This window comes from Primulina eburnea, chromosome 5 (genome assembly GCF_022965805.1).
Source record: "Primulina eburnea isolate SZY01 chromosome 5, ASM2296580v1, whole genome shotgun sequence".
Lineage (NCBI taxonomy): Eukaryota > Viridiplantae > Streptophyta > Magnoliopsida > Lamiales > Gesneriaceae > Primulina > Primulina eburnea.
The window spans coordinates 10,908,456-10,980,544 of record NC_133105.1 but is presented as its reverse complement, the minus strand read 5'-3'; the positions used below and the strand labels follow the sequence as shown (position 1 = coordinate 10,980,544).

General features: G+C 33.0%; 3 protein-coding genes and 1 non-coding gene across 4 annotated transcripts; 3 read left to right on the top strand and 1 right to left on the bottom strand.

The window, feature by feature from the left end:
- Positions 1 to 18,683: 18,683 nt before the first annotated feature.
- Positions 18,684 to 21,491, bottom strand: LOC140832988 (uncharacterized). Its single transcript, XM_073197340.1, has 5 exons — positions 21,281 to 21,491; positions 19,581 to 19,695; positions 19,377 to 19,466; positions 19,185 to 19,283; positions 18,684 to 19,000 (listed from the first exon to the last, which is right to left on the bottom strand). The coding sequence occupies exons 1-5, from the start codon at positions 21,346 to 21,348 to the stop codon at positions 18,902 to 18,904; spliced, it is 471 nt and encodes a 156-aa protein (XP_073053441.1). The 5' UTR covers positions 21,349 to 21,491; the 3' UTR covers positions 18,684 to 18,901.
- Positions 21,492 to 34,054: 12,563 nt separating this feature from the next.
- On the top strand, positions 34,055 to 34,180 carry LOC140833239 (U11 spliceosomal RNA). Its single transcript, XR_012118370.1, has one exon. It is a non-coding gene; the product is annotated as a U11 spliceosomal RNA (small nuclear RNA).
- Positions 34,181 to 42,449: 8,269 nt separating this feature from the next.
- On the top strand, positions 42,450 to 45,198 carry LOC140832987 (uncharacterized). The gene has a single exon (XM_073197339.1). The coding sequence runs from the start codon at positions 43,031 to 43,033 to the stop codon at positions 44,849 to 44,851; it is 1,821 nt and encodes a 606-aa protein (XP_073053440.1). The 5' UTR covers positions 42,450 to 43,030; the 3' UTR covers positions 44,852 to 45,198.
- A 19,895-nt stretch (positions 45,199 to 65,093) lies between these two features.
- LOC140832986 (AT-hook motif nuclear-localized protein 20-like) lies at positions 65,094 to 66,606 on the top strand. Its single transcript, XM_073197338.1, has one exon. The coding sequence runs from the start codon at positions 65,546 to 65,548 to the stop codon at positions 66,401 to 66,403; it is 858 nt and encodes a 285-aa protein (XP_073053439.1). The 5' UTR covers positions 65,094 to 65,545; the 3' UTR covers positions 66,404 to 66,606.
- The last annotated feature ends 5,483 nt before the right edge of the window (positions 66,607 to 72,089 follow it).

Sequence of the window (72,089 nt, the reverse complement as noted above, 5' to 3'; positions counted from 1 at the left end):
ATACTCCGGCGAGTCAACCCGGCCAGTCAACTCGGCCGAGACAACGAGTCAACCTGCCAGATGTGTTCTTCGATTTTTTTTCGTAGGAAACTCCGAATTCGGTTCTATCAACTGTTCTGGAACCCTCTCGACGTAATCTTTCAATCCATATGTTAATCCCTAAACTTTCTATTTTTGGAAAATATCTCGAAAATTCTCGTTCAACGCGTTTCTTGTAGTGCTTATCGGATTTTTATGGAATTTTATTAAGAAAACTATTAGTATTGACCTATATTGTTGGGATTGTACTTATCTGAGATAATTTGACTTAAGCTTCTGACTTAAGGTGAAATATTTGATTTGGGACAATAAGTTAGTTATGGGGGAAAAAAAATTAGTATGTGAAAAATCTGAGATAAGAGTTATAATAAGTTTTGGATAATCCAAGATGAAAATTGATTTTGGGCAATAGTTAATGTGTAAACATTAATTTGGGTTCTTAAGAATGCTAAACGTTAATTAAATGTGTATGATTTGGGTTATCTTGTTTAAATGAGTTGGGAGACAATATCTTAAGGTTAAGAAATTTATATTATTTTGGGATAACTAGTAAATTATGACCTTATGTGAATAAAATAAGTTACGAAATATTATTTGATATTGAGGAAAATAGGGCATAATAAGTTTCGAATTTCGTTAAGGTATTAAGAATTATTCGAGGATAAAGACATTCAATAAAAATAGTTTGTGTTAGAGCTCTCTAAGTTAATGGTCTCGAGGAAAGTAAGGTTTAGTGTAAGTAAGATTTAACAAAAGAATTAATTGAGGATTTATTTCATTTGTTCGAGGTTGAATAAGATTTTATTTTATGATAAATGGGTTATAATTTTTGGGATTTAAATCAGTAGAGTATAGATTGATATTGAGTTAAGTTCCAAGGTTTTGTATGAGTTTTAAGTTTTGAGATAGTAATCATAATAATTTCAACGTAAAAAATAAAATCATCATCTATTCGCGTATATTCCGTGCCGACTTGATTCCAAGTACTTTGGTAGATTTCAATGTCATCATATGGATGGTTTGGTAATCTAAGAGCATTGCAATAGCAGATTGCCGGAGTAAGAATTTCAAAATCCAAACCGTGAACCAAGAAGAAATCAGGTATCATGGCAATACCAAGAGACAGAAATACATTTTTTTTCTGCTTCCGAGACTTGGAAAGCCATAAAAATCAGGCAAAGAAGTTTACCTAGAAATGGTGAACGAAGTGCAGGAAGAAATTGAGCTCAAGCTGGAAGATACCCTAATGATGCGAGAATTCCAGAACGTTTTTCTGGAAGAATTCTCAAGATATTCTCAGACCACGAGGTTGATTTCAAATCAATGTGGTTCTCAGTGCTGCACCAATTTCAATAGCACCATACCGAATGATGCCAACTGAACTCCAAGAGCCAAAAGAACAACTCGAAGAATTGCTAGAAAAGAAGCAATTCCAACCGAGTACGTCTCCATAAGGAACTCCAGTACTGTTTGTGAATAAAGAAGATATAAGTATGAGATCGTGTATAGATTATAGATAACTCAATAAGATCACAATCGCGAATAAATATCTTCTTCCAAAGATAGAAGATTTTTTTCGATCAACTTAAAGAAGTTACAACTTTTCCAAACTTGGCCTGAGAAAAGACTACTACCAATTGAAGATCAGGGCTGAAGATTTTCCCAAAACAGCCTTCGGAAAAAAGGGTTCAAGCCATTACTTGACAATTTTTTTAGCGTTGTTCACTGAGGAGATCTTCATTTTCTTACCAAGTGAAGAAGACCAAAAAAATAATATCTCACTTTTCATAGGTCAATGGAGAGGAAATTTTATTCCAGTTCAATAATAGTGAGTTTCGGCTACAGAACGCCACAGACATCAGGAGCTTTCTTGGACTGACAGGTTATTACAGAAAGTTTGTCGAAGGTTTTCCTCAATCGACATACCACTGACTAAATTCACTCAGAAGAATACCAAGTTCGTCTGGGACGAAGGTTGAGAGAAAAGTTTTCAGACGTTAAAAGAAAAGCTCGCATCCACGCCAGTACTAATCTTACCCACTGAAGATAAGGAATTCACCATCTACAGTCGACGCATCTAAGGAAGGTTTGGGATGCGTACTCATGCAAGAGGGAAGAGTAATAGCCTACGCATCAAGGCAGTTGAAATCGCACGAGCAGAACTACCCTACGCATGATCTGGAGCTAGCAGCAGTTGTATTTGCCTTAAAAATTTGGAGGCACTACCTCTATGGCGCCAAGTGTGAAATTTTCACGGATCACCAAAGCCTCAAGTACTTGTTCACCCAAAAAGAACTGAACATGAGGCAAAGGCGATGAATCGAACTACTGAAAGATTACGACTTGACTATAAGTTACCATCCAGGTAAAGCGAACAAGTGGCCGATGCTCTGAGTCGGAAAAATGGAGGCAAGATCACTCTAGCTTCACTCTCCGCTCGGCCATGTCTGCAAGAGACCGTCAAGTTAAATCAGGACCGAGACCCCGAGCTAAAGAAACTTAAGGAACAAGTCGAAAGCGGGAAGTCTCAAGATTTGCAAATTGATGACAAGGGAGTCGTTTGGATGAAAGGACGACTGTGGGTACCAGACAACGATAACCTCCACCAAGAAATATTATCAGAAGCACACAAGTCTAAATTTTCAGTCCATCCAGGAAGTACAAAAATGTACAGAGACCTTAAGGGTAATTTTTGGTGGAATGGAATGAAAAGAGATGTGGCAGAATTTGTCTCAAAATGTCAAGTGTGTCAACAGGTCAAAGCAGAGCACCAGCGACCTGGAGGATTATTGCAACCTTTGGAGATACCCGAGTGGAAATGGGAGCACATCTCATGGACTTTGTGGTAGGATTACCAAAGTCAAGGCAAGGTCAAGACGGAATATGGGTAATTGTAGATAGACTTACAAAATCTGCACACTTCCTACCCGTCCGTATGAACTACAATCTGGACAAGTTAGCTACACTGTATATGGACAATATTGTACGACTGCATGGAGTACCAGTGAACATCCTATCTGATAGAGACCCAAGGTTTGTCTCACGTTTTTGGAAGAGCTTCCAAGGGGCCATGGGAACGAAAGTTACTCTTAACACGGCCTATCACCCTCAAACCGATGGCCAAACCGAGAGAACAATTCAAACCCTAGAAGACATTCTGCGAACATGCGGCCTAGAATTCAGTAGCAATTGGAGCAATCATCTACCATTGATCGAGTTTGCTTATAATAACAGCTATCACAGCAGTATTGGGATGGCTCCATATGAAGCTCTGTGTGGAAGAAAATATCGGTCACCCTTATATTGGGATGAAGTGGGAGAAAAGACAGTAGTATGACCCGATCTCGTACAGATGACAGTAGACAAGGTTACAGTGGTCCGAGAGAAACTCAAGGCAGCTCAAGACAGACAAAAGAGCTGGGCAGATCTGAAAAGAAGACCAGTGGAATTCAACGTTGGCGATAAGGCCTACGTAAAGGTCTAGCCTATGAAAGGAGTTGTCCGATTCAGTAAAGCTGGGAAGCTGAACCCCCGCTATGTGGGACCCTTTGAAATTTTGGAAAGAGTGGGCACACTAGCATACAGATTGGCGCTGCCGCCAAACATGTCCAGAATTCATAACGTCTTCCACGTGCCCCAACTACGGAAATACATCCCGGATCCGAGCCACGTGTTGGAATTAGAGCCACTCATGATCGAAAGTAACTTGGCAGAAGAGCTAAAGTACGAAGAAGTCCCCATCAGAATCGTGGACTCCAAGGACCAAGTACTAAGGCGACGAGTCATTCCATACGTCAAGGTGCAATGGTCTAACCACACTGAAAGAGAAGCCACGTAGGAGTTAGAAGAAAGGATGAGGAACCAATACCCGTACCTCTTCCTAGACCAAGCCAACCAAAGTTTCGAGAACGAAACTTCTCATAAGGAGGGAGGGATGTAAAATCCGAGATCTCGATTTTATCGTGATAGTGGTTGTAATTTTTAGATTGGATAATTCTACCATGTACAATAAATTTTTCAAAAGAATTTAAATAATACCGTGTATATTATTTTTCAGATTTTGAGATATGCAGAATTTTACCGGATATAGATCTAAGATTTGATACACCTGGATAAAGATTTAAGCAAGAAGATAACCCAATCAAATCTTGAGGATTTTATCATGGGATTTTCGAAATATTGGAAAGATTATTAGGGATTTTCGAAAATCATTAGAAATCTACGAGATAATTACAGACTGGGAAAAAAGTTCAACTACCAGGATTTTAGGAAAAATAATCAAAATCTTATTTGTGGAAAAATACCAATAATTTCGAATTTAAGTAAGCAAATTTATGGGATTTAAGAAATATAATTTTTATTATTTTAGGAAGTCAAAAATCTACCGAATATTGGGAATTAGGCACAAAAGTCGAAATTTTACAGACTGGGCAAGGCATAATTTCGAAAATTACCTTGGGATATATATATATATTTCGAAATTTAGGATAGAGAATAAATGTAGATTTGATAACGATTTTAGATAAAGATTTGATTCAGAATCAAACGCGATTTGGTACACGATCAGGATAGCAGCCAACCCCTATAAATAGGAGGGCTCAGTGTCTCGAAAATCACACCATTTTTACTCTCTTATTTTCGAGAATTTCCCCCTCTAGTTCTTAGGATTTTTCGAGCACAGCGAAGCGCTGCCGCAGTCCAGCCACCGGAGTTTTCACGTTTTTCTTCAAGAAGTTTAAGGTAAGTGGGCTTGTTAGAAAGATTAAAATTCGTTATGCATGTATTTTCGTTTTTGAAAAATTCGGGCGAGTACAATTCTTCTTCTACACTCTTCTGGTTACGATGTTTTTGGCATGATGTAAATGTTTTGACACTGTGAGAATTCAACTTGATATGGGTGGGAATCCCAACCATACGTACCCTTACGCGGTGGGGGAGATAACCGCTATACGGCGTCGTCCCCTTAGAGGAGTAAAAATTAGGGACTGATATCAGTAAACCATTGAAAGTAGATGAATCTCAGTGTCGGGTTAATGATGCGCACGTGGTATGAATTATGTTTGCATGGTATGTATATTTCGAAAATTGCATGTTGTTTTTATTGTACTCGAACGGCCCCCACTTGTTGAGTATTTCCCCAAATACTCACCCCTTACACATTCCCAGATAAATCCGAAGAGAAATCAGAGGAACAAGTTGAGCATGAAGAGTCGGGTCAATTTTGGGGATAGTGAAATTATTTAAACATCGAGAATTATGCTGCAAGGATTTAAGAATTTTAGTAGGTTTATTTTCATTGTAAACGCTTCCGCAATTTATTCAATTTATTCAGTTGTAAAGACAATGATTATTTTTGGCGAATTTATGAAATTAACTGGTTTCGGTTTATACTGTGCTACGAGGCTGGTCGTTTTTCGATTTTGTGATTGATGAGCGACGCCGGTGTCAAACCCGAGTTTCGGGGCGTGACACCATTCCCAAGTCCCGGGACATGCTCCCCGGCCCAAGGCTCCGCACCTTGGTTCTTAAAAGCCCAGGGCACTTTGGAATTTTATATTAATGTTTGGTTTAATTCGGGATTAAAACGCATTAGTACGTCTTACTTGAAGATTAATTTAGAAGTCCTCGATTTAAGCTAAATAAAAATATGAGAAAATTCATGTAGTCTTAAATAATTATTTGGGACATGTTAGAGTCAATGAAATTAAGAAAATATCAAAAACGGGAAATTTTACGTCCAGGGGTAAAACGGTCATTTTACACCTAGAAAATTAGTAAAGGTCATGGCAGTACCGTAAATGCTGTTTTTATGAAATTACGATTATTTTTAAATTTTTATGAATTGTTCATGATTAAAATATGATTTTTAAATGTCTAAATGATTTTTATGATTTAAGAAGACATTTAAAATACATTTTGCATGCTTGGTTTCAAAAATGAAAAATGTAAATATTATTCATGATTTTTCTAAGTGATGTGAATGAAAAAATGTTGAAGGATGTGAAGTGATTGTGACTAATTCGTTAATGTTGGCGACGTCGTGAGGGTTATGGTCCCAGTGGGAGCCCGACGATCGTGTTTTCATCATTGCGAATATGTGGTCACGGATATGTGGTAACGGTTTTATGGTAACGGAAGAATGGGAATATCGTGAGGGGAAAAGGCCCCAGAGGGAGCCCATTTATGGGAAAAGGCCCCAGAGGGAGCGCCGACGATCGTATTTCTATTCGAATCATGATAGGCCAGGGCCCAGTTGACCGGTGAGAGTGTTGCTGGTGTCCTCCGCCGTCCACAACTGTGGTTATACGTAGATGGATCCATCGACCCTCATGATCATGATCAAGAAAGTCACAATTAACGATCTGAATTCAACAAAAGAAAAGGAAAATGTTTATGATCATGTTAAAATGCTTTTATGTCATGATAAGGAAAAAGATTAAGGTTATTTATGCATATCATGAAATGTTATTTTTACCTAATAGTATTTTCACTGTTGCATGTGGTTTTATATATATTATTTGCTATAAAGATGATGGGGTGTTGAATCTTTAGACTCACTAGGTGTGATGGATGCAGGTGAGTTTGATGGAGGTCTTGATGGATGATTCTACTGGACTGTCGGTGCACACAACCCGAGGACCAGCGCTTCTACTTTTCCGCATTTACGATTATGACTTATGAATTATGTTAAAGATTTTAAGACTATTTATTTATGTTTTTGAGAGGTTTAGTATGGGCTATACTTTTCAAACTTATTGCTTTTTAGGTTTGGTAAAACAGTTGATGATTTCATTTTTATGACTATTGCACTTGAATTTTAAAATGCTAGTTGGTTGATGACTTATTTTAAAGGGCAAAATATTTTATAAAAAAAATCTAGTGCTTTTAAAGCAATAAAAAAGGGGCAGACGTTTCAAAATCAAGACGAGAAATGGTCAATCAAAAGGGAGGGACAGTAACATGGTTGTATTTCTTGAGGATATGGAAGGTTCCAGCTCTTGTGACACTGAATTTCTGAACTTAAACAATAACAAAAATGGGGTGGAGTATTTTGGGAACAAAGATGTGGGGCGGCAACCCGAAATTGCCTATGGTTTTCAATGAAGATAGCTTGTTGGAAAGCCTCTAAACAAAAGAATGTCCAATCCATTGTGGGCACTCATAAGATTTATGATTTTGGTATTCTTGAATCAAATTTTGATGAGAAAGCTATCATTAATCTATTAAGGATTCGGTTCCCAAGTATGAAATCACACCATAATTTCTCACTTAACAATAAAGGCCGTATTTTTTTGTTGCAGAATCTATTGAAACATTTCATGTTTGCAATCTTGATTTTGATTTTAATAAAATTTGTTATTTTCTTTCTAATGAATTTACTTAAGTGAGCAGAAGCTGAAACTGATCAGGATTCGAACTGATCAGTTATCGAGCCAAAACTGAAGCTATCAAGATGCAAAACTGAAAGCGCCAACTGACAGCCCAAATTGAATATGTTCAACTGATATATCAAATGTCAGTTCTACTGATTGTCCAGCTGATAAGTGGTTCAGCAGAAGACCTTCAGAAGCCCGACCAGTTGATGAAGAGCTCAACTGATGAAAGAACACAGCTGACCAGTTCAATTTAAGCGGTGAAATCGGTTTAACTAACGAGCCAACTGATTTCATCAAACCAGTTCAAGATCAGTTCAACTGACCAGTTCATAACATCGGTTAGGAAATAATCATTTTTGTAGAGCACGAATCTTATTCAAATGGAATCCAGCTGTGCTCACTGAGGAAAAGCTTTTGTCCAATCAAAAGACAATAATGGACGCTGCAGCAGAGATTAAAGCCAAAACGTTCCAGAATGGCTGTCGAAAAGTACAGACATATTTCGAGGAACGGATTCAAATTGCGGTGAACATATTTGATGAGTCTTGGTGTAAGGTCTCATTGCCTCTATAATTACTAGACCAAGATCATCAATATACAAGTGTGTAAAAAAATATACAAGTGTGAAAATCAAGAGAGAAGGGCACGTTCAACGCATATCAGCTTACAAGAAGCAATCGGCCCAAATTTTAGGGAACACTTCAAAGTGTTATCAGCTTAGATTAAAAGCACAATTCCCTCAGTATGTCAGAACACTTTCATATTATATTCGTAGATCAGTTCTCATATATGCACAGACCATCAATCACATAAATACAGAGAGTTGAGATTATTGAATAGCTGAGTGAGTCTTGCACAAAGATATTAAACTTGTGTATGTAGCCTTTGACACATAGACGTTAAACAAGTGTTGGCTGGAAGGTGTTTCCTTCAGTCTAGACTAGGAGTTCAGTTAGACAGTATTGTAAGTTACAAGGCATTGTATAAATCAAAGTCTTCTAGTGGATCCTACTCGAGGTGATAGAAGGGGTGACGTAGGAGCAGTTGAAGTCTCCGAAGATCCATAAACATATCTTGTGTACTTAACCATTTAATTATTTTTTTCAAACTGAGTTGATCAGTTTGGGCTGTTATCAGTTCAGTTCTCACCATAACTGAACTGATATATGCAAGAACTAATCCCTCGCTCTTATTTTAGTTATTCAGTTTACACAAGTTAAAAGGCTTTCAAACTAGTTAGCTTTCTTAACGAATGATTACTTCGAGTATTTTCCGCTTGGTTTATAACCAAATTCGATTTAATTCATGTGTTTACATTCTTAGAACACGAATCTCATTGAGAATATTGTTTTTGAAAACACTCGCATGTGTCTAAACTGATCCTTCAGAATCTATTGATGCTTGATTTGACTGTGACTGGTATGAGTGAACAATAAATTCATGTTGACATTGTTTGCTTGAATACCAAAAAAAAAACAGTTGTGTTCAACATTTATATGTGGGTTTAATACAAAGAAGAGCTCTTTGGGATAAATTTTTGGATTTTGGTCATGCACGTGTGTTGCCTTGGATAACATTGGGGGATTTTAATAATGTCCTCTCTCCGTCTGAAAAGAAAGGAGGATTAGTAGTCTAGAACTATGAGATACAAAATTTTGTAGATTGTGTTGCAACTCTTGATTTGATTGACCTTTGCTTCACTGGTTGTTTCTACACTTGGATGAGCCCTAAAGTTTGCTATAAACTTGATCGAGTTATTGTTAACCAATGGTAGAATGCATCCAATCTTGACGGTTTTGCTGAATTTATTGCTCTTGGTTGTGTTTCGGACCATGCATTATGCATCGTTTCTATTCTTAAGCCCCAAGTTCAGAAATTGAAACCATTCAAATTCTTTAACATGTGGGCTCTCGGTGGTGATTTTGTGGACAGAGTTAGTGACAATTGGATGTTCAATGGCTACGATACTTTGGAATATCGCCTCAAACAGCTATTGAAAGGGCTTAAGAAACCACTCAAGGTGATGAACAGCAAGTAGTTCTTCCATATTTCCATCTGTGCTACAGCCGTAAAACAGAAACTGGAAATGCTACAAGCTGAAATGCTACAGATAGGTAACATGACAGAGGAGTACAGAGAGATCAAAAGAAAGGCAGAGGTATTATTGGAAGCTGAAAGATCTTTTATTGCACAAAAAGCAAAGATCAATTATCTACAAAAGGTGATAGTGCACTAAATTCTTTCATAATTTAATCAAGAGGAACAATAGGAAAAGTGCCATTGTTGCAATCAAGAAACTTGATGGTGACATAACAACAAACATGGAGGAAGTAGCTTATCAATTTGTTGAGTATTACAAGGGACTTTTGGGATGTGATGTGAGCAGAATACAGATTGATGAAGCGACTATGTGCCACGGCCCGTGTGTCCCACAGAATGCATGGAATGGTTTGACAGCTGAGGTAACGATCAAGAGGTACTGGATGCTTTATTTGATATCCATATTGACAAAGCTCCGGGACCGGATGGGTCTGGTTCTTTGTTCTACCAAAAATCATGGAGTATCATCGTGAATGATGTGTATGCAGCTGTTTTGGAGTTTTTTTCTATTGGTATATTATTGAAGCAGTGGAATCATGCGATAATTGCACTTGTCCCAAAATCCATGGAAGCCTCCTCCGTCAATGATTACAGGCCTATCTCATGCTGTAATGTCTTCTACAAGATTATCTCAAAAATTATGGTTAACAGAATCAGAACTATAATTTGAGAACTGATTGATGGGGCTCAAGCTTCATTCTTACATGGCAGATCTATAGTGGATAACATACATTTGGCACAAGAGTTACTAAGGAAATATGCCCGCAAAAGAGGATCATCGAGATGCATCTTGAAAGTAGACCTAGAAAAAGCATATGACACAGCTTGAGCCCCATCAATCAAGAGTGACTAAGGAATATGCCCGCAAAATAGGATCACTGAGATGCATCTTGAAAGTAGACCTAGAAAAAGCATATGACACAGTGAATTGAGGGTTCTTAAAATAGGTGCTAACTTGATTGAATTTCTCATGGGCTTTTTTTAAAATAATTTAAAAATAAGAAATTAACTCAAAAATAATTTTAAAAAAAAATTCTCACAAATCCTTTAATATGTGCTTACGAAGCATGGATTAAAAGTCCACATGAGCATTATTTGTGCTTCGTAAGCACGGATGATCCACGTGTGCAAGAATATGTGCTTACGAAGCACGGTACTCCAGGCCACGTGGAGATAATCCCTCCACTCGCACCGTATCGCACCTTGTCTCTTTCTCTTTGACTGTCCTCTCTTTCTTCCTCCTTCCTTACTCTTTCGCTCTTTTTTTTATGTGGCGTTCAAAAATTCTCCCTTCCTCTCTGGATCTTGAGCTCATTTATTACCTTATAACAAAGTTTAGAAGATCGACAACTTATTTCAGAATGATAGACAATCGAGGTCCAGAAGATCTCATTGTCCTCTATATACAAGTGACACGTATGTCATCTACAGTTTCTTCCGTAACCATTGATGATATTATCAAAGTAAAGAGGTCAGACAATTTTATTTGTAAGTTATACACTGATAATTACATACACAATCGTGTACTTGCATACTTGAATCATATGAGTTTTTATGGAGTTTTAGAATGTGGCTCACAAGTTTTTGATAATCATTTGATTACTGCTCTTGTTGAACGTTGGCGACACGAGACACACACGTTTTATTTTACATGTGGTGAAGCAACTGTCACGTTACAAGATATTTCAATCATTTGGGGTCTAACAATTGATGTTGAAGCAGTCACTGGAATAGATGTGTCACATAGAGTTCAGGAATGGCCACACATATTTTTGGATTTGTTGGGATTTGTGCCATCATCAAAACATTTGAAAGGTGGTCATTTGTCTATGACTGGAACAAGACCATTGCATGTCTAACCTTGTTAATGATGATAGTGCAGAAGTAGATGTTGTGAAATATATCTGTTGTGTAGCGTTAATGATTATTGGAGGGATATTGTTCCCTGACTATCAAGGAGGGTCTGCGAGACTCATATTTTTCCAACTGCTACGGGATATTGATAATGTAAAGTCTTATAGTTGGGTAGTGCAATTTTAGCATTCCTATACCGTGAGTTGTGTAACGCACCACGTATAGAGAAGACTACAATGGCTGGACCTTTATATTTTCTGGATGTATAAATAATGTAATGTGATTATTTAACACAATTTTTTTGTTACTTTTGTTTAACTATTTTTATTATTATAAGCAGATATAGGCATGGAGCAGGATTAAATGTGTTAACCCCGACCGAGATGGGTTAACATTAGTTGTACCTCCCATTGATTCAGATGCTATTATTCCAGTTTCTTCATATGGTGCATGGTAATATTTAAAATTCATTGTGGTAATATCATGTATATCTTTTATAATTTTTTTATATGTAATTTTATTTGTTAAAAATTGTAGATGTAAAATTGGATTTAGTTACACACATTCGCTCACACATGTTGTAAGAATTATAAGGGATTATCTAGATCATATTAATCAAAATGAGGTATTATTGAATGTTTGGTATTTAATTCTGATTAAATGAATATTAAAGTTTTTTATGATTAAATGAATGTTAAATTATAACATTTATATTTTTTACAGTTTTATTGGATCGTTTACCAGAAGAATGACTTAGATGTAAAGACGATTATTGATTCATACGACAACAAAATATGGCGATGCGTTTGTCTCCTTATTTCCTTAGACATCGTGGAGATGCATCATCCTAATCAGGTGATGCGACAATTCAGAAGACGACAATCAATTCCAAGTTCTGCCCTCGACAATGATGATCTGCATAATATCACAAGAACAGGTCATTGAAACACAAATTGGAGATATTATCATAAAAATTCAATTGAGTTGTGGACTAGTAGGTTGAGATATATTGCTAAAGGGGTACGACACTGGCGATCGATGTAATAAGATCATTCTTATCTTTAAATAACATATTAATGCATAATTCACCTCTCTCCAGATTATAATAGCTTGTTAGCATTCCAGAAAGTATACCGACATAATCAAGAGGCTCTTTCCCAAAAAATCTATTGAAAAATGATGGCATTTCAGAAGTGTTAAAAATAAATTTTACGGTTTGCCTCTGTAAAGTCTCATGAGGTGGTTGCCGAGATGATGTCCCCTCATCAGGATTTGAAAATGTATTCACTTCTTCGTCATCATTTACTTCTTCTTCTATATGAAATATCGAGTTCAGTATCATTCCTAGAAATATAATCATTAGTGGCAAGATCCGAACAACGAGCACTCGTATCTAATGTTGTATTCGGCCAATATGGAGCATGATTTTGTTCCGACGAGACATTGATATATTGATCCCAAGACCCACTTATATTATCGAATGTTATATTACTGAGTCCTTCAGCTGTGGAACATAAGATTATAGATCATGGAAAACACCATATGTAAAAGTTTCGGGTTGGTTATTGAACCCTGACTCGGATTCATGTGGAATGTAGGATTCAGGATCATCAAATCCAACATGATGCTCAATTGAATTTGCTTCCACGTATAAATGCAACATATGGATATTGTCATATTGCATTATAAATTGTAAAGCATCATCATCACCGAGATTGACTTGAATTTCATGTCAAGATGATCTTTCCATGAATGAATATTTGGTTGACAACTTCAGAGAAAATTCATTGGATCGATTCCTAACATTTTAAGCACAACTTCAACCAACTCCAACTAATTAATAGATCGTAATACTCGTAACAGTCTAACAAATGGAATATTATATTCAACCTATCCATTACCGATAACTACATGACCACCAAAATATAATAGTACATCGATATTAGACATTTTGCCGAGAAAATTTGAGAGAAAATTTAAACAGAATGCTCGAACAAGATATCTCTCAGAATATTGAAAAATTTATGCAGAATGCAGGAGAAAATTTACAACTGATTGAATTATCATTGAAGTTCACAATATATATATATATATATATATATATATATATATATATATATATATATATATATATATATATATATATATTAACCCCATTTCCCATGCAGGTTTATTAATTGGATTATGGAATGTGTATATTCTACATCATACTCGATTTCGCTTAATGGACATTCTTATGGACACTTCCAAGGAAGAAAGGACTCAAACAAGGTGACCCACTATCACCCTTCTTATTTACATTGTGTCTTGAAGTTCTTTCGCGATCGTTAAAAATTATGTCTACATCACCCAACTTCGACTTTCACCCCAAGTGCCACAATCTTCGAATAACTCACTTGGCGTACACAGACGATTTACTACCCATATCTCGTGGTGACCGATCCAATGTAGCATTACTTGTGCAGTGTTTGAATATATTTGGATACATGGCTGGACTGAGAGTCAATCTAATGAAATCTAATATTTATATGGCCAGTATTGATGCTTATGTGAGACAGGAAATAGTTGACACCACTGGCTTCACTCCAGGAGTATTTCCATTCAGATATCTTGGGGTACCAATAGCATCACGGCAATTGAAGAGTTCAAACTACATACACTCTATTGGTGGATGCCATTGAGTCTAAGATTAATGCTTGGCCAAGACATTCTTTATCTTATGCAGGGAAGATTTAGTTGATCAGATTAGTTATCCAAGGTGTTGAATGTTTTTTGTTGTTCATTTTGCCGATTCTTAACTGTATTATTGACATTATTTTCTCTTTTTGTCGGAAGTTCGTTTAGCCAACTAAGCATCAGCCTATTGCTTGGGACATGCTGTGTTTTCCAATGGTTTATGGAGAGTTCGGCCTTAAAAACTTAAAATTATGGAACAAAGATTTGATAGCAAAAACACTGTCGAAGATCCACATGAAGAAAGATAGCCTATGGATCAGATGAGTTAATCACATCTATAGTTGTTTGGGTGATGTGGGGCATTGGAATTTGCATAAGGAAGATTCACCTCTTATAAAAAAGATTCTTGCCATACGAGATCAGATGATTTGTGACTGCGGTTCAATGGATGTGGCTGCAGCTCAACTAGACAGTTGGTTTGGCACAATTGGGGGAATGTCCTGTGCCTATAATTTTTTTGTACAGAAAGGAGGGAGATAGCCTTGGAAGTCTCTGATGCCTAGAAGTTATGTCACCCCAAAACACCTATTTGTACTATGGTTATTGGCACACAAAAAACTTCTCACCCGTGACAAATTGACATTTGTGACTGATAAAATTTGTGTTCTTTGCAATGTTGCAGACAATGTTGTTCTTCATCTTTTTTTCAGGTGCAATGTCGTGAAGAGCATATGGAACAAGATTCGGGAATGGCTTGGAATGAATAAAACCATAACAACTCCCACGGCAATTCTGAATGTGTTTCGTAACGTCTATAGGGGAAATTCAATGCTTACGAGAATGAGACTTGCAGGTCTTGCGGCTACGATATTTCATGTCTGGAATTTATGGAATCGAGCCACTTTTTTAGAATGAAAAACCGAATGTTGATAAACTATCAAGAAGATTCAGATTCATATTTTTCGTTGTATTCCTAGTTCAAGTTATGTTATTAATGTACTAGTGTAATTTGTTGATCCGAGTAAGGGTTGTTCTTTTATTTCCTGGGGATGCTCAATGTACTTGTAAACTGTACTTTTTACTTTTTAATGAATGTTAAATTCATTCCAAAAAAACTATGGATTCCCTTAATCTTCAGAAATTAACGATTCCTTACCACTTTTGGAAACAACGACACTCAATCGGGGTTACTCTTCGAAGACATAAGAAGGACAGATGGTGTTTCCAGGCATAAACTGTTAAGATTGGAACTTGTATCTAACTCAACCCCAAAAGCTAGCTCAAGCGGGAAGGATTGCCCAAGACCATATATACAACTCCAAAGTTATTTATCCAACCAATGTGGGACAATTAACACACTCCTCTCATGTCCAGGAATGAACATCTGGAGCGTGGAGTTTACAAATGACCAAATTATGGGCAGAACGGGTGGCCTAATTACAGGCAGTCCAACACATAATGGTAGAACCTGGGCTCTGATACCATGTTAAGATTGGAACTTGGACCTAACTCAACCCCAAAAGCTAACTCAAGGGGGGAGGATTGCCCAAGACCATATATACAACTCCAAGGTTATTTATCCAACCAATGTGGGACAATTAACATAAACGACGCAGCGGAAACTGAATTAGCAACAACAGAATCATCGTATTACAGCAATTTCGATCTGTATATTCATTGACTGCTAACTGGAGTGAATCGTTTCACTGCGTAATGGCTCCGAAAACACCTCTGGCGGAGGAATTACCGGCATCATGCAGGTCAGTTTGCGAATTAGATACAATCATGTTCCATTTTTTACTCTTGAACTAATGTGGTCCATTCAATTATTTATCAATATTAGGTTGACTTTAGTTGGATTCAAAGATTTATAAAGCTTTGATAGATCAATTATTTTGAAGATTCAATAAATTCAACTCAATAGAAATAAATGTGTTCAATTTGAATGTTGTGTATAGTTTGTCATTTAAGGAGATGCCATTGTTGGGGTTGTAGCGATATATTTTTTGGAAATTTTCATTCTTTTGTATGTATTGTCAAAATTATGTTTTGACCACTATTTTTAAAAAAAAAAAAGCTTTTTTAACGCATGTCAATTGAGTGTAACGTGGCACCGACATGACCTTACATGTCATGTCTATATTTTATTAAAATTATCTAAACTCGAAAAACACTAATCTAAAAATATTTAAATTTGACGAAGAATCGACTAAAATCTCAAATAAACAAGTCATATTATATTAATTTAATTGTTTTATATCTTTCTTTTTCTTACTGGAGTTTTATCTATTTTGGAATTTCACGTAGAGTCAAAATACATTATACCCCAAACTGAACATAGGAGAGCTTCAGAATATAGAGAGGAGCAAAGATAAGCAAGAATTTACACTTGGTAATTGTAAAATTTTGCAACAAACTAAGTAAATATCAAAGTAATATGTTAGCCATATTACTAGGAGGCTCCTTGTTGAAGTTGATGTCCGAAGGTTTAGGGCTGAGCTCAAACCACTTAACAGACATGGGTTGTGCAGATACACTTGCGCATATCTGCCATTACTATCCGGCATGCCCCGAACTCGAATTGACCATAGGCAAGAAGAAACATTCCGACTATGATTTTATTACGTTGCTGCTACAAGATGATGTAGGTGGGCTTCAAGCATGAAAGAAATATTTTATTTCTAATTAATCTTTGTATTTCATCTAAACCGAAAAATAAGGGTTTCGTATTTCTAGACTAATTACTTGATCGAATGATGAGAATTATTCCTAGATAATTTAATCTTGGTATTTATCCTACATTATTTGTTTTTGGTATATCTTATATTTGAATAGAGTTATTCCTAATAAACACTTATTTTCATGTTTGTAGAATTTATTTTATGGAAAGATAATTAAGTCAAGTTATGAAGATCTATATATACGAAATATTGAGGACGAACTGTGAGGGATTTTTTGGCAGCTGCTAGAGTTTTTCTCTGAATATGCACAAAGTTCAGAGTTGAAGATTTTTCTTGTTGAAAGACTTTGTGTGATTGATTCATGTTTATGCCGTGTTGCTGATCGGTGTTGAAAACACGTGAAGAACAACACTGACGTAGAATGTTGATCGAAGAATACTTCTATTATTTGTTTTAAACAACTTCGGTTTATGCATCTAGTTTTTGGTTTGGTTTATTTTGATGCATTTTAATTCCTTTGAGTGTCGAGAAATTTGGTTTTGTTATTTTCACTAGTATTGTTTTGTGTAAACAATTTACATATTTTCCTAGTGAATTTTTGTCATTAGACGTTGCACACATATTCGTACTTGTTCATAATTTAAATATGGTCTCAATTGATTCAAATTATACTTGTGTTTCATTAATTAATTTCTGCTGGATGTTGTGTGCTCGTGTTGACAACATCAGAGAATAACACTAACTTCTAATACACACGATATATTAATTTCTTGTACGTTGATTATCAACAACGACTTTCCAAAGCACAACACCAGGGCCAATGGGTTGATGTTCCTCCTACACCAGGAGCATTGGTTGTCAATGTTGGAGATCTACTGCAGGCAAGTATCAATTCTTTTATTAAGTTCTCACATACGTAATTAAAAGAAAAATTACTAATCTGGTTTTGCAAGCTTGGTATATTCTGGGGTTTTGGTCGTTCGGGTAGTAAAATTTTAGTTTATGTACTATAATTTTTTTTTATTTCTTTTAACCTCGACCATTTCCTTGATGGCTGATGTGGTGCGGGATAACTCTAACATAGCGTCAGGTATTGCATTAATAGGATCAAAACCTAATAAATAAGCCGAGCTAGAGTGGGAATTTGGTTATTTTCGTTGGCATGATATTTGTAATGATTTTACTGAGGGTGCATGAAACGGGCCAAAGCCAGAACGTGTGATTTATCTCACATAGTTTGATGATTTTTTCAGCTTATCACAAATGATAACTTTAAAAGTGTCGAGCACAGAGTGTTGGCTAGCCGCATGGCCCAAGAATCTCGGTGGCTAACTTCTTTGGGAGGGACTCCGGGACGAATATGAAGGTGTATGCTCCAATCTCTGAGTTACTATCGAAAGAAAATCCACCAAGGTATCGTCGAACCACGGTGACCGGCTATACTGAATTCTTCCGAAAGAAGGGGTTTGATGGCTCTTCTGCGTTGCTTCATTTCAGACTTAGTTGAAGATTAAAGGCAAGTTGCAGGGATCAACTCTATTATAATTGAATGAGATATTTTTATTTGAAATTATTCCTGAAGTTTTTAAGACTTCGGGTGGTCTGATATTATATTAATAAATGATAACCACAAGGAAAAATTTTGATAGAAGAATCTTGAAACAAAAACTTTGCTACTTATGAATTAGAGATTGGTTTTGTCAAAATATTTGAGTGAGAATTTGCTATATATTTTCCAACCAAAACTGTGCTGAAAATTCCATTTCCAAACCGCAAATTCGAGACTAACTACAAGAATACAGATTATGTGTTCTCTCGTCTGTAAGCTCTGATATCAAGTGTTGTATTAACATCTTGAAGGTAATCTAATGGATACAGTTCATGAACCTTCTCTAGAGCATCTTATTCCCAAACAGTTGCCAGTAAGTATTGATCAAATGTAAAGCTTCCCGTAAAGTGAAAAGAAAAAAAGTTCGATTAAATAAGAAACCTTTAGGCAAAAAAGTGCTAGTAAAAAATCTCACCCAAAAGGGCCTCCATAGGCTAGGTGTGCTCAGTTGGGAAAAGTCGTGATTTAAAACGAAGGTATTGAAGTGATGCAAAAAGATACAATCTTACAAAATCCGACCTGGATGATAATCAGGAAAACATGATGTTGCTAATCGATGTGTAGTCTTAATTTGTCTTCGCTTTGGGGACCTTCTTTGGTGCTCTTTTAGGCATAGAGTTCTTCATGCCAATGAAGAATAGTAGCGCACCGAGCAATGCCAAACTCTGTTAGAAGATTAAGCAAAAAATGGCTGATTATCAATGCTAAGAATAAGAAATGGTCGTCGGAGATATAAAATGGTGTAAGAATGACACTACACTATAATACTATAACAGAGTTTTTCATTTGATTGAGTAAACGTATCTGAAGAAGAAAAAAAAACCTTGGATTGAAGGTTTAAATTTGTACCTGTGTAAACTTGACAAATAGTTGAGTAAATTCTGTCTTGTCAGCATCGTAATTGTAGAAGTCATACAAGATTGGTGCTGAGATTGCTTGATGCAAAAGCTATAATAGCAAAGAACAGGATAAACTGTAACGACAATAATCATGTTCTCATGATAAAAACAAAATTTACAAAGATTGGATTAATGGGCCTACGAGGATGATAGCTCCAAAAGTGCTCCCAAACACGAAGAGCAGACTCCCCAGCGACTTCATCACGATGGCACCCATGATCAAATGTTTAATCTGACATTGAGTTTACAAGTCATGAGCATGTTTGATCATTTTAAAACAAGGGAAATTGCTACCAGCCCACTTTTCAAAATTTTGATCAAAGAAGTTTCGGGAAGCAATTATTACTTCCACTCGCGGAACTTGGATCCCAGTCTGGGTGGCAACATGCTTCGAAAAACTATTGAACTTAGGCTTCAAAGACTTTGCTGCTGGCCCTCCATCAGCTCCAAACTCATTGAACCTAGATAAAGAAAGATATAAATTGAATCCATAAAAAAATGTTGTCATTACGAATTACAAGACCAATTGTTCCCAATCATTGAAAAGATAGAACATGGATGAATGTTGAACTTAGTTTATAGCAATGGCAAGTACTCATTGTTTCACGGTCAATCTATTCACTTGTCTGGATAACAACTTCCTCGTCCACTCACAGATCGACTAACTAAAACCCGTCTTCCTGTGAACAATTTGATCCTCAAATTGGACTGGGGTGTGCGAGAAGAATGGTGTCGCATGCCAATGAAGTCCATCCTTTATGCAACAAACATTCAGCTTCATAGTGATCATTTTTCATGGTCTATTAACAGATATAAAATATTAAATTCTGTTAAAAATTTAAGTTCTGCTATGTCACCATACATTGTAAGAATGTAAAAAAATTTATTCCCGTTTTACTCGGTGTGTCATCACTAGCAGGAGCAAGGATCAAAACATTTCGACAAGGAGGGCAGATAAGTGCCAAACATTTTCTTATTATTAAAAACAAAAAGAATCCAACAATCTATTTTCATTAACTTTCTAAATATTAAATATCACCTCCCAACATAAATATTGTTCTTCATTAAACTTTTCAACTTTCCAAAGAAACATACTATTGTTGTTCTAAATTTTAACATAATGTAATACATTTTAATATTTATAATTATAAATACCCAAAATCAAAAGAGACAAAAAATTAAAACCACTTTATATATTTTGTTTTTTTCCCAAAAATAGACTTCATTGGCAAATACATTTTTTGGGAAAAATAACATAACCAAACAAAGCTTACATGTTCAAGAGAAACAAGGTAAGAAAAATTAGAAGATTTTAAACTTGAGTGCCACACTAAAGAATATGGTGCAGAATTGATGTATTATCCCGGAGGCAGATCTAGAAAGAGGGAACAAGAGCTGGCTTCCCACTCAACTGATCAAAAACTAAAGTGTATGCAATACTTTTATCTTAATAAATATTAGAAATAACATTTAGTCCACCTTCAACCTGGAATAGCCAATGATTTAGTAACCATAAATTCATGCAACCCAACTCTTATTTACATATTCAAAGATTGTATATATTCACAAAATTAGCATTGAACGTGGATTCAACAAATAAAAGGCAAAATAACAAATAGGGAGCTCGGAAAAAAGCCACATAAATACAGAAATACACCTAAAAAGAAGCTAAAAAAATTTCAGCTGAGCAGATTATTCATCCAACACATATTAAACTAAAAAGACGAGATCTTTAATCATAACCAAAACTGTGCACTGTACTACACTTTAAACCCTCTGCGATTCAGATTCGGAAGGAAAAAATAAGGCAAAAAATCATCAGATCCAATCAATCTGAATCTCCACTCAAAGCCAAGTTTAATGGAAACCCCCCGTCTCCTTTCACCCAATACCTCACTAAAACCCACAAAAACTAGAAATACAAACCATCAAATTTATGCACACATAATACACTTAATCACACTGAGAAGCAAGAAATATTCACAGAGTGAACGTGAAAGACGCGTAGATCTGAGTAAAAGAGAGTAATAGAAGCTGAGCTCTTACTCCTGGTAAGCGGAGAGAATGAAGACCGAGACGAAGAGGAGTCTCCCGAGGAAAGACACGAAAGCCATTGCTGCTGCAAGGATCGGAGGAAGACCCAGAAATCCCACTCCTTCTCTCTCTAAGACTCTTCCGTCTCTCTCTATGGAGCGTAGTTAAAGCGACGGAGATTCAATTGAGAGATTCAAGGGGGCCTTGTAATGGATGACTAGTGGAGTTCTTATTAAAATGTTGAGACAAGTAATTAATTTTGCACCCGATTTTATTGTGATATGAGCGATTGACTTGTCTTACGAATATAAATTGATAAAATTTTGTTACAAAAGACTTACTTTTAATTTTTAGACGACAAAAACTTGCATGAAAAAATCTCACAGGTCGTATTTTGTGAGACGAATATCTTATTTGGGTCATCTATATATTAAAAATTATTACTTTTTATGCTATGAGTATTATTTTTTATTGTGAATATCAGTATGATTGATTCGTCTCATATATAAAAATTCGTAAGACTATATCACAAAAGAGCTCTTTTTAGAATTGATTTTATTATGTCCTTTCAAATACCATTTTGCACTTAATTATCCATTTTCTTAATTGTCCATTTTAATTTCTTATAATTATAATTCTACGAATATTATATGATTTCTTAAGTTTCTTTAATTATTCTTCTAATTTTTTCCAAAATTAGATATTAATATTTCGATTCAAAATTATGAGATGGTGGTCGACTTTTTTCACTATATCCTCTATGGAATCTTCTGCTACACAATATATATTTTCTTTACTTAATTATTTCGGGTAATTTTAACATGTGTAATTTAAAAATATGATATATTGTGTATCAGAATATTCCATCTACTAATATCAAAGCTCGATTTAAGATTGTGTATGCAAAGATATTATCTTAAATTTTATTTTATTTTTTACAAATTATTATTATTGAATTACTAAGTCAAATGCTTAGTAATTTTTCAAACCCTAAATGTGGAGTGATGGCTTTCAAATCCATGAATTTTAAGATAAGTAGGTATCTTATGAGACGGTTTCACGAGATGATATTTCGTAATATGGTAGCTTTCAATAAAGCTCGTGTGGCAAAGCAAGTGTGGAGAGTGGTTCAAAATCCTGAATCTTTAATGGCAAGAATTCTCAAAGCGAGATACTTTAAACATTCAGACATTATGGAAGCAGGATTGGGCTCTAACCCTTCTTTTGTTTGGAGGTCTTTTCTTTGGGCAGGGCGCTGCTTAGTAAAGGTCTGTGTTGGAGAGTGGGGACAGGTGAAAAAATTTCAGCAAAGTTGGATCCTTGAATCCAGGGTGTGTCTTCATTTCGATGCAATAATAATACTTTGTTAGATGGTAATCTTAAAGTGGCCTCCTTCATTTCACCAAATGGGTCCTGGTATGATTCCATTATCCTCCAGATTTTTTCGAGGCCAGAAGCTGAAGCCATCCTAGACATCCCTATGAATCGGAGAGGTTGTACTGATATCAGATATTGGCATGGCAGTTCAAATGGGAAGTACTCAGTCAGAGATGAATGTAGACTAGAAGCGAACAGCTTTGCCCCCCCTCCTTCTCAATCGTCTCATTCTTTGCATTCGTGGTGGAAGGTTATATGGCAACTTCATGTACCTCCTAAAATCCGGATATTTATGTGGCGGGCGTCTAGGGACTTTTTACCTACGGCAGCGAACTTGCAATCACACCATGTACCGACTGATGGTAGGTGTCTTTTATGCAATTTTAATTATGCTTCGACTAGCCATTGTCTTCTGTTTTGTTCTTTTGTGAAAAAGGCTTGGAAAAAAACAATTTTTTGGAGTTATTTGTGCAAACTCAAGGAGTGTTCCTTTGTTGACTGTGGCTTACTAATATTAAAAACTTGTGGTAAGGAAGAGTTTGAAGTGTTTGCCATTGTGTCTTGGGCTATCTGGAGTGATTTATGTAAGCTTTTGCATGCCCCTAAGCTGTTACCAGTTGCTATAGAAGTGGGATGGGCTTTTTATTTGTTGGCGGCTTTTCGAATGGCAAGTGAATCATGCAAAGTGTTGCCTATACAAGAGCACATTATTGCAGACAGTCTATGGAAGCGGCCGAACGTTGGTCAGGTGAGGCTTGATGTGGATGCAGGTTGGGATGAGGCAAATAACCTATTCAGTGTAGGGCTGTTATTCGAGACTCTCATGGACTTCTTTTAGGAGGCAAGACAAAATTGGTACGAAATCGGGGGTTGGAATGGATTTCTGTGTGGCCCAACAGTTTGCTAATGTTTGTATCTTTTCAGATTCTCTTTAGGCGATTCATGCAGTAACCAAACCTGAAGAAGAATTGGGATCAGTCGATGCATTAGCTTTGGAGATTCAATTTATGCTTCATTAGCATAATTTCCTATCGATTCACCATATGAAGAGATCTGTAATGGAGTAGCTCATCTTTTAGCCCACAAGGTTTTGATTTGGTTGTCTAATTTAGATTGGGTACCATGTGGTTTTCCTACTTGGCTGTTGAAAGCTGTAGAACATGATCTTTCTTTAACATCTTAATGGAGCTGTTTAAATTAAAAAAAAAAAAAGTATTGTGTTGATTAAAGATTTGACATATTATTCATTGTAAACAATAAAACTATAATCGAAATCTATGAATTTCAAATTCATCTCTCCAAACACAACCTTAAATATATTCAAATGTATTTTTGTAGTTTAGATAAGCAATATTATAATTCATAAACTTCAAATACACTACTTACATGTTTATATAATGTTTCATGTTAATTAAGATGGATTTAAAGTTAACTCAATAATAAAGTCATTTGAAATCAATTACTCTTTGTGTAACTAAAGTGTAAATAAGTGAAGTAAAGATTTAAGATTTCATCTATTTTTTTATTATTAACAATAAATTATAATAGAAAACCATATATTTCAAATATATCATCCAAATGCAACATGAAATGTGATATTTTCAGAATCCATGTGGTTTAGTCAATGAAAATACAAATTTTTTTGCTAAATCGAACATTTGAAAATTTTCTATTATTTTGATACATGTCTCGGTAACAATTTGAATATATTATCGTTCTTTTCCATGACATTTGTTGTAGAACTGAATACTATCGTTGCATCAAATGTTATTGTTAAGATTATCATATAACTCAAATATTTTGTATCAAATAATAGTATGTTGGGTGTAATAATTTTCCTTAATTGGTAGACCGATCGAACTTTGGTGCTTGAGCTGTTGTACGGTTTAAAAGATTTGAGTTGCAGCATTACTACTAGCTATAGCTTTTGGTAATACGGCAAGCGCTCGATCCTACAATTGATATCAGAGTCAAGATCACGGGTTCGATTCTCATTGATTGCAAGGAGTGCAATTATTGAGAAGGAGATTGTTGGGTACAATAATTGTCCTTGCTTAGTATAGTGATCGAACCGTGGTGCTTCAGCTGCTGTGCGAATTGCACAATTACTACTAGCTATAACTTTTGGTAAAGCGGCAAGCTTATAGGACCGAGCGTTTGTCACTTTACCAAAAGCTATAGCTGGTGGTAATGCTGCAAGCGCTCGGTCTATATACTATGGAACAATGCATGTGATCCTTCAATCACATAGACAACCCATGAGATATCGGGGTTTTTTTAAAAAAAATAATATAAATTTAAAAATTATTTATTAAAATATTGCAAATTTGAAAATCTTATAAAAGTAACACAATCAGGAGAATAATCATCCGAGTTCAAAATTTTTTTTTAAAAAAAAAGATTCACGGACAGTCAAATGAATCCGAGAGTTATTTTTGCGCTATAAATATGTCTGAATCTAGCACTATGAATTCAGGAGTATGGCGTTATGAATGTTCGAACATAAACATTCTCCATTTTTGTTTTTCCGACGGTGTGTGTTATAAATTTTGTTATCAACTAAGATTGCGTTTTTTAGGTATTTCACAGGTAATTATTATATTATATTATTGCTGAAGTAATTTTTTTTGGTAATGTTACTTTATGATCATAATTTTTAATATTGTTAGGTATTAATATTGTTCGTTGATTTTATGATCCATTTAATTCGAGCGGGTTTTAAAATGTAATGTTTTTATTTTGTTGATATTATTACAATTGTATATTTCGCTCAGTATTGAAATATTTGTTTGAATTATTTTTTTTAATATTGTGGTATATAATTTAGAGTCGTAGGGAAAGTGTATTTATTAATTTTACAAGCAACACAGCAACTTCTAAATTATCACAGTTTCAATAGTTCTTTTGCATTTTTTTTTCTAATTTTCATGTAAGGTACATTTGTTTTTTCTTTCAATATTGAAGATATTTTGTTTTGTGTAATATTTCTGATAATGTTTGTCATTTATTTCAGGTATTAATATCGTTCGTTGATTTTTATTACAAATTATGTACAATCACATTTGAAAAGGTAATTTAAGTGATTTTTTATTTTTAATTGTATTCTTTATATTGTATTTATATAATTATAATTTTGTTGGCTTGCATTATACGAATAAGTATAATTTTGTTAAATATTATATTTTTAATATTAATCAAGATATAAAAATAATAATATGAATACTAATAAAATAATAATAAATATAAATTTTTTATTTTTGAAAATTTTCAAGATTCGTATTTTTATTATAATTATATTATTTTAATATGAGAATAAGTTAATAATAGTGTACTTAATACTAATGAAATATTAGAGTATTTTATTACGTTTGTTAAAAAAATTTATAAGCGTAGTATGAAATATTGTATAGTTAAGCTATAACTTCGATCAATTTAATATAATCTATAATATTCAAATTATGTTTATGTTAATGCAAAATATAAGAAATTAATTATTCTAATTAACATATTTTTATCCAATGATATTTTTTGAATTAACTTACTTAAAACTTAATTTAACTAATTAAATTAATTTTTCAGATCAAATTTTATTATGTGGTTATATAGAAAATAATTTTAAAAAATATCACTTTATATCGTAAAATAGAATTTTTTGTCCGTTTATTATTTTTTGATTTGTTTATAAATATTTTGATACTATTAATTCTTAAAATTGTTAATATAAAAAATAATATCTCTAGAATTATAATTACATAAGTTCAAAATCTTAATTTTTTAATATCAGTCATAATATATTTTTATTATTATAAATACAAACATAGGTTTTATGAAATATATTTCGTAATTAAACTGATTTGAAAATATTTATTTTAATAAAATAATAACAATAATAATTTTTGAAGTGATTCTTGAAATTTAATCCAATATAAAATATATATTTTAATATTTGTGTAATAAACTCATAATTAAATTTTTTTATGATTGTATGATATTATATCTTATAGTTTTCGCTCCAGACATGAATATTGTGAGAGTCTTATTCTACGAAGGTGGTTATGTCATTAACGAAGATGGTAGAGTTGGATATAGCGTCCCTGCGACCAGGCCCATGAAAATCCAACGGTCTATTACATTTTTCCAATTGGTGAATTATGTGAATCGCATGTTGGAGATTGACCCACCAAAATTTTGCATCAAATTCTCAACGGAATATTCTTATAGCTCTTTGTCTTGTTAATTACATTAAAGAGCATGTCTATACACTACAACGAAAATGTTAAACGACAACGGATAATCATAACGACGGTTTTTGACTAAGCCGTCGCTAATTAGCGACGATTTTTGACTGAGTCGTTGCTAATTAGAGACGGTTTAGAGAAACACCGTCGCTAATTAGTGATAGTTTAGACATAATTTGTCGTTACTTTTTTAAGTAAAATAAAAATAAATTACTTTTATGATTTAATAAATCTACCAAAAAAACTTACAATCTGACTAAGCTAATAATATTCATTATCTTAACTAACACTTAAAAATTTATCAAGAATTGAAGCGAAAAAACTTATCCTAAATCGAAACTAAAATTGTTTAAGAGAGAAACATTTATAGTAGATGTGAAGCGTTGCGGAGAAAATTGACCGAAAACGCGAATATTTATAGACAGTTTCCGACGGTTTTTGGTAAAATCGTCGCTATTCATGACAGTTGTTTATTAAACCGTCGCTATTAGCGATGGTTAAGCAAAACCGTCACTCATAACAATGGTTTTTGTCACGCCCCGAAACCGAGACGTACCATCGGCGTTGTTTAACAATTTAAAATAATGCAACAACAAACCACGTAGTAGATCAAATAGCCAAAAGCCAGTCTATTACATAAATCAATAATTGTCTTTACTTTGCGATTAAAACAAAATACGGAAACGTAAAACACGATAAAACAACTAAAAGACCGAATGACAAGACTTGTCTTGAATTGGATTAGCTTCATCACCATCTCCAAAATTATTCTTATTCTTTGTCTTCGATTTGTTCCTCGTTCTTATCACGGGATGAGAATGTAAGGGATGAGTATTTGGGAAATACTCAGTAAATAGGGGTCGATCGGGCATAACAAATATCAATGTTATAATTATACGAATACACTATCATAATTTCAATCATAAGCATGTTGAATCGAATACGAACAAGATACAAGCATAGCACAAAAAATCATCTCATTTCCATTGTTTACTTATCAGTCCCTTATATGTTACTCCTCTAAGAGGCGAGGGCAAAAGAACGGTTATTGTATCCCACCGCATCAGGACTTTAAACAAAACATATCAAATATCAGAATTTCCTTGCTATTTCTAATTCGAATCATTACAATGCATTTCAAATATTTCAAACATGCTTTCAATATTATAACTAATATCAACAACGAATTGTTCAAGGATTTTCATAATAAATAGAAATGAATATGTCATACTAATCGAATTTCAAGAACATAATTTATTTTTAAGCAAATGTGGACACAATTACGAAGAACAAGTATGTCAATATATACATCAAATAGTACACTTATGAAATACAAGTGTACATAAAAGCTCGTTGTATGTTACATTGAAGAGCATGTCTATACACTACAATAAAAACGCTAAACGACAACGGATAATATCATAGCGATGGTTTTTGACTAAGCCGTTGCTAATTAGTGACGATTTTTGACTAAGCCGTCGCTAATTAAAGACAGTTTAGAGAAACACCGTCGCTAATTAGCGATGGTTTAGACATAATATGTCGTTAATTTTTTATGTAAAAAAATACTTTTATAATTTAATAAATCTAATAAAAAACTTACGATCTAACTAAGCTAATATTATTCATGATCTTAACTAACACTTAAAAATTTATCAAGAATTGAAGCGAAAAAATTTACCTTAAATCGAAACTAAAATCGTCTAAGAGAGAAACATTTATAGTAGATGTGAAGCGTTGTGGAGGAAAATTGACCGAACACGTGAATATTTATATACAGTTTCCGACAGTTTTTGGTAAAACCGTCGCTATTAGTGACAGTTGTTTATTAAACAGTCGCTATTAGCGATGATTAAGCAAAACCGTCTTTCCGGAAAGTGAGGCACTACAGGTATTGGATTCCGCTTGAGCTAATGATTTATGAGAGTTTTTTCTTTAACTCCCAATTGAAAGAGATTTTTCTAGGAAAAACACTTTTACCCGTATATGAGAGTTTAATCTCGTACATCTCAAGCAAAAAACACCCAAATAATAATCAGACATCTAATCTTGTAGGGGATTTTGGTTTATTAGTAGGAATTTTAAGTTTTTATTGGATAACAAGTAGTTTTGAATTTCATGATTTATTTAAAATATTCAATAAATTAGAATTGCTCGTACATCCTTCAGACAAATTCGAATGTGGTCACGGGAGGACATTATCACATTCAAGTTAAAATTCGGATGTGGTCACAGTCTTTACAAAGTTCGAAAATATGAAAATGGATTTTTATAAAATAAATAGAAGATCATCATAATATATTTATGTTACTTCTATTAAGTTTGAATTTTTTTTTTCAAAGGCGTTGGAACTTCTTTTTTTTTTTTGGAAGAAAAAAGAAACAAATATTAGACATGTTTTCAATTGTTCAAACCCAACTTTCGACCTTAATAACAAGTTACATGTATCTCAAAAACTCGAGTTAATATTGATTTTTTTTAAAAAAATAGAAACTTAGTTAGTAAACATATATGAGTGAGTCTCATGTGAGACCGTCTCACGGGTCATAATCCGTGAGACGGGTCAACCCTACCCATATTCACAATAAAAAGTAATACTCTTAGCATAAAAAGTTATACTTTTTCATTGGTGATCCAAATAAGAGATCCGTCTCACAAATACGACCCGTGAGACCGTCTCACATAAGTTTTTGCCAACATATATTAATAATATTTTCAAATTTTAGTTCACTCTTTGTGAATTGATTTAATATTGGACCTCAGGAATCATTATTGTGGGGGTCTGTGCTCCTGATTAATATTTAATAACCAAACAACCAGGATTTATTAATATAAACAGAGAAAACGATTAAAATTTTCTTTTTTGAGCCTACAGAAATTTCGGCATAACCTATTCGTAAATAAGACATCCAAAAAAAAAAATCAAAACATCACAAATAAAATTTATATACTCGAAATAAAGTCACAACATCAATTCAAAACATCGTAAAAATAACAGTACAGCTACACGGGGCATCTCCCCGGTAAATGTATGACTCCATGATATAGTATATATATATATATATATGTGTGTGTGTGTGTGTGAGAACTCTCAACCACGACTCGACGACTGAGCACCACTACTTGACGCTCCACCAGACGCGTCAAATCCTCCGGGATAACCTGCTATGGCATCAAAAACAACCACATCATAAAAAGAAACGAGGGGTCGGCCCCCAGTACGACGAACCAGTAATATTATGAAAAATATAACTGACATGAAATAAAATCAAGTAAAATGCAATGCAATGCGTGAAATGTAACAACCGATAACGGATACCAAACGAAGTCCAAATGAATCGCATCAACAACAGTAACAATGGCCACCCGTGCCAGGAACGTAGCAACGGAACATCAAGTCGCCACTCATCCATGCACGTAGCATCGAGGGTACGGGAGCTACCCGCTCATCCCTCATGCAAGTCATCAGGAGAAGGGGTGATCACGGTGCGATTATTTTAAAAAAATTCAAACTGAATTGCCATATGCGGTCGGTTAGTATTTTGAAAAATTAATTGTGGTTTTACATGGAAAATTATCCTTTCGATTTTGAGCGGTTTCAAGCGGTTGCGGTCGGTTTACGGTTTTTTTAATGAAAAATATTAGAACATATATTCTAATTTATTTGAAAACAACAACAATATATTGTCTTCAAATATAAATATAGTTCAAAGCATATAAAAATCAAAATAGATAAAACAATAATCAAGATTCGAAACTAAATTAATAATTTAACAACACAACACATTCACAACAAAATGACAGTTACACTATTTTATCTTTTTTTTTTTTACTTTCAAACTTCAAACAAAATATTGTAACAAAATAAATAAATACTTTAATAAAAGACTAATATGAAGAATAATTAAGAAAAAGATAAGTTTTATTTGTAAAAATAATAATTTTGAAAAAAGTTGTGATATAATAAATGATGACTTATTTATTTAAATATGTTATTTACAAATTATTATAATTCTAGGCCTAATATTATGGCAAGCGGTTTAGGTGCTGCAGTTTGGTGCGGTTCTTGGCCAAAAAAATAACCGAACCGCGTATGCGGTGCGGTTTATGATTACTATTTTTAATCGCGGTTTTTATAAAATATTATGAAAAACGGTGAGGTACAATTCGGTTCGGACGGTTAGTAAAAAAATTTGATCACTCATAATCAGGAGAGCTAATCCTACCCACCCGCTCCATCGATGACGCAACAACTCGATAGATCAATATCAATATTAATAGCAATCAAAGGAGTCAAGGCTCGAAATGCTATGCAGTAATAATATCAACTCAAATAAATGCATGAATGTAATCACGTATTCACATAAGCACGTAAAGCACGTCACAACTCATTACAAAATACTTAATGTCATTTCACATCGCTATAAACGTCATAATAAAATAGTTCAAGCGTACCTCAACTGACTTTAATTTACCACAAAATATCTTAAGGATTTCTCGAATAATCCAATCCTGTGGCAAATAATACATTTCATATCAAGTTCCATTTATTTTTCTTATTATTCGACAATTTAGCCTAAAATTCCAAAAATTCTTAATTGAGTGTGTCTAATGTGAGATCGTCTCACGGATCATAATCTGTGAGACGGGTCAACGTTATCCATATTCAAAATAAAAAGTAATACTCTTAGCATAAAAATTAATACTTTTTCATGGGTGACCCAAATAAGAGATCCGTCTCAGAAATACGACCCGTGAGACCGTCTCACATAAGTTTTTGCCTTCTTAATTTAGGCTTTAATATTTCTAAAATTACTATACGACCTAAGGCATCTAAACATATAATTATTGGACACAAAAATTCGAAAACCCAATTTTACGATTCTGAAATTTCGAATTTAATTCAAATAAATTCCAAAAATCTGATAGATACCTATAATCGGCTCAATTCTTGTACCTACAATCAATAATATAACAAATATTAATTATTGGACCTCAATTGAATTAAAATGCCCAAAATTCGAAACCATAAAATCAGAATTATACCTCTGAAATTTCAACAATTGCTCAAAGATTCAAATTTAAGCTTCAAACAACATAACCCAAGTTTTATTCCAACTTTTCCGGCGAAAACAAGCGGCGGTCTCTGACGGTTCGCGAGTTTTCTTAGCAAAAAAGGTATAACTGGATAGCCCTTGTCGAGAAGATTCTGAATATGTATTTACTTTAATTTTTTGATCACCGGTGTGGCCACAATCAGGGACGTAGCCAGAAAATATTTTGATCCTAGGCTGAATGAATCGATAAACAAACCCGACCCCTTAGCCAACGAAGGTTGTGGGCGGGGGGGTGGGGGTGGACAACAAGCTTCACGTGAAATTTCCAACTAGCAGCAGCTCTCATCCTCTTGTTTTTATTTTGGGAGGACGGCTGTGAAAGAAAACCCTCAAAAAATGGGCTAAAATTAAAAATACAAGGCTAAATTTTTTTTTTTTAAAAAAAAAAAAACTCAATCCATATTTCTAATTAGGCCTTAAAATGTAGATTGGGCCTTTGGGGTGGCTCCGTCCCTGGCCATAATCAACGGAAGAAATTTCGAAATTGAAAAAAAGAAGAAAACGAAGCTTTCAAACATAAGTTTTCGGGAGATTCACGATGCTTCTTATCATTTTTTTTTATATTAATTACTAAATGGGCTGGGCTTTAGGGCTAACGGGCTGGGATTGGGGAATTTGGGCTCTCACAATTATCATGTGATTATGTTATTCCACGTACATTAAGAGGAATAGTAAGAAATAAATGTTGGAGAACTCAATTAATGTTTGTTTCCATTTAGGGAATACTATATCTCAATTTTTTAAGGCCAAAGACTATCTTTTTTGAAGTGGCGTAAATAAATCGAGCCGACTCGAAGGAAAATTTATTTGCATATAAAGTTATAGAATTCAAGTCGAACTCAAACCAAAAATATTATAATTCGTAGTTTGCGAGTTTTAATATTTTATTAATATAATTATATATTAAATAAATACATCAGTCACCACGATTTGGTTCAACGACTTCGTTCAGAGAGTGGTGGATTATTAATTTAGTGAACACACGCGGTTGTTTCTTCTACCATTTAGATATTTTTTATTTATCCATATAAAAAATTAGACATATCTATTTATTCATATTTCGACTTCTGTGAAGTTTCTTTCTTCGCTACAGTTGATAAAATCGTTGTTTTGGAACAATGCATACTATAGTAGAGATATTCGCACGTAATGATAAGTAGTCACGACCATATTATTAAAAAGCTTGTGGTAAGAATGGAGATACTGAGATTGTGACGGTTGTACTACCGAGCATATGGAATAATCGGAACGATGTGGTTTGGAATGAACAGAAAAATGCTGCGTGCATTAGTTTCCTAGAACTCGATTTCATTGGTTCAAAGCTCATCCAGGTTCAAAGCTCATCCAGGATCTGCTAGCCCTACTCCGCAACCAAGACATAATATCGTTCAATCGCTGAAGCATTGAGCATCTGCCAGGTTTAGAGTTGGCTTAAAGAGCTACATCTTTCAACATCTTTTGTGGAATCGGATGCACATGTGGTTACTAATGTTTTGAAGAATTCGATCTCTGATATCTCTAGTTTGGGCTTGATATCGGAAGAATATAGATTTATATATATTCTTGTTTGTTTTTTCACTGGCCGATCAACGAATCAAGCGAAACATAATTACATAGTTAACGCCGCTAGTTCTATGACTGGTCGGAAAGGTCGAGTTATTCCTCCTTCGCCTTCCTTTATTTATGATGTAGTAGTTTCTGATTCCTAATAACAAAGATGATGTTTGTGTTTCAAAATTTCGGAATACTTATCTTCGAACAATAGTTCGAATAATTTCACAAATATGTTTGAATATTTTACAGCAAAACCCGATCAAAACTTTTTAAGCAATTTGATCCTTGAATCGAATTCAAGTTTTGTTTTTTTTTCATATGCAGTTCATTTAGGTTCTTAATCTTTAGAATGTGATTTAATTTATCACAATATATTTTCGAACTTGAGGTATGAGATCTACAATATTTGAATGAAATAGTTATTCCCACATCGGTGAATTTTAAAGCCCCAACCGAAACGTGTTTCTATAAGAGCAAGGTGTACTCGTATGTTAACGGTTTAAAAGGGTCGGTTGGCTAAATATGCCATGCTAGCCTCGTGGGGTTAGTGCTGTATGGCTATCAAGACATATGGCCGACGAAATTTCTGGAAAATCCATAGGGTTGGTCCTTTGGCCGACCCTCCAATACAGTTGTGATAATTTCAATAATTTATTTATTTCAAAAACACATGAAATTCAATCATTTGAACTTGATAAAATAAAATCACTGTTGAAAATAGTTCATTTATCTAAATTTAAAATTAATTGAGTTACACAACTTACATGTTATATTATGATTTTATTATATTTATTTCAACTTATAATTTCCCATAATAACGTCTCGATTTATTTACACTGCTGTTTCAATTGTCATCAATTTTTTTTAATAACAATTTACTAATTTTTTTACTATAAACTAAAGATTAAATTGTTACAAATGTGCAAGACATGGACAAGGACAAGTAGGGATGGTAATTTTACCCGGTGTTCGGATTTTAAAAAAACTCAAATTTTTCGTAGCGGGTATGCCCCTCGAATAATAGAGAAGGAGATTTCTCAAGTAAAAATTCGGGTATGGAGATCGTAACGAGGACTTTAGTCTCAGTAAAGACAGAGATGAGAAATCCCCAATTAAAAAATACGTAAATCGGGGCAGGGATAGAAATGGGTATTGGATTCGCATCCCCGCCAAAACCCGTCCAGTCCATTGTCAGCCCATATATATTAGAAAAGCCCAAATGTGTCTCAGGGGGCCAAATTGTGCCATTTTAAAACTGGGCCGAAGAAACATAAAATATAAACCATTCAAATATAAAGTTGTTTATTTAAGTTTACAAATTCAAACCAAATATAATTAGATTTTTAGCTTTGTTGTATTAATCAGATAAATCAATTAGTCCAGATAATACATTAGAGTTATTTGGTTAGTTCAATAGAAAAACCACAAGAAACTAATTTTTTCCCTTACTTTGATTTATTTGGTTAATTGTTCGATCCAAAAAAATAATTAAGCATAATTGTAATAAATTAATTACAGATATATCAATATAAATTAATCGAATTATCTAGCTAATCAATTTCATAAATTATATTATAAATTAGACAATAGTACGAATAAAAATAAACATTTATTAAACAATCACGAAATCTTCCTTATAAAAAGTCTCTTCTTTCGTTCTTTTTTCTTTTCATAAAAAAAAAACCTTTATAATTATAAAGTTTTTATTTATTTGTTTAATATTTCAAGGTTTTTTAAAGATTAATAATTCCAATTTGTCAAGTTAATAGTCCAATTTGTTAGCTTTGACTAATTTATTTTTGAAGGAAATTTTCTACATAATAAAGTGTAATAGAATTTTGTTTTTTCTTGCTTTATTCAATTTTCGATCGCTCTTTAACTTTGCTCGGCATCTATATTTTTTGTATGGGTACACACTTTCAAGTTTTAAAAGAATGACCTTTTAACAATCGTGAGGAACACGTTTTGATCTCTTTCAGAAGTTCGTTAAAAATAGGAAAATTGTATTAATTTTTCGTTCGACATGTTTGTCTCTTCACCATTTCGATTTTCATTAGAACTCGATTGCCATAATCGATTTACCACACAACCGCGTTAGGGTTTTGAGTAATTTGATGATTCCCAAATAAGAGCCCGAATCATATGGGTGACATGAGATATTGAATCAATAGCCCAAATCAGGGTCAATCTCATGATGAATTCTTCAGCAGCTGGCCATGCCATGTGGATGCCCGGGGCATCTTCTCCCCGGGTTATCAGAAGTTCTGGCTCTCATACAAGCTCTCAGATGATTTCTATCCGGACTACATCGATAACAGTACCGAACTCGAGTGCATCAATATGAGAGGCCTTATTCTAGGCAATCATTACTGTCAGAACTACATGGGTTTGGCGTACCAGAGAAATTATCAGAGATAGGGTATGGACAGCTACCTTACCCTACTTAGTACGTGAGCACTAAAAACAAGGGAATAATGAGATTTCCTCCTATAAATAGCTCGTATGTTTTACATTTGAAAAGATTTTGATACATTTTTGGCTTCTAAGCTTTTGAGCATCACGTATATCCTCACATATACATACTTTATCTTTCATTTCCACTTGATGACTTAAGAATCGGAGTGGTCACGTCGGACACACTACTCCGACGCCCATTCACGAGTTCATTTTTTTGTTTGCAGGTTACTTTTGAAGCTATATTCCTTGCTCATCTTCCCAAAAAAAACTTTCATCCGATCAGGTGGATTGCCCGACTCCGCTCGCTTAATTATCCCGGATCATATATATATATAATAACTACATTTTTCTCCTCGAAATATCCATTTTTTCTCTAAAAAAAACCGATTAATTTAGAACTAAATAAAAACTCAAAAATAAACTTTGATATATATAGATTTACTGGTATAAATAAAGGAAGAAAGTAAAAAACAGTGGTTAGGGTTTGATTAATTAAATTCAAAAGCTTTACCAAATTCTTTTTCGTCAATATTAAATTATTCCGCCATAAAAACATTATCCACCTAACCCTAACTGCAATCTTGAAATAAGCCCTCCAATTGGACTCCACCAGACGAGATTTACAGAAATTTTAGTACGAAAATTCAAATTATTGATTTCGCACTTTTCTCGTAGTTGACACTTAAATACTCACACAATTAAGCAATTAATTAGAATAGTGAAGATTTAGTTATAGAAAACTTATTAGTATTTTTTTAAAAATAAAAATAAAATTCGAGAGATTTATATAATTTAAAGAAAAACTCGAACAATTTGTTTTATTGTATCTTCCTAAAACCTAAATTCATAATTTCACATGGCGTTTGGTGCAAGTGGGATATCGGTATCTACATGATTAATGCAGAACCTTTGATCGGTAATTCTATGGCATCTTCGGTACAAAAAAATCAATATTAAAAATGTCTTACAATGAGCAATAAACTAACTTAGATTAATCATTTTCGTAAAATAAAAACATATATCCATATTTTCTATAGGAGGCCATTGTATTGTCGTGCATGCGTGAGCTTGGACTACAGATTTGACACGAACACTCACAAATATATTATATAAATAGAAATATTTGATCGGCATCATATATACTTTACATATTCCAAATGAATATCGTGTTTTTTTTTTTTTTTGAATGAGTCAATAATCAAAGAAGACTCGTAGATGACCACGTTAAATCATATTCCGGACATCATCATCAACTTGACAAGAAAAATGGAATATTTTCCATAGAATTTGTACGTAGATCACAAGTTAATTTGGAACTATTAGAAGACGACGTCTTAAATAAAAAATTTAATGATTAATTATTTAAAATAAAAAGTTTAGGTGTCAATTTGTGATAGTTCTTCCAATTTGTCATTTCCCTTATTGTCTTGGCATCTGTTTATCAAATGTCATTAAGAAGATTTGTCTTTGACTAAAAAATAAAAAAAATAAAAAAAAATCAACAACTCCAACTAGTGAGAACTTTTTGACATAATTACCTAAAATGTTGATAAGTTCCCATCCAACAAATTTGTATTTTTCTTGTGTGATCGATGAGTATCGTTGGAACCCATGCACCTACTTTTCCAAATGTTGAAAGTGAGATTACTCGAATGAAATTTAGTAATGATTGAGAAAGTTAATTAATATATCTTTAGTTATACGAATTTCAAATTTTCTATTTGAATATAGAAAAAACCTTGTTGTGGTTATAATGTACAAATTGATTTATAATGTTAGAAAAATTATTTCGGGTAAAATAATTATTCATGTTCGGTAGAACAATTGAAACGTGAGTCTTGAGTTGTTAAACGATTTTAACATTTGAGTTGGACTATTATCATCAGCTATAACTTTTGATAAAACGACAAGTGCTGAGATTTATAATTGATATCAGAACCAAGATCACATGTTCGATTTTCATTTATTGAAAAAAGTGCACTTAACCACCAACTATAAATTTTAGTTAATTTTCAAACCCTCGGTCCTAAAAATTATCTAAAAGATTTTATGAATACATTTTATGCATCTGAAAACCATCATGATAACTAGAATACTTGACAAATGACCAAAATTATAACAGGTTGTAACGATCCATCAAAAAAGAATTTCTGAACAACATAAACATCAAAATAATATATTTCATAAATACAAAAACTCCTATGAAATGGTTTCACAGGTCAATTTTTTGGATGAATATTTTTTTCGATCACCCAAGAAAAAGTATTATCTTTTATGCAAAACATATTAGTTTTTATTGTAAATATGGACATGGATGACATGTTTCACGAATAAAGATCATTAAATCATCTTAAAAAAGACCTACTTAGGAGTGGGGAAAAATACCGAATTTTCGGTATACCGAGGTTATCGCAACAAAAAATACTGAATTTATCGAAATTTTTTGGTATACCGAAATTTTCGGTACGATATGGTACCGATACCAAAATATTCGGTACGATAATGATATGAAATTTGAAATTTTCTGTATATATACCGAAATATTGAAATAATATATATACAAATTAAAAAATATATAATATTTTTATATAATAAAGTTAAATTTTTAAAAAATATAAAACATTTTTTGGTATAAAAGGATATATATTGATACCGTAAATTTAACTGTTGTTTGGACTCATCATGTTGGAATAGTCCAAATCAAAGTTCAGTGAAGCAGCACGACTCATAGTTGAGAATTTAAACTATTGAGAAGTCTTATCTTTGTCGCCAAACATTATAGCTAGCTAGAGGAGTGGCTCCTGGGCCTTGACTTGTTAAAAAGATGACATGCTTTAGAAATCATAGGAACTCAGAAATTGTTGCAAAGATAGCAGATGAAGAAATTGCACAAGTTGCGTTGAAGTTTATTGGTTTTCATTGATATCTTGGATATCCAGACACATGTTGCGTAGCTGACTGGATTCAAAGATAGAGACAGGTTGTTGTTTATTGTCTTGCTGGATTTGTTTTGTATATATTTTTCGTGGTCTTTTTGATTGTCTTAAGGGATTTGTTTAGTATTAATGGTGATCAATGACCTTGAAATTATAAGAGAATAATTTTTTTTTATATATTCTTTCGGTACGAGGGGTATACCGAAAAGTCGATACGGTAACGATATAATTTTTCTCATATCGATATTTTCGGCATGATATACGGTATTCGAAATTTCGATATGATATACCGTGCCAACCACGTACCTCCAGATCCTACTCTTCTATAAAAATGTACAGTAGCCCTATGATAAGTTTATACAATCGTCAAATTTAATAACATAGTAAAACTTGTACTACATGAAATTTAAATCTCTCCATATAGTATGGACCAATCCTAGACAAGAGATAGGATTGACTAGTCCGCCACTTGATGCAAGAAAATCAACAGACTTGCAACTTTTCACATTCGTTTGGTGTTTAGTCCTTCTGTTCTTAATTCATATAAGACAAATATTCTTTTGCGTTCCCATATGCCTTACTGACTGGGGAATTAAGAGTCAAAATGTGATCCCAAGTCCACGAAAGTGCAAACATATCTATAGTATTTGCAATAATTTAATCTGCCAAAATTTCATATTAATCTGGTAAATTTGTCTATATAATTTTTTTGAAATTCTAATTGGTGGTTGTTTTTTTTCCGCACGCATTCTGTATAATTTTCACATTGTACTGATATGACGACAGATATATTAGTAAAGTTCGGGTCTTGTCATCAGTATTGAGCACAATGTTAGTACTCCATCAAAAATCAGATTAATTGTTTGAATAGATCCTTTTATTTCCCTAAAGATATAAAAATAACTTATATCTCATCTTATCATACGATTTTTTGGAAATTTCCCATTATCGCTATATATTATTTTAAGTTCAACTCAATTTCTTGTGTTCGAGAAAAGTATTGAATATTTACATTTTGTTTTTTCTCTAAAGAAATGTTTACTTTGACAGTGGAAAAAGTCTTATTTGTGAGCGTCAAACTCATCAAAGTTAAACTAATTTTATCTTACCAGGAAATAATTTGTTTACTATTTTCAGTGACATAATCTAGACTATTTGTTAAATATGAAAATCTTACAGCTTCGTCATTTGTTTTATTTTTTTTACAAATTATTTCTATTAAAAGAGAATTCGATGAAAGATATTTGAGCTGTAGCATGATTTAAAATATTTAATCTATATTGTTAACATAAGTTATAACTTTAGGTAAAGTGAAAAACACTTGATCCTACAGTTGATAATTGAGCTAAGGTGGCATGTTTGATTATCATGTATTGCAAAATGTTTAATTTTCGGGAGGAAGATCTTGGGGTGAAATAATTTTGTCTGCGAAGAGAGCAATCGACACGTGACGTTTAAGTTGTTGCATGATTTAAAATGTTTGAGTTAAATTGTTATTACCAACTATAACTTTTAGTACAATGATAAGTTCAAATTTACATATACACACACAAAATTATTTAAAAAAATTAAATATAACAAGTGTTCAATTAAATTAAATAAAAATAATTGAAAATGTATATATATAATATATCTTATTTTGTTGTAGTTATGACTCTTTTTTTTTTTTTTTTTTTTTGAGAACTCAAATTTTATACATATTCAATACTTGCCAATAAATGCTATAAGCAAGCCATTACTTGTTAGGTATTTAAGTTATATTTCACCAACCAACAAAAAATTCAAGCTTCTGTTTTAATTTATATCTCAATAATTATGTATAATACTAACAATTCAATGATAATTTTAAATATTTACTTTCTCATCAGTGCGAACTTTACTACTTCGTGAAATATATTTCCCATGCAGCATAGTTATAAGGATGTAAGTAAACCAAGTCGTTTGTGAGCTATTTGAATTTCGATTCTATAAAAATTAGTTTGAGCTCGTTTAATGAGTCTCGTTAAGATAAAACGAACCAAACTCATGTTTCACAATATTCAGCTCATTAGCTCGTGAACAAGCTCGTTAATAGACCTATTAATCAACTATTAGATAAAAAAAAATGATATTTGATTTATCGATTTTATCTTTTATTCATGAAAAATATATAGAAAAATCAATTAAACTTATTTATTAAAATTAAACAAATTTTAATTAGAATATTATATTTTCTCTAAATATATAATTTAGTTTTTAATGAATATTTAAATTTATTAAACTTATTTATGCTCGTTAAAAGTTCGAATAAGCTCGTGAGCAATGAATATATTATTTAAATAAAACTCGAGACTCAAGCATTCAAAAGTTCGACTCAACTCGGTTCGATTACATCTCTTTATAATTAAAATATTTAAATCATATAACAATATAAAAACTACATTCGGTTCGCTCTCGTAGCATATAAAAACTCATATTTCTAATCTATCTACAAATAATGGACTACCTTATAATTTATATAAATCGAACATATTTTATCGAATTTGATGCTAAATAAAGTATCAATCTGACATAATAAATAATTTTACTTCATATCTAAAAATAAACTTATTGTACTTCTATTTACACACATAACAACCAATATTAAAAAGCTTAGCTGTCTTGCCCATCCAATTTCTTTATGGATTCATCAATGCATTGTTGACCAAATACCTAAATTTTTTTCTAGCTAACTTTTGACCATAAATTTCAAAGTTATTTTTGGTAAATCATCTTCATGACTTGTTATGTTTGGAAAACAAAATTATGGTGTGTTTTTTTTTTTTTATCCAATAGGGTGAAATATTTATCTAATTTCAATATAAATATAACATAATTAACCAAATATCTCGTACAACTTATGATATTTGAACTCATGACCACTAAATCTCGAGTCTCATGTGAGACTTCGATCTTTTAATGATTATATAAAAAAACACGAAAGCTCATATGAGACAGTTTTACTAGTTAATTGTATGATATATATATATATATATATATATATATATATATATATATATATATATAATATTCTATTTGAGTCATTTATGCTAAAATATTACTTTTTATTATAGATATGGATAATGTTGAACATTCTCACGAATAAAAATTTGTGGGACCATCTCACAAAAATATTAAAAAAATAGATATTTGTTTAGTAAAATATTGAATCGAAAAATATTGGGAGAGCGTGAGCTGAAGATGGTATCTACTTCACGGTTGTAGGGGCACTACCCACATAATAGAATCAAGGGTCCAAATTTAGTCACACATACACGGGGTCCACTAATTTTTTTAAAATAATGTATGTGTGTGAATCTTGTCCATCCAAATCATGTGGAAGCAGTACCCCATAGCATCGACTTAATCCTACTTCACAAGATAGGATATTCACAAATTGCTATAAAAATACTAAAAAAAAATAAAGCCTATAATTAAATATTTTACAAATATTATTCGGACAAGATTCATTCTTCTCACAAACTGGGGTCCATTCTCTTTAACTGCTCCTCCTTTTTCTCTTACGAAATGATCAGCACAAATTCCTTCTAGAGTTCATTTTTACAGTCCAAGAAACGAAAATTAAGCTTAAATTACATGTTTATATTCGGGTGATACGTATAAATCAAACTTTAGAACTCACACACGGCATTGGAATATAGTCCGTCGATCGATTCCGCTGCTTTTTTTTTTCTTTTTCTTCCTCTGTTCTTTTCCTTCCATTCTTCTTTTCACTCCACTGTTCATCAATCGAGTGCATAAAATTTACAGCCGATCAACGCGCCTACTCGAATTGCGCCTACGTTTTGCACACTTTCTCCTTTCGTGCCACGCGCATTTTGTGTGTCTGGGCTTCTTGTTTCCACTTTTCTTGGCAGAGATATGATGACCCTTTTGGTTTCTTGATGCATTTTTGATGATTGATTGGACTCGCTGTCGAGTGGTAACTGTTTGGTGGTTTTTTTTAGTGCTGTGCTTTGACAGAATCCCATTATGCTGTGGTTATGTGATAATGGCGAGATCTGAGGTGGGATTTCGCATGAGAGTTGGCGGAGGGAGGTTGCAATGGTGGCGGAGCCTTGGATTTTGAGAATGGGTAATCAGGTTAGTGACAAATTAAAGCATGCTTTATATGTTGAGAATTTGACAAAATCAAATAAGAAACATGGGGCTACAGAGAAGCAAATTATTGGAATACTGTCCTTTGAAGTTGCTAATATGATGACTAAGATTATTCATTTATATAAATCTTTGACTTATAATGAGATTCTTAAGCTTAAAAATGAAATCTTGAGATCGGATGGGGTGAAAATCCTTGTGTCTAGTGATGAAAATCTACTTATGGAACTGGCCCTGGTTGAGAAACTTGATGATTTGAATAGGGTTGCTAGTGTGGTGTCTGGGCTAGGCAAGAAGTGCTCCATCCCAGCTTTGCAGGGGTTTGAGCATGTGTATGGAGACATAATTTCTGGGGTGATTGATGTAAAGGAGTTAGCGTTTTTGGTCAAGGACATGGTGAGTATGTCGAGGAAAATGGAGCGCTACGTAAAATCCACGGCTAGTTTATATGGTGAAATGGAGGTCATGAATGAGCTGGAGGCAGCCACCAAGAAATTTCAGCAAAACCAGCATGAAGAGAGTAGGAAAGCTTTTGAGCAGAAGTTGATGTGGAAGAAACAAGATGTGAGTCATTTGATGGACATCTCACTTTGGAACCAGACATATGACAAAGTTGTAGAGCTGTTGGCAAGAACCATATGCACAGTTTATGCACGGATACTTGCGGTGTTTGCAGATGTTCATCGAAAGATGGATGATTCTGGTGTTCCCATTTCAAGGTCACAGGTTGGTTTAAGTGGAAGTTTTCGCAGCATGAAGCCAGAATTTGGACAGAAATCTGGTCCTTTAGAGGTTAATCGAGAGGTTCAAACAGATGCTGTTCTGAAAAAGTCAGATTCAACCAATACTAAGTGCTTTTGCCATTCGGGGTCTATCAGAAAAGATGGGTTGGAGAAGAAGACCGTAACTCATAAGCCCAAAGTTGGATTGCAGAAAAGTGGTTGCTTGCATGGTATTGATGATTTTAGTTTGTCGTGTGGAATGGGACCAGGGAGGATGTTCATGGAATGTTTAAGTCTGAGTAGTTCTGTTTCAAAAGCTGATGATGGCGATGATCAAATTAGTCAAATCTTTGGCTATGGTAGTGACATAGGTGGTATGAAGGAAGAGCATGCCAGTCGTTTAGTTAACTTTGGTCATCTCAATAACAATGACCCTTTAAACGGAGAACAAAGATGGCTGAAGGGCAGTTTATTAAATGCCACAGGAATCAGAAGCAATAGTCGGTTACAGGTCTATGCACTCCCAAGTACTGTTGGAGGATCTGCTTTAGCCCTGCACTATGCCAATGTTATAATTGTCATAGAGAAATTGCTCCGTTACCCACATCTGGTTGGTGATGAAGCTAGAGACGATTTGTATCAAATGCTTCCGACAAGACTAAGAAAGACTTTGAAGACAAGTTTGAAGTCTTATGTGAAAACATTGTCTATCTATGACGCACCTCTAGCACATGACTGGAGAGAGCGTCTAGATGGATTGCTTTCATGGCTTGCCCCGCTTGCACATAACATGATCAGATGGCAAAGTGAGCGGAACTTTGAACAGCAGCAAATTATTACTAGGACAAATGTTCTTTTGTTCCAGACGCTATATTTTGCTGACCAAGAAAAAACAGACGCAGCCATCTGTGAGCTACTGGTTGGATTAAATTACATATGTCGATACGAGCAACAACAAAATGCGTTGTTGGATTGTGCAAGTAGTTTTGATTTTGAGGATAGCATGGACTGGCAATTGCAATTTGATTCTCCCCTTCATCCTTGATTTTTTCAAGGATTTGGTTACACGAAGATGGTGATAATTTTCTTTAACTTTCAGCCCTTATATGATAACGAAAACTGAAGTTCTTGTGATGTCCCACATTGGAATTGTGAGAGGTTTTATTAGTTTTACGAATTGTACAATGAGCTTCCCCAGCAACTTGAGAACCTTGTTTGTAAAATGAGTACAAATGTGATAGTTGCCAACTATTCTCATCACACGAGAGTCTTGCATGAGGTCCTGCTCCTTTGGCTAGGGTATGAGTCGTATGACTACTTTACAACTTGTGGAATACCATGGTTTTGGAATTGAATATTCATACTATCCAATAACAAAATAGGCTTCATTTTTATGTATTTCATAGAAAAGCATCACAAGTTTGACTCTGTATGTACCCTTTCATATTCTGAATTTATGGTTATTGAAATTTTCTTCTAGTTTATAAGGTTGTCTTTAATGGCATTTTTGTAATGTTCGCGTGAAACGGAATGTATCATACGTTCATGGTTAGAAATAAACTAGACAAGAAAATAGCAGTATATATGCTGATTATGGAGCAAGTCAAAATAAGTTTATGCATCAAGACTTGAATATTTTCTGGTACAAATTTCTCAAATGTATATGAAACCAGGAGAAGTTAACTGTTTTTCACTTGTGGCTAGTCATTTTAGTCAGTAGTTCTACGATATTTTTCACACGATGCTGACATGTGCAAGAATTTACAGCAACCTTTCTGGCAAAGGCCCTACTTTTGTGCACGTCTCTTTGCAAATTTCATGAACCCTTGTTCATCCAGCCGTGTGCTTCTTGACTTTCGTCAATACTCTTGATCGACCTTTTTCGGTTACCCTGTAAAACTGTTCTTGGTAGCGTTGTTATGTATTCTGCTGCTTTTGGAGGAGTGATAGACACCCTTTTCTTTGGTGTTTCTTAGTCTGTCTGCGGCTATGTAACGCATTTCGTGTTTTTAAAATGTCAGGAGTCAAAATTGTGCTTCCTTAAGGGGGATAGAGTATGATAAATGAGCGGTCTTAACCTTTCTAAATTACATGTACATTGCAATATATTGGATATTTCAGCCTCTTGTTGCTACATTTCCTATATTTTTGTGTATTGCGATGCCTGCCTACCGGTTTTTTAATCTTTTTAATTTTCTTCACATATTGTTCGATCCTACTTAACTTTCTTCCCTTCAAGTATAGCTGCCAGGAATTTGTCAAGATCATTTCCAGGTACAAAGTTTTTTATTCTGAGCTCCTGAAACTTTATCTGTTGCAGCTAAGTTACACATACTTGAATTCTTCCAGTTAGTTGTTTACACTTGTACCTATTTTGGCAACACAATATTCTCTGTGATAAAGATCGACTTCGGGTGCTGTTAGTCGATAAATCCTCGTTGAATCTAACCCACCCTATATCACGATACACGAAATTTCGAAAAGCATGCCAATAATCAGGCAAGAGTCATTCACTTCATACTGTAAATACTCTCTTGTGCCTTTCTTTGTAAGTAATACTCGCATATATTTTTCTTGCATAAACTGTATCACAGTATGTCCTATAAAGTGAGACATAAGTATCAAGAGTGGGTCTCATGTGAGACCGTCTCACGGATCTTAATCTGTGAGACGGGTCAATCCTACCGATATTCACAATAAAAAGTAATACTCTTAGCATAAAAAGTAATATTTTTCAAGGATGACCCAAATAAGAGATCCGTCTCACAAATATGACTGATGAGACCATCTCACACAAGTTTTTGTCAAGTATCAATTAGAGGCGGCAACGATGCGAGCCATGTTTCATAATTATTTTCGTTCGATAAACCATTTCTTCCCATTCATGATGTAGAAAAACTCGAACTTCTATGATGGTAGTTGTTTTGATCCAATCTAATTGTGAACTCGATACTTCTCTCAATATAGAACATAAGTCAATTGTGGTTATGGGTACTGCAACATGATTCATGACACGTTGTTTATTCATTCATTTAATAATAATTTTATTTATTCTAAAAATAATATACTTATGTTGGAGGACACCTTAAGATGTCCATGTGAACATAATGGAAGCATTTAATATATTCTACAAGCCGTTTATATGAACATCTTGCGGTGTTCATGAGGTGTCCAACTACATATACACCCATAGCATCAAGAGTATATATAATATCTAGGAATTTGTGAAGATCATTTATAGGAAATATTTTTATAACCAGATCGATGATCAAACTAATTTATATTAAAAATAAATCAAATCAGTAAGATCAGTTTAACCAAACATATTACTGTTAATCTAAAATACTAATATAATATATGTTAAATTTAAAAAATCTAAAAGATATATCTAAATAGACAAAAAAATATACCAAAATTTTAAAACTAAATAACAATATGATAGAATCTATATCTATACTCTCAACAACTAAATCTCATTTAATATAAAGTGACAAACAACTGGCAAGAAAATCATCCTTCATTTTATTGTGAAATTTCGTCTTCATATGCTTCATTGCTGAAACGGCTCGCAGCTAGTGGTGGTAGAACAAATAACATCAAAACAAGATGAATAAATTCAATCAACACTTGTAAAATTGTGTTAGTAATTGACTGAGAACGCTGGTTGAATATTTACTTAAATTAGTAGCAAAGCACGTGCAACGCACGTGTGTAACGAACTTAAGTACACTACATTGATCCTAAATTTACAAACGCATATAGACACATAATTTTTCACAAATTATTCAATAACAAATATTATTTCACAGTTTATCTATTATTCTAAACAACATGGTTTGATTTTTTCAATCATTTTCTTGTATGATTTTCGAATCTTTCAGTATCATAGTTTTATTTTATTTTTCCTACTTTATTCTATTCAATCAGCAATCATATCATCATATCTATTTTCTATGTTTTTTCGTTATCAGATTTGATTTTGATTAATCTCTTTGATGTTTACGTGTGTTTTTTCCTATGGTCTTTTTATTTTTTTATTTGAGTTGATTTTGATCAATTTCTTTGATGCTTGCATGTGTTTTTCCTATGGTCTTCTTATTTTGTTTATTTGAGTCGTTCATTATTAGGTTTAACTCCATTTTATTTTTATTTTTTTAAAAGTCTAACTCGATTTCTCCACATATTATATATATTATATCTATTTTGCATTAAACATAATTAAGTGTATGAATTAATTGTTAATGAGGAAGAATGTATTTCTGAATTTTGAAGTATAATGAATAAAAAAAGGAAAAAATTGAGTGATTAAAATAGATGTGATGTATATATTAATTTTAAAATTATTGATAAAATTATTTGATATAAAAATTAAGAGAAAATACATGAAAATTCAAGAGCAGATAATATAATAGCAAAAAACTATCTCGATGTAAGAGATATAGATAGATATTTTATTAGAGAAACAAAATAAAATTCAAAATAATTCATAATCCGAAAATTCAAAACGTTTGTCAATTTACCAAATTTATAACTTGTGGTAACAATGTTTAAACGTTAACTCAAATATTGTAAAATCATTCAGTAGCTCAAACGTCACGTTTCCATTGCTCTATCCAGTGGGGACAATTATTGTACCCCTACAATTGCACTCTTTGCAATGAATGTGAATCATATTTGTGAGACTGACTATGATACTAATTGTAGGACCAAACATTTGTCGCTTTACCAAAACTATAGCTGATGGTAACATTGAAACTCAAATATTTTAAACGATATTGTAGTCAATCATCATGGTTCGATTGATGTATCCAGCAAAGATAGTTATTGCATTCCAACAATCTTACTTCCAATAATCACACTACTTGCCATCTATGAGAATTGATTCATGATGTTGTCTATGATATATATCAATTGTATGATCATTCACTTTCCGTTTTACCAAAAGTTATAACCGGTGATAACAGTGCAATGTTAAATAAAATCTTTTAAAACCATAAAGCAACTCAAACGTCACGTTTCAATGGTTCTATTTAACATGAACAATTATTGTACCTAACAAATCCGATATGGATGTTATTTTACATTCCAAAAATTATTTCTCTAAATAAAATAATATATTCTCACTAACAAATAATTTCATCAAACACAAAGTAATTTTAATTAATAATAATAATTTAAACACAAATATTAATTGTTGGGATGACAATCCTATGCCTTCACCTATGCTCCATTATGTTGCAATTATAATAATAATGCACAATGAATTAGTGAACATAATTTAGTTAAATCATTAAGTGAGTAATATTAAATAACAATTTTGTTACTTTGAAATGTGGAAAATAGTTTTTTATGTATATAAGTTCATCATATATAATGATAATATGTAGAAAAGTGGAAAAATAGAGTTCAAGAACACAAAATTTTTATTAATTATATTTTAAAAAGTAAAACAATCATTAAATAAAAATATTATGGTTATTGTGAAATAAAATTGGTGGACCATTAATGTGTATTATCAATGACACATTATGATTTAAATTTTCTATGCATATAATATTTCCAACAATGTTAAATGCACAAAAACACCCGCAAACACTAAACAATATATATAAGAAAAAATAGTGTCACAAAAACAAAATGACATATTTAAATAAAAAAAGTATGATGTTTCTTAGTTCATATTTAAAAATCAATTTGTTATAAAAGTGATGTATTTATACGTAAAATAAAAGAAAAGATAAGATAAAAAATTAAATATTCATTAGCAACCACGAAAAAAGCAACTCATTTTAACAACCAATTTTAGTAGCAACAAAGAAAGACCACTGGTAAATTGATGAATTCAATATGCATTAATGTCCAAAGTCATTTAAGATGGACAATGAATTACAAAAGAACCCATTAAAAAAAATTATTGATTTAATTTGCTAACTTAAATGAATAAGAGTATATTAGAAAATTCACAATTAGTTTAATTGAGAAGAGGATGGGGGCGGGTTTTGGATCCAGGGACGGAATTCGGAAGACATCCCCTCCCCTATCTCGACCCGCCTTTTTGTAATCCCTACACCATAGATGCATTGGTGGAATATTGTATTCCTCCAACAATTTCCTTAGACATCATATTCATGATCCAGGATAATACAGTGCATTACATATTTCACATTGTTGCAACATAAGATAATCGACTGTTGGTCGTCTACATGTTCCATCGATAAATGAGATTTTATTTTTTGAATAAGGCAAATCAACATAGCTATACTCCAAACAACATAATTCTTTACTCGAGTCTATTGATCATGAATCAGATTCATACCTTGAGTAGTCGATGGATGAAAATATATTCATTGAAATTGCTCACATTCGCTATAACGAAAACAAAAAATAAAAATTTAATTTAATCTTCCACCAGCTAATTGTAGTTAAAGTAGCTCGCGATCTACACCGATCGTGTGAAGCCATGGAATGAAATCCATTGGTATCGAACTAAGCTCTGGTATCATGTTAAAGTTTAGTGTGAATGGAACGAAGGAATTCATTTTAGAAGGAAAAAAGTTGAATTTCAAATACCATTGTTCCACTATTGATAAGAGCTAGTTCCACTAATACGTAGGAAGTGAATAATAAAAGTGCTAAAGTAATAAATAAATTTTCTACTCGGAACATATCATAGTAGGTATCCAACAAATCAAATTGTAGTTATTGCGATATATTATGTAACACATTATTTATTTATCAATACATAACATATATTGAAACGTCTACTACTAGTTTTTATTTAAAATATACTAGAATTTTTTTTCCCACTGAAGCATTCGGCCGAAAGTATACAGAACTATATTTTAAAGTACTTTCACACCATTTAAAATAAATCAACTAAGTATTATTTGAAAATCCAAAAGAACGAATTTAAAACATAAAATCGTAAATGTCAACCAATCTTAAGCTAACATTATTTCAAAAATAAACTTAACTCTAACATCCTCTCAAAACTTCTCAAAAGCATCATAAGTCATAAAATTTTTAAAGTAGCTTAAATCTTAGACATAATTTTTATTTGCGATAAACTAGCGATGGTACACGGGTTGTGTGCACCTTCAATCCAGCTAGTTCAACCATCAAGTCCTCTATCAATACCATACTCACCTGCATAGATCACACCTAGTGAGTTTATTGATTCAGCAAACATTAATCATGATAGCAAGTAATACAAATACATTCACATGCAACAGTGAAAATACTTTTAGAAAATAGCTTTTCATGAACTTAAACTTTAAACATTTTCCTCTTATCATATACTTTTTCCTTTTCATCATATACATATATGTTTCCCTTTTTACTGAATTTAGAAACTCAATTACGACTTTCATATTAGTTATAGGTCGATGGATCCATCTACATATAACCACGGTACCAGGCGACAGGGACATCAGCTACACTCTCACCCGTCAACTGAGCCTTGGCCTTACATATCACCGTATCATCGTATTAGTCACAATCAATTCACCTCATTCGACTTTTTATATTTCCATCAATAATAAAAATTCATGCACGTATAATTCATTTTTCTTTTAAACCAAACATGTAACATGTCTTTTAACATTAACGTTTTATCATAAAATTTCATAAACATTTAAAATAAACCTTTTAACATTTATTATAGCATTCAAGGCATCGCCATGACATCTAAAATTTTTTCCAGGTGTAAAATGACCATTTTGTCCCTGAAACCCTAACTTTCTCATTTTATCATTAGACTTTAAAATGACGACCCAAATCATTCCAAACTTAACATATCACCTTAACATACACCCATATAATTCTTAGACGTAATCTTAGGCTTCTCGACTAATTTCCCAATTCGTTGACTTGAAACTTAATCGAACTTTACAAAATTTGAACCAAAGCTTATTAACACCCAACTCAACTATATAAGACCCAAACCAAGGCAATTAAGGCCCTCGATCAACCTAGATTAATAGCTACTGAAATTTTTGCCCTATATGGATCGAACCCTAACTCACGCCACCTTCCAAACTTTCGAACCTAAACCCTAATCAATTGGATCAGCCCCTGACCAACCCTTCTAAGACCTAGACTGAACCCTCTAGGACTCCCTTAGGCCAGCCCCCACAGCACATGCACGTAAACTTGCAGGGTTCATCTTAAACACACGGCCGCGGCTAGGAAGAGTCCTAGCCGTGCACCACCTCTTTTCCTGCCCTTCCAGCCTTGCGTGGACCACCTTGGCTCGAGGCTAGGACCCTCACGAGCCCAGCCCTTTGCCTGGACGGCACCCCACGCGGCCTCCATTCCTAGCACTCTAAAACCGTGATCTAGGTGGTGTAAAAGCCCTCCCATCTTGCGACCGTCCCCCTAGTACTGCCCCTCCCTGAACCGTGGCTCCTAAAACTCCTTAAACTTCCTGAAATTTGTCCCTTTTCATGTCCCTACCATGGCAGCCCCTCTATGCCACAAAATCGTTAATTTCAAATCATGAAAGCATGAGTTCTTTGAGCATGTTTAGAAAAAAAAAACAAAAATACACAAAAGGGTACATAATTTTCCATGCAATCATGCATCAAAAATATAATATGATGCGATAGATGAGAAAAAAGAGATCAAGGCATGCCTTTATGTTTATTACGCAAGAAAACGATTTGTGATGCGAGGACGTCGGTGTAGAGAAAATCCTAAGCTAAATTTCCTTCAAAAACCGTGGCTTCCCTCTCCATATTTACGTGTGGTGTGTGAAACTTGGCTGATGAGAGAGTTCTAGTATGATTTAGGGTGAGGGGGTGTGGGTCATGGGGTTTGAGGGCAGGGTTTTAGGGCTTTTATTTTAATTAAAACACAAGGTGCAAGGTTAGGCTCATTAACCAAGTATAATAGACTCATTTCATTAGTTAATATTCAAAATATTTTGTTTAGGAAAATTTGTGAAAACAATAGCCTAGTTCTCAAAAAGTCCCTATTTTTTTCGAAAATCGTTTGCCAGTTTAAAATACGACTTGGCGTATAAAAACATCTCATTTTCAAAAATTCCTTTAAATACACTACACATTAGACAATTAAAAATAATTGTTTAATAATTTTTTTTTCTCTCATATGGTCCCCGGTCTCCGTTCCTCGATCGCGTCTCGAACCTTTAAAACACAATTTATTCATTCTAACAGAAAATTCTATTTTAAACAGATAAACATGCACACCATATTTAATTCATGCCATTAAAACCATTAAAGTAGTCATTTTTCATTTTTCCTAAATTTGCATGCAGTTGGATTACATTATCGTATTTTGGGCCTCACATGTATATCCCCGTTTCTTTAAAAGTTAGGCACATTTACCCCATTTACAGTGGGTTTTATGCCTAATTTTATGAATATATTTTTAAAAAAACATTAATGTCATGTAGTGGATTGTCTATGTTTCTCGATTGCACAAAGGAACTAAAAGCTATTTGCCTACAAAAAGTTATATATCGTGACTATATTGGTAGTTTTGTATATTCTTTTAGGGCTTTTTTTTTTAATGAAATCAGCAGTCTGACAAGTCAGACAAGAGCAGTAGTTAACCTCTTAAAAAATAAAATTTATATGTGATGATGCTAACTAAGAAAATGCTTAGGTATTTTTGGGTTATAAATATGGAAGGTGAGCTCTCGTTCGTGGTATAACATGGCTGACCTGCAAACCAAGCACTTGGGGAACACCTAAAATCATAGAAAGAACGTTAGAAGGGGGCTGAATGTTAGTTCTGACGCTCTCTCTCCGACACTCAAGTCAATTCTGGTTATCAAAATATATATTGAAAATAAGTGTGAATTCTCATCAGAAAATGAAATCAAACCTGATATTTAAAGGGAGATAAAGTTTCAAAGAGTCAATGAAATACTTGTTTTAGCAAATCGTTGGGGCTCACACCCTAGGTTGGGAGCTGAGCCTTCCCCATTTGAGATAAGTATATCATCCTATGAGATCTTGTTGTACGGGAAACATGACATTCATTTTGTAACCTAGGGCTCACACCCTAGATTGGGAGCTGAGCCTTTCCCAGTTGAGGTAAGTATATCATCCTACGAGATCTTGTTGTATGGGGGACATGACATTCATTTTGTAACTTACAACCAGATCTCCAGTCACAAAGCTCATATAAGTAGTCGATCTACTAGTCTTTTTTGGAGACAACTCTTTTTATGTGCATGACGTAGACAGTTGAAGATTCTCTTTCACATATGTCCAAAAAGCACAGATCTAGAAGGATTTAATTTCCTTTAAGCAGTGGAAGTCACACAAACCTCAATCCAAGTTAGGCACATCTTCACCCTCCGTGAGATCATCTCAGTCACTGGGTTAGGAGGTCGCCTAGCTAGGAGCTCAACAAGGAGGTGGGCTAACTAGGAGCTAGGATATTAGGTTAGTCAAACAATTAATAGCTCAAATAAGGAAGATGGCTAGCTAGGAGCTAGACCAAGGCATGAGAGCTCAAATTCAGAGTATCCCAAGGGAGACTCTTCCTATATGATTGCTAGTTTATTTGAGCTATGTAATTTTTTATCATTTGGGCAAACCTGAATTGGGCTGACATTTAGGCTTTTACGTGGGATCTTTCCTACGGGGTATCACCAAATAATTTTATGAAAAATTATATTTTTTGTAACGTAACTTGGATGTTTTTCATTTTTGATCTGATCTATTTATGATCATAACTCACTAATTTTTGTGTTTTTTCGATTTTAGTCTTTTTTTTAAAAAAAAAAAAACAAATTCTAATGTGACACCGAAAAATAACTTGTTAACATTGTTAATGTGTCCGATGGTACGTCAACACTTCGGTCAAAAAATCATAAAAATGTGTAAGTCGATTAAGATTATGAATTGACATGTAACATAGAATAAAATGAAAAAAAAATACAATTTTCTCATTTTTTTAAAGAAAATTAAATGCATCGCCCCCAAAATCTTGAATTTATATTATGCACGTATTTTTATTGAAAATTTATATTGCAACCAAGATGTCATTATGGTTTGAGTTTCTAAATTGACTTCAGTTTGATTTGTACAATATTATTAAGTTGGTTTCGAGCGCATACGTAGGTATATATAAAATTACTGGATTTTAAATTCTTAATACATATCCACTGTGTGAAGTATATAGCTAAATTGTTTCAAGTTTTACCTTTTACTCCAATGTATTTTTTTGTACATATATGCTTGAAGGGTTTAAAATGGAAAATCTCCAAAAATATCCCAGTAAGTTGACCTAGATAAGTTTTATTGGAGTTCTTAGATATAGCAACGGGGGCGGTTTTAGGACGAGTTGGTCAATCCCAAATCCGCCATGCAAAGGAAAAATTAGCCCCAAACCCACGTCGCCTTATTTTTGGTCCCGCCCCACACCTAAGCGAACCAGTTATACATTAAATACATTTTTAATTCTAGAAAATACAAAAAAAATGATAAAAAAAACTTAATATTAATCAAAATTAAATCAAAATCATAACATTTTAATAATAATTAAGTTAAGTACTAGGACATTATAGTTAATATATGTAAAGATGAAATGAAACTTTGTAGAAATCAAAAGAGATCCATTTCTGATAAAATGAGGGAAAAATACAATCTCTCCAACAATAAAGGAAAATGAGTGTAGATCTCACCAGAATGCAAAAGTGAGTTTCTATCTAACTAAGCTAAAGACGACTTTTTATCCTCCAACAATATTATAAAATATAAATATATTATTGGTTATATATATTGGGATGGGTTCAAGGAGGGCCCAATAAAACCCATGATAGGTCTCACACCTGTTTCTAGACCGTTGATCGGGTCTAGACCTGTTCCGCTACCCGTTTGATCGGGTCTAAACTTGGCTCGAACGAGATTGGTTAATGTAGGGTTGTGTTAAAACCGACTTATTTTCTTTCTTAAGAGTGCTAAAATGAAGCAGGCAATCTATATAGAAATTTTATTGATTTAAAATGATTACCAACCATATATAATTTCCAACATATATATATATATGTGTGTGTGTGTGTGTGTGTGTATAAATTACCATTTTTTTTCAAGAATATGCATTGGCATATGGTTAGTACCCCACGCGAACTTTGAACCTTTCGATGCCAACCGTCAATTGTAACAACTAATTTTCAGCTCAAGTTAATAAATGTTAATCCTTAATTATTAGCGCAACAAGTCCACTTAATTAGAATATGTGCGTAGGGCATATTTATTACTTACAAAGTAAAGTTTCTCACTTTTTGTTGGAAATGGATTAGATAAAGCATTCAATTTGACTACCATATATTATTATTATTATTATTATTATTATTATAACGTAGGAGCCGGAGCCTATAACCGTTATCTTTCGGTGCATACTAGCTAGGTAAGCTCTCAGGCTAACATAGTAGCATGAAAGTTGTGTTAACTATGTAAACCGCACTTGAGCAAGTCTTATGCAACATGCTCGTCCGAAAATAATTAATAAAAGGAATTGAACTTCTAATCATTGGTCAAGAGCTCACTTACTCCAAAATCTTATTTTTGGCTTGTAATTTTTATATAATATATATTGGCGTAATCTAAATTTTGTGTGGGAACAATATTGTTAGTTTTGAAAATCCAATTGTTATAAAGTTTATCATAAATTTATTTGAATTTTGTCAAATCAGATCATAGTCAAAGAATACAAAATCATGTATCTGTCCATTTCAAATCATCAATCTACTTACATTGTATTATATGTCATTAGGTTAATTTTCATCTAGGTTCAAAACAAGCTAAATCAACAATCAAATAATATTTACTTTTTATTATTCGAGTTCAAGCGATAAATTTTAACACGTTAAAGCTAAAACGAATTACACAATGATATAGATTATGTTGGTATCACGTCTTTCATGAATCCATAATCCATGTGTCACAAAATGTGTCTGTTTTCTATAACTGTTGCCGCTTCACTGAATAATATTTCACCACCTCCTAAAGTACTTGGCACATTTCCTTGAGAACTCTTCTTGATACTCGTACACTCTTTCTTGAAATGCCCTTTACCTCTACATTTAAATTAGTAAATATTTTTCTTCTTACTTCTCGACTTTGATCTACCTCGTCGTTGGCTCCCACTGGAGTTACAGTCCATAAATCTTCCGCTTATCATCGGTAAAACCTCTACCTGCTTTGAAGTTACCAACATATCTTCCTTATTCTTGTGCTGGTTTTCTTCTCCGAGAACCGAAGTTAAGATATGGCCGAATTTTAGAGAGTCCTTAAGAATATTGTTGGTTAAGTTGATGAAAAGCTAACCATATAAATCTGGTAGATTTTGAAGTAGAAGCTCTGAACATTCATTTTCCTCGCTGCGTTGTAGAAGTGAGTTGAGCAAATAGAGTATTTAGTGTGTTGATATGTTTTGTCATTTATGAGGATTCCGCCATCCAAAGAGTTTAAAGCCTTCTCTTTAAGCAATTCTTGTTGTGTAGTGACTTGACCTCGTACATCTTTGTCAGAGTATTTCAGATGATTTTTTCCGTCTTTATCTCAAAGATACTTGACAGTACTTCGTCTGCTATAAACAAGTATAAATTGGTGACACCATTATCATTCATCTCATTTCACTTTCCATCGTTTATCATTTCCATCAGTCTATCTCCAATAGCCGCCAATAATTTTTAAAAGAAAATTGCTTGTATCTTTATTTTCCACAGAATAAAATTGCTTCCACTGAAATTCATTATCTCGTACCTACCCACCATTATGTCTATAACAATTTAATAGACTGGACAAAAAATCTCGTATTAATAACAAAATCTCAGAAAAATACTTTCTGATGTGAAAGATCAGTTTAGACTGACGACAAAGCATACTCATAATTTTAAGAAATTTTAAGCCAATGATCTGATACCAATTGCCGGTCCCAAATGCGACAACTTGAGATAATAATATGAAAATAAAATATAGAACTTGACACAGAGATTTTAGTGGAAAATTCCTAAAAATTATTAGTGTAAAAACCACATATAAGATGATAAGAATTTCACTATAATATGATGTGCAACCACTCACTGTATTTCTAAAGAGAACACATTATCTCAATCCAGTAAAACAAACAACTCACAAATATCATAGAACTAAACACTCAAATGTTATAAGAGGAGAGAAATAACTCGACGAATGTATACTTGAATTATGAAAGAATGCATCTATTTGTCTGAACGCAAGAACTCTCCGCACATTTTCATTATATGAATCAATAAGTCCATTTCTTTTTTTCCACTGCAATTGATGACCCAACTTTTTCTTACAATTAATGAATGTCTATCTCTGTCGACATATTCGAATTAGAGTTTGAATTTGAATTCAAGCTTGATTTGTCTGGTTCCAACTCAATCATCAAAACTTTATCAAGCAAATAATCGAAATGCGAATCGATCTTATGAGCCCTTTTAATTTTATTTTACAAAATATCATTTTAAATATGAGGAAAAAAAACGTTGGGAAAGTGAAAGAAATGTATGGTTAGTGGGAATTGCACTTGGTGTCAGTTGTTGATCTCGATGACGTTGGAGTACGCGTACTCTGTCGGGACGTATGAACTCATTTGATTGGAGGCCACCATTACCGAACTAATATATTCTTGGGGGCAAAATGCTATCATTTATAATGTAAAAAACAAAAAATAAGACGTCAAGGATCTCTTGTCTTAGTGATAAGAGTGAGACTCAAAAATCTTACTAATCTTGGGTTCAAAACTTCAAATCTCACCAGCTGCAGACGTTAACAAAATGAGGGTTAACTCGACACTACCCTTGCGGTCACTGCTCGCAAAAGTCGATCCAATGGCTCGGATTTTTTCGAGTCAATTTTTTTTATTCATTGGAGGTGGGCCCGGATCACTCATGTTGAGTGATCCAGGCCGTTATTGCCCGTGCAGGCATTAGTTGAAACAAACCCAAAATGAGGGCTACAGTTTACGTAGAAATCAGTAGGCATTACTTTAATCAAGCTACCATGGAAATTTTTCAATGCCTTATTTACATGAAAATATTTAATTTGTTTTATTTGGCTAACACGTGATTCTTGGTATTTTGATTATTAGTATTATATAAGTAGCTTATTTAATTTAATTTCGAGGTTTGTTGGTGTTCTTTGACACACAAATGTTGACCAAATTTTAAATCAAATATAAAATGAAAATTTAAACAACACGTTAAATGTGCAGTTTGAGTCGAATGATGCTCATTTTGTTTAGACAAGTTCCGTTAACACAAATTATAAAAAATTAAATATAGTAAACATCATGGATGAACAAAATACAATTAATCATTGATAAAAGATTTGATTCATCTATTTTTTCTATTTAAAAATCATCAATATATTTGTAATAATTTATCGTACTTGGGACATCGATTTTTTTGAAAAAATAGATTAATCGAATGTTTTATCAATAATTAATTATATTTTTCATCCATGGTGTTTAGTACGTTTATATTTTAATAATTTGTGCAAACAAGACTTGTTTAAGCAAAATATAGCAGAGCACTAAATGTTCGAGAAGATTTTTTCCTATTAATAACGACACATTTGTATGTTCTTTTTCATTTGTTGTTTATGCATAAATAGTTTTTTATTAGAGAAAAATATAAATTGTCACACCCATGAGATTCGGAATTGATGTAATACCAAAATTTTAAACATTATTCTACTGTTCTATATATATATATATATATATATATATATATATATATATATATATATATATATATATATATATATATATATATAGAGGTTAGATTTCAAACTATCTTCTCATGATAAAATTTTGGAGACCAACTCTTCATTAAATTGTTCTTTAAAAAATAATTACTTTGGCTTGAGAAATCGTAACTTCAAAAATTGTTTCTCTAAGGATATTCTATTCCATCACAATGCCAATGGAACATTACAAGAAAAATTTAGAAAAGCATTTCATATTACGTTCTTGTGTATTTAAATGCCACAAAAAAGTATTCAACCCAATATTATAATAGCAGGTTAATCTCACAGTTTTTATTCGTAAGGTAGGTCAACTCTGTTTATATTTACAATAAAAAGTAATACTTTTGACATAAAAATAATATTTTTCATATATGACTCAATTAAAATATCTTTATCATAAAATTAATTTGTGAAATCGTTTCAAATGAATTTTTGTGTATATGATTTATTATAATAATAATAATATTATTATTATTATTATTATTTCTTTGATATATAATATTATGATGCTTTAAGGTTTGGGCCATAGACTGTGTCGGAACACGAGACAGCGACGTGCTCTACCTGCCAACTTGCACGCTACCCACCACTAATAAACCCTAATTCTTATGGACAAGGAACACCCAATTTTACTGACATTCGGGATGTCATTTGTTGACATCAAATCGTGTTCGATCCTCTCTTTCCCCCATTTGTAACGCGGGAAAAAAAAATATCCTGGTTGGAAAAAAATATTATAATATTAACACACAAACACACACTTCCAATATTTTTTCACTTAAAATCGTTTTACAGATCAATTTTGTAAGATATATTTTCGATTGAACCCACTTCATTTTTGAAAACTATTATTTTTTATGTCAAAAATATTATTTTTCATTGCTTGTATAGATCGAGTCGACTAATACTGCAGGAGATCTTTTGTTGGAATCTTTGAGAGTTATGTTATCTTTTTATACTAACTAATATTTATGTTTCCGTCAATGACTTATAACCGGTTAAACACGAAGATTTTAAGTTTGAGACGAAATATGGTAAAATAAAATAATAATATATCCTACTCTATCCCTTCTTTATTTACATGGGGCGTTGGATTTAGAAAATGTAATTAATTTTTGTTTTGGTTATAACAAATTTATGAAAGTAAAATTTTGATATAATAATTGATTGGTTATCCACATGGCATAATTTTAAAATTGTGGAAATATTAACTCAATATTTCCAAAAAATTATGTTTTGTGTGAGTGTGATTAAATTAATAAATTATCAAGAAATAAATAAAATTAGGAAGTGTGTAGTGTTTGAAAAAAAAGTAAAAAAAATAAGATCAGAAGTGCATCGTTTGATAAATAAGTTTTTCCCATACTAACTTTTTACAAGAATCACTTTTGGAGAATCGGAATCATCATATGATTAGTTTTTGGATTTCAATTAAATTAAACAGAAGCTAATACAGAATCCGAAAAAGAAAAACACGACTGATTTTTTAAATCAAAAACCAATAATCATTTTTTCTATTGATTGCAAAATTGTGCATATCTCACTTCTCGGGCGGTAGACTTTGCATATATCACTTATCATTTATCTACACACAGAGAAACAACCTTATTTAGATCAAAAAATTCAATGGCACACGAGAATATTAGGTATGCAATTGGAATTATTATTATTTTTTCCCGTTGCTCATTTATTTTTTAAAGTATTATACTAAGAAGCAAGAAGTCTTTTATGCCCTAATTGAAATGATCTTCGTTCTAACATCGTTTGATAAATTCAATTCAATGACACACGATAATGTTATTTAAAATTTTTATTTTCCGAATAGGTCTGTGAGACGAAGACGAGTCAACTATGCCTATATTTACAATAAAAAGTGATATTTTTTTATGGATGACCCAAATAAAATATACGTCTAACAAAATTGACTCGTGAGAGCGGCTCAAAAGTGTTTCTGTTTTTTGCTAAGGACTTAAAAGTAAAGCAAAGCGTTAAAAAAATTGTTTTATTTCAAGAGAAGTAGACACATAAAAAAAATATAAAAGCACAAAAAAATAAAAGTTAAATTGAATTTGGATTCGAAGCTTTCGAATTCGATTGATAGAATTAAACCTCAACCCAATTCTCAGCAAAACATAAACCTTGGTATAAGATGCATTTAGTGAGAAGACACTACTCACGTACACAAAGCACAAGTGACGATTAGGCTTGTCAAATTGGGTCAGGTCCGTCGGATCGGCCCGCCCCGCCATAAAAATTGAGGGGGTTGGGTTGATAAAATAGCAGCATGTTTGGAGGCGGGCCAAACGGGTTGAGCCCGTTTGGGTTGCGGGCTGGCCTGCCAAATTAGGGTAGAATTTTATATTTTTAAGTTTTATATAAAAATTCCTATTTCTTCCTTATTTTTTCTCATGTTCCTAACCTCAATCACTCTGGTAAAATATCTATGATTCTATTTTTTTGGAGATGTTATGCTCTCTAGTCTCCTCCCTTTTTTTAATGTTTAACTCGAACTAATCCAGAATTATCGAAATAATATAGTAAATAAAGTAATTATGTGTATTGTTGAACACATAATATTTTTTTAAATTTACAACCGTTTGTTTCCTCGACTTTCTGTTATCTTCCAATGTTTCTCACTTTTTAAGAAAATGTGGATGGTAAAAGCTAGGTGCCTTGTGCGGACAAACCCTTAAGATCGTTAATTTTTATTTTCTTGTGAGGACAAATCCTTAAAAAACTGGAGAAAGTGTATACTAAAAAAGATTTGGAATTCACATTTAAAGGTTTCATTGTATTTACGGTTGGTGATATTACATGAGTTAATTTTTAGTACATGTGTATGATGAAATCTTGTGTAAATTAGAATAACTTTATTTTTTTATGGATTATGTTGATTGTTGTATGCTTTCAATGTCTTATTTCAATGTTTTTAAGTTTTTCATGAAACTATTTGACTGAATTATATTTTTCTTCTATGTTTATTTTAATATTGTTTAGTATTTTTTTTAAAAAAAAATAATAAGTGGGTTGACCCGCCTAACCCGGCCCAAGGTGGGTTGGGTTGGATTGGCCATTTAGAGGCCCGCCCCGCCCCGCCTAATGCCGGGTTGCGACGGGTTGCGGGCTGGCCCACCCCGTCAGCCCGTTTTGACATGCATAGTGACGATTAGTGATAATTTAAAACATCATGAGAATCACATCTTGATAAGTTCTTTGTACATACAAGATTAGATCTTTATAAGTTCGATACACTCAAGATGAACACAAGAAATTCACTCTCCAGTATCATTCAAACTCAAAATAACATGCCAAGACATATTTGTTAATGGCAAAAACTTGTATGAGACGATCTCACGGGTCGAATTTTGTGAGACAAATCTCTTATTTGGGTCATCCATGAAAAAATATTACTTTTTATGCTAAGAGTGTTACTTTTTATTGTGAATATCGGTAGGGTTGACCCATCTCACAGATAAAGATTCGTGGGACTGTCTCACAAGATATCTACTCTTTTTTCAAATTAATTTACTTAAAGATGGCAAATGAGTTTAAAATATGGTAATTTGTTGGCATATAAGACCTAGATACTACAAGAACCCAAATATAAATAAAATATTCAATTCTTAGGTCCATAACAATATAAGTGAACCTATATAATCAATGAAATAGGTGTACATGCCAAAAATCAATTAAATCAATATTGAACTTTAATGTGGTTGATATATCCACTTTAATTTGAATTGAAATCCTTTCTTCTCCTGTTTTAATGGCTCAAGTTGTAAATATCTTGATCTAAAATTTCATTCATCCTCTTTGAAGTGTAGGAATCAAAATACTTGAATGAACGATTACACGAGATTTAAGGATCGAATAACATAAAACTCAATTCAAGAAAGAAGGGCTCAAGTTAAGAAATTATAAATACGAAAACTTGATCAATGAAAAATAGGACTCGACCACGATGAGTATCAGAAGGAATTAGTTTTATTTCATAAATATCACAAAAACTGCTATGAGACCATCTCCTTGGCCGATTTTTTAAGATAAATCTCTAACTTGTGAAACCCGTGAAAATGTATGGGTTTGGACTATAAAAATTTGGAATTTTGACTTAGCAAATTTTTGGCTAATTCTCAGTATTGGCACTCAAGTTTTCGAAAATATGAAAATGATTGGGATTGAAATTATGGCAGATAATTTTGTAATAATGGAATTATTTACATCATATTTCTGAAAAGACGTTCGCTATTTATGGAATATGGAACGATTTAAGGGCATAAATAGCACGATTTGTGCCAAAATTAGAAAGAGCAAAACACATATAAATAGGGCCTCAAGCCACTCGAAATTCACACATCAAATTTTCAAGAATTCAGAACAACAAACACACGCACACATATTTTTTGAGCAAGGAAGAGGCGGGCAGTAGGCAAAGCGTTGCAGAAATTTCTCCAAAAAACAAAAGAAATATTTGTCGACCAATATCTACAATGGGGCTTAGAGTTTTCAAAATAAGTATATGATTTAAATTGACGGAGCATACCTTTTTTTTTTTTTTTCCGTATATGCGTTTTTGAAAAGTATAGCTTTAGGCACTGCGATGATTCAAAATATTAAGTGGATAGGAATTCCAAAAATCATGATATGATATGAACCATATACGGTGGGATTCTAATTGTGTCACTACCTCGTCCCTTAGAAATTAAAAATTAGGGACTGATCAGTAATCTGTGAGAAATTAATGAAATTTCGATGTTAAACGATTATGATATAGTTATGATACGTCATGAAATGTTCGAAAAGTTCATTTATGTGACTTAAAAAATAGTTCAATAGGCCCTCACCTAAATTCTATCTCCTTACTCTCCCTCCCCAAATAAATATGAAGAATAGTTAGTAGAAGGTACGAGTAAAATATAGGGCTTCTGATGAAGAGAAATTTGAGTTTTTGCATTTTTGTTTTAAGCCATGCTATTGTTATTTGTTTTCAATTGTAAACTCTTCCACATTCAATTTCGTTTTTTTTTTTGGGAAATTTTCGTTGTAAAAATAAGTTATTTATTAATATTATGAAATAAAACGGTTTGATTTATATTGTAATACGAAGTTTGTTGTTTTCAAATTTTGTTTGTCAAACAGAGTTTGTGTCAATACGTCCCGGACATGAGGCGTGACCCGACCCGCCAAATATAAAATATTACGTACTTTTATGTCAAAATTATAATTTTGATTGCAGCTATAGACTCGTGACCTGGTCAATAAATATACACAAACATGTATCTTCTTGAAGTTTTTTAAAATAATAGCTATGGAAATGATTATTTTTTTTAAAATTTGATATTTTCACGTGTGCATAAATTTTGAAAGAATTGCTTGTTACAAAGCACTATTTTTAAGACCTAAGACCCTAGCAAATACGAGAGAGTCAATATTAATTATTTTTATTAAAATATTAAAAAAAAAGACGACAAGCACAGCAGAGATGACACTGCAGAGAGTTCTATAAAATAAGCGCCCAAACCTTGTCAGGGCATTCATCATACCTCAAGACAAGCATATTAAACATAGAAAAAGTCGCAGCTTTATATATTCATTTTCAATGTTTTAAAGTTATACTCTTTTATAGTTTATATTAAATTCACAATCTTCCAATCTTTTCCTTCTTTTTTCTATCATCTCCTTTGTTCTTCGTAGTTGATTCTTGCTTTTTTCCTTCATCAACTAGAATTTAGATCTGTATCTGACTATTTTTGTTCCTTGATCATTTTAGATCGGACCCTTTTCAATTCGTCGAGTTTTACAAAGAAAAAATCACCTAGATCTTGATTTATTTTGTTGTTTTCATCAAGAAATATGTGTTTTGTCAAGAAGCAAACTAGGGTTTTGAATTGTTTTGGTGATTAGTCGATCATCAAGATAGTCAAACAAGAAAACAAAGATCAGTTCTCCAATTTATTGATCTTTGGTTGTCTTGACTTGGATCCATGGCGAATCCATGGTGGACCGGCGGCCAGATGGGTTTGCAAGGAGTTGAACCATCAGCTCTGATGACTAATAAAATGAACCTTTCGATTAACGAGAAAAGCGGTGGCGGAAGCAGCAGCCGCGGTGGAGATGAAGATGATGACAAGGACAATAGTGACGAGCCGAGAGAAGGAGCCGTCGAGGTGGGCAACCGCCGCCCCCGGGGCAGACCACCGGGATCTAAGAACAAACCCAAGCCTCCGATTTTCGTGACACGCGACAGCCCCAACGCGCTTCGCAGCCACATCATGGAAGTTTCCGGTGGCACCGACGTGGCGGAGAGCATAGCGCAGTTCGCTCGCCGCCGGCAGCGAGGTGTTTGCGTGCTCAGCGGCAGCGGCTGTGTCGCCAACGTGACTATACGCCAGCCCTCTGCAACCTCAGCAGCTGTCGCGCTCCAAGGACGATTCGAAATCCTTTCTTTGACAGGGGCTTTTCTTCCTGGCCCAGCTCCACCCGGAGCCACCGGGTTGACGGTTTACCTGTCCGGCGGGCAGGGTCAGGTGGTGGGCGGCAGCGTTGTGGGTCCTCTAGTGGCGGCAGGTCCTGTTATGGTGGTTGCAGCTACGTTTACAAACGCTACTTATGAAAGATTACCTCTCGAAGAAGATGACGAAGCTGGTGGCTCAGCTCAGGCACCGCCTATCAACAGCGGAGGCGGTGGTGTTTCTCCTCCGGGAATCGGGGCGCAGCAGCAGCATGCGATGGCTGATCATTCATCTATGCCAATCTACAATTTGACCCCAAATTTACTGCCAAATAATGGACAACTGAATCATGATTCATATGCCTGGAACCATCCTAGGCCACCATACTAAGAGGTAAATTTTTTGAGAATAAAATAATAATAATCTGCGTTGTATTATTAAAAAAAATTTAGAAGAAACTAAGGTTTGGAATAATATTATATATATATATATCTTAGTATAAAGGTAACTGCAGTTATGTGTGTAAACTTTTAATTTTCTTATATTCCATGCAGCAGCTTGCACTTAATAAAAATAATGGTTTGTTTAAAATATTTCTCTCCTATGATTTACATTTTCAGTGAACCATGTTTTATTTTTTCATTTCCGTTTTTAATTTGTATATTCTCCCTCTATTTGAATCGTTATAAACAAATAAATAAATACACTATATGTGTCATATTAAAAAAGATAGAATGGATTTAATATGCCTTGTATATATTGTAGAGTACCTTTTTTTTAAGAAAAATTATTCAACATTAACTTTTTCTATAATCTCTTTTGTGATTAGAGTGGATGGATATGTATTTCAAATTTTACGATCGAAAATAGATATCGAAATCAAAATATTACGGCTAAATGATTCATGGTTTTGTGATAACTGATTATTCTGAATGTTTCTACCAGATGGCTTCTTTATATTCTACTCTCCTTCCCTCGTATGCTTAATTTATAGGGTACAATGCCTCATTCGATGGATTATTAATAAACGCCATACTTGGAATTTTATCGATCATTAAAAGGCGTTTAATATCGAAGAATTATGCGATAAACCCACCGGCTTTTGGCCATGAACATCATATCGTGTAGAGAAAAATGGAGAAAAAGTATTAGCTGGAAACTAGCTAGGTTCTAAAATATTTATGATTGATGAAGTTCTTGTTTTGTTCATTTTAATCTCAGATGTATAGGAAAAGGAACCAAATCTGGTTTATGAAAGTTCTTAATGCTTGACAGGGATTAATAATTAAATAGAATTGAACAATCTAAATAGTAGTGAAGTATAGGAGGAGACATAGAAATGATGCATAAAATTAAGTTTAACTTCATCTCTTGTTACAATTTTTCCAAAGTGTATGATCTTTAAAATAAAATGTAAAAACAATTTAATAATCACTCATCATTGATGTTAATCTATCATATATCAAACGAATATGCTAGCTCCTACTAGAACCAAACATATATTAGAGTTCCTCGTTATGAGTATCCAACACAAGCCCGCATACGCGTGACTGTATAATAGGTTTTTATAACAATTACTTCGTATTCGTTGTCACACCATGAGCTCAGAGCGTACGACACCTTGTTGTTTGAAAAATAAGATTAAAAAGCAACAAATTTCATAGAACAATATACATTAAAACCAGTCTATTTCATAAAACAATTTATTTACAACGAGCAATATATAATCACTAATATAGGTCTAACAAAATTAAAATGCGAACATAACAGGAACTAAAAACATGATGTATTCACCAGCCCCAGAATTGGTTTTGACCGTCTTCTTCAAGTTCCTTTTCGTTCTTATCTGATGAGGGAATATAAGAAGTGAGTGTTTGAGAAAACATTCAGAAATGAGGACCAATCGAACACCACATATAACAAAGATTATAAAAGCGTATAAATGTAATTTTCGAAACATACATTGTAGACAAAACATAATTGTATAGCAATGCGATTTCATCTATTTTCTCAATGGATTAGTGGTCAACCCCTATATACTAATGCTCTAAGGAGAGATTAAAATCACAATGTTTAGGTGTTATATCATATTCAGAATTCCTTTTCTATATCGAATTCGAATCATAACAATGCTTAAAGCCCTACTTTTCATTTAAAAAATCATATATACAAAATGAAGGAATATTCAATCGATTTAAAACATAAACTTATTTAGAAAATAATAAGCTCACTTATCAATTGCTTAACAAATATTTTGGTGGTTGCTTGATGCTCGAAAATGGCTAGCTTGCTCCTTGATGCTGAAATGTTGCTCGAACAAAGATGCCTACATGATATTCTACTGAAATGTTGTTCAAACAAGATGCTTAGATGATGCATATATTTGCACGAATTTTTTAGGAATTGCTTGCTTTGGTGTTGTCTTCTCACAAGGTTGAAGAGGTATTTATAGGAGGGAAAAAGAGGAATTACAAGCGGCCATTAATCAGCCATGATTAGCCATTTTATGGCCATAATCAACCCTTAATTGAGCTGTTACAAATCTAAAAGTGGAGGGTCATTAGGCTTGTTCAAAGACCATTAATTTGGCTGCACGATTTTCGAAATTGAGGTCTGTAAGGCTGACCATATTTTTAAAAATATGGCTTGATGGTTAAGCATTTTTTCGAACTTGACGATATGCTAGAAACTATGGTCTTTACATTCGTATTTTCTTTACGAAAATGACTTAACCACAAAGTTTTCTTGAAGTCCATTTGTATCTCATTATAAATTCATGTAAATTTTTATTTTTATCTTAATCGATGGCGTACTACAACCACTCGTTCAAAATGCTATACATGCGACACACATAACACTTATATTTGGTGTCCATGCTGGTGATCATCTCTAATACTATGGAGTAAGTCTCTTGTAAGACGGTCTCACGAATCTTTATCTGTGATACTCTTAGCAAAAAAAGTAATATTTTTTTCATGGATGACCCAAATAAGAGAACCGTCTCACAAAATACGACCCGTGAGACCGTCTCACACAAATTTTTGCCAATACTATGAGATATCATTATGTCACACATCGGATCCATATATCAAGCGTGACTGCACAATAAATTAACCCTTACAGAACCTATTGATATATGAATAATTTTTATCTCATTATAACCTCGTTCAAACATCCAATTTTTATTGACATGGGATGTGGTATTTTACATGCCGTTGAATTTTAAAAAAAAATTTAATCTTTTTAATAGTTTAATTTTAGTGAGTACATATAATTTATTCATTATGATTAGAGAAAATTGGTTTGGTTTGGCCAATTATTTAAGTGGGTTATGTTTTATTAAATCAGAAATGAATTGATTAAATAAAATCCAGTACCTAACGAATTGAATAGATAATTAAGTTAATTATTTATATTTTCTCGAAATAATTTAGGAAGATCGATAAATTATAAAGTAGCCAAAAAGTGTCCAACATTAAATTAGGACAATTTTCATCATATTTTGATTTGATGTATATATGCAATTACTTTTTAACAATTTAATTATGAAAACGAGCTCTCAATTAATTTTCTCCAATAACTATTTTCTTAAAGGGCATTCGTATTTTATATTAGAGTTGAAATGTTCGAGTATTTTTTTTTAAAAAAAAAATGTACAATAATTTTCTCAAATAATTTAGGCCGATCTGTGGAATATTTGGATATTATTTGTAATTTCAGCATAAATCTATAAATTTTATTATTTGATCCCATTTGGATTAATTTTAGTAATAGAGTAGGTCTCTTATGAAGACGGTCTCACGAATTTTTATCTGTGAGACGGGTCAACCATAACGATATTCACAATAAAAAATAATACTTTTAGCATAAAAAATAATATTTTTTCATGGATGATCCAAATAAAATATTTGTCTAATAAAAAATACGACTCGTAAGACTGTCTCATACAAGTTTTTGCCTCGGTAATATGTCCCAACTATGCATCGCTTATTTAAACTTTTTATAATTTTAAACAATAATATAAATATAAACATGATCAAACTAGATATAACTAGATTGCCCTATTTATTACATTCTAAAAGCTCCTTGTCGTATTTTGTCAGAGGTTTGGGTTATTCTCACTCCTGCCATCATGTAGAGGTCTGTGAAACATCCATAACCAATTTATTATTTCTTATATATGAAAGGAAGATAATATTTTCATGTATAAAAAATGTTTATATTAAAATATTTTTAAATCTATTTGAATAGTTTTTTTCTTTCAATTTTTATGATAAAATCTATATTATTTTTTTTTTTAAATATTTTTTTCCTTCTTTTTAAAGAATCGTGAACATTTGCGGTTTGATGATGGGAAATTGTGTAAAAAAATGTTTCTGCGCTCTCTAAAATCCGAGTAGGTCTCATGTGAGACCGTCTCAAGGATCATAATCTGTGAGACGGGTCAACCATATCCATATTTACAATAAAAATTAATACTGTTAGCATAAAAAGTAATACTTTTTCATGGGTGATCCAAATAAGAGATCCGTCTCACAGATACGACCCGTGAGACCGTCTCACACAAATTTTTGCCCTAAAATCCTCACGCCGTATAATAGTTTTAACACCACGTATAAATCCCTATTGATAAATCCCTTATTTCATCGGATTATGTTGTACCGAAAATTGTTAACTCGACACTAGTCATGATTATTGATGTGTCTGACGACTAGGGGTGGGCATAAAATCCGAAAAATCGAAAAAACCGACCGAACCGAATAATTCGGTTTAAATTTATCGGTTTTTCGGTCAGTTATGATTTTAAAATTTATGAAATTCGGTTTTTCGGTTCGGTTCGGTTTTCGGTTTTAATCCCCGAAAAAACCGAAAAACCGAACCGGCCATATTATTGTTAAGTATAAGGTTTAAATGTATAATGGGTCATATTATTGTTTAGTATAAGACTTTTTATGTATAGTGGGTCTATTAAGATTTAAGAACATAGTATCATTAACTCTCAATTTTCAATCCGATCGTTTTTTCTTTTTTCTCACCAGTCACCCGTCGATGTTTTCTTTTCTTTTCTGTATATATTTCTTTATTTTTTATATAAAAAATTAAGTCTCACAAATTAAATGTTTGAAAAATACTATGATTTAGATTTTAAAGGCATAAAGTGACGTATAATTTTATTTCGTAACAAATTTTAGCTAACCGTATATAACCGGCCGTATAAACCGAATCGTACTACAAAAAAACCGAACCGAACTGTAATAAAATGGTTCGATTTTGGACTAGAGATATTCAAAACCGAAAAATCGAAAAACCGAACCATTGTAGAGTAAAACCGGACTGAATCGACCGTTGCCCACCCCTACTGACAACCTTTCGATGAAATTAATATTGGTAAAAAAAAAAAAGAAGAAAATTTATGTTATTTCATTGAAATCCAAATTTGACCCAGCTAGAATATCGACGATGAGAAATCAAATCATGACAACTTAGATGACTAAACCGATTATTTTACCTTTCATTAATCGTTCTTTATTGGGAATCAAACTTAAATTAATTGTCTTTCAAACTATAGACTCAATTGCAAAGCTAAAGTGGCATTCATAAGGACATCAATTAAATTAAACTTAATTAATAAACAAATCTAAGGTACTTTGGCAAATAATGTTCCCACGTTAAAAGTCCAATGAAATGGGTCCCACTGGGTTCAATTATTGCAACTGTTCCCATTAATTTAACGTTTACTAATGACATATTTGTCTATCTACTAAGTACATGTTATTTAGACATGATGCTGAATAATTTAGAAAGCAATGCACTAAAAATATTTCTTAAAATATAACAACAGAAAAATTAAAAGTTATTTACAATATGATTTGGAGTACAAAATGTGTAATAGTTTATAAAGAAAGCAATTCTAAAGTTTGGTTTTGGTTTACTAATTTTGATTCTTTTAGAGTCATATTTTACCCGAGTGTCTACAGAAAACCGAAAAATACTGACGTCGACCTAGAATTTGTTAAATTGTCAATTTCACGTTAACAATTAGATCAACATAATCGAAATTAAAAGCTAGTATACA

Excerpts from the sequence above, each read along its gene's own strand:
- LOC140832988 (XM_073197340.1), bottom strand. The coding sequence starts at position 21,348 with ATGGCTTTCGTGTCTTTCCTCGGGAGACTCCTCTTCGTCTCGGTCTTC. Across the intron at positions 19,696-21,280 it reads ATTCTCTCCGCTTACCAGGA|GTTCAATGAGTTTGGAGCTG; the intron begins GTAAGAGCTCAG and ends TTCTTTATCTAG. Across the intron at positions 19,001-19,184 it reads TATTTGTCAAGTTTACACAG|AGTTTGGCATTGCTCGGTGC; the intron begins GTACAAATTTAA and ends ATCTTCTAACAG.
- LOC140832986 (XM_073197338.1), top strand. The coding sequence starts at position 65,546 with ATGGCGAATCCATGGTGGACCGGCGGCCAGATGGGTTTGCAAGGAGTT.
- LOC140832987 (XM_073197339.1), top strand. The coding sequence starts at position 43,031 with ATGGTGGCGGAGCCTTGGATTTTGAGAATGGGTAATCAGGTTAGTGAC.